This window comes from Oculina patagonica, chromosome 6 (genome assembly GCF_052425735.1).
Source record: "Oculina patagonica isolate OP01 chromosome 6, crgOcupat, whole genome shotgun sequence".
In the NCBI taxonomy this organism is placed as follows: Eukaryota; Metazoa; Cnidaria; class Anthozoa; order Scleractinia; family Oculinidae; genus Oculina; species Oculina patagonica.
The window spans coordinates 12,886,134-12,956,537 of NC_135763.1; the positions used below are offsets into that span (position 1 = coordinate 12,886,134).

The window sequence follows — 70,404 nt, forward strand, 5'->3', positions numbered from 1 at the left end:
CAGATTTCGATGTACGAATAATCTTTAAGTTTTTGTTCCAAATTTTCTAAATCTAATTCGTAGTAGCTAATTTGTGATAAATCTAATTTGTAATTTATATAAAGTTGGTAGAATTAGATAACTTGGCTTTGAGTTTCACCTTAATGATACTATTATGTTTTTGTTTTCGCAATATGCAAACTGATTTGCAAATAAATTAGACTATAGCATAGTGGCGTTTCTTGAAGCGTGGCAGGGAAATTTGCAGACACAGATTGCAGGAAATAAACTTACAGAAATTCCAGATATGTACAATTCTAAGGGACAGATGGCGCTCCTGAAAATATCTAATTGCCGTAACCGTTCGTCAGTAGGATGCCTAAAATGCGTGCAATTCCACAATTGGTTTCGGCTCCATTAAATCCTATACCAATTGCAGAACATTTTAGGAGGAGCCACCCACACGGTCTAGATCTTGCGTAATGTTCGCTGTCTCGCACAGCAGTCAGTCAGTCAGTCAGTCGCGCACGCGCAAATGTGTTAAGTAAGCCGTTGCATTTTTTTGTCATATTGAAACCAAGGAACGACGAAGGTTCTCGGCCGAAACGTCTTTTTTACAAGTTGTATTATGAACGTTGTTTTACGTTTTTACTAAGTCCGTGTAAGAATTTGTTAAGTATTGAGGGCAACACCGGCAACGAGAAAGAACTTACAGTAACATTCGTTTTTTTTTCTCGGTAAACTGAAATAGACCACGTAAAGCGAAGAAAAATAACGTTTGTCTTCAATGTAACCATACTTCGGGCTCGTCACGCAACCTTTTCGCCAGGGGGAGGAGAGGAAAGTTTGCGTGACAAAACAAAAGGACTAACAGAACATCACTTCAAATACAAACTCTCGGAATATTTATTGTGTATATACAAGCTTTTTTCCAGCATCTTCGATAAGCTATTGGCATAATATCAAGTCTTTGCGTTAAATTAAAAAATGCTTAATACCTTGAAGCAAACCATGATGCTAACTTAACTAAGCAAAGGTTATTATCGAATTTGTTTTGTAACATTCAATCGATCTCACTAATGCGTTTGTTCTGTACACCATTGGCTTTCAAAATTTCGTAAAGTTCTCGGCTTCGCTTGGTTAAAGTCAATAAGTGCTTTGTGCATTTTTTTTTTTCTGCACGGGACGAAGTCCGAACAAAGCTAATATAACTATCCACTCTCTTGCGCTCTCGTTTCTTTTTTTTGCCACTAGTACAGGGATTTATCCTTGGGGCACTTTCTTTCGGGGATTATCCTTGGGTTACATTTTTGGGGGATTATCCTTGGGTTACTTTCTTTCGGGGTTATCCTGGGGTAAATTCTTTCGGGGAATTATCCTTGGGCAAATTTCTTTCAGAGAATTATCCTTGGGGGCACTTTCTTTTTCGCCTCCTATCAACGGGGTAGGGGGTCCTCGCGAGGGTCTTCATTACGGGGGGTCGTTAGATAGGGACTGCCTGTAACTCACTCTCTCTACTCACTCACACGCGATGGGCATAGGCGCGCTCTTCACACTCAATTCAAGTGTGTGCGTGGCTGGGTAATGAGGGGAGGGGAAGGGAGTGTCGGACTATCGTCCACGACTCCTTCATTGCCTAAAGGGGTGTTTCTTGTCCCCAGTAGGGACCAGACGGGGGAATGTAGTCAAGTCTCAGTTGAACTGAAAGCCTTCCTGAGGCATGTTGACTCCAGGCATAAATTGAAACTGATCCGCATTCTGATCGATGCCTGGCATGAGTTTCTCGTCCTCGTCCTCGCCGCTGAAGTAGTACTCGATTATCTCAAAAGCTTTTCTGTAGATTTCTTCGTTGTCGTGACTCTGAAGGAATTCGATCTTGTCTAAACCTGGAGAAGAACAAAAAATTTCACGCTGTTAAATTTAATACAAACGGTGCTTTATGCATCAAAAACCAATCTCGAGCTCTTTTCTCGCATTCCGCCAAAACTGGCCTTAACAAAGTTTTGTACATTTCAAATAAATAAAAAAATATATCATCACGTGAAAGATCACGCTACATGTATAATTAATGTGTGCGACGCTTGGGGTAGTTAAATTAAAGATAGGAAAAAAAATGCGAGCTTTCAGAAATCAGTAAAATAACAAAGGCTTTAGATTTGGGGGAGAAGGAAATTAGAGGCGTTTCTAAGGACTTTGAGCCACGTTTGAAAGTTTCTGCTTCAGAATGGAGCATTGAATAAACTCTTGCAATGCATTTTTGGACACAATGGGACACAGACAGTAAAGGTCGGCACACACTAGGGGACCAGTCGCAGGGAGTTGCTTCTAGGACCAGTCCACTAGTGTGTACTCGTATTTTGCATTGAAATTCTAGTCGCAGACACCACATTTTTGGTCCCTGCGACTAGTCCCACGAATTAAACTGGTTTGATATCTGGCATCTGGGACTAGTTGCAGGGACCAATAAACCCACTAATCGGTCGATTTTCTAGGTGAGTGTGTACACATTAAGGGATAAGTCCCTGTGACTAGTCCCCTAGTGTGTGCCTTGCTTAATAGTTTTTTTTCTGTAGATGAGGGAAAGATGGGGAGAAAGGAGATGCTCTGCCTGTGAAAACAAAGACTGACATTGGGTGTGGGACATTTCCAATGATTGCCAGATAAAGTACCGTAGTATCTTAGACACTACCAGGCATCTATGTCACAGGTTTGGACTGGGGTAACAAAAAATGTACAGAGAACACTGAATGGTATTGAAATCTTTTGCGAGCGTCCTTGGGTCTTGACATCACGTAATAATGTTGCGTGACATCATGTAACACAGTGTTGCGTGACTTACCATATGCTTCCTCGACCATAACAGCAAACTGGTTAATGCCATCATTTTGAAACCCTTCCTGTTTTCCAACTCTCAGGATGTTCTCCAATCCACTGAGTGCTACTTGAACAATCTTTGAATCCATAACAGTCAGTAGATCACACAGAGGCTTTATAACTCCTTGGCTTACTAGGTATCTGTTGAAGCACAAAAAAAGGTGTGTTGTGTTTAAAGAAATTAAGCATATATCACACTACGAAAAGTTCAAATTTATAAAAAAAAAAATTAGGGTGACAACGTATCTTAAAGTACAGTTTAAAATTCTCATTTAACCACTCCTCAACAGGGACAACATTTAACCACTCAACTCCTCACTAGTGTTTGCAAACACCAAAACAATTCTAGCACTCTAGCACTGTAAATGAACATTGAAACACAGTTAAGAATCGCAAATGGCAGGAGGCAGACCAGTTCCCTGTTTTATAAGTATGGCCAAGTTGGCCATACTTGGCCAAGGAGTTAACTTGGGAAAATTATGTGGCTGAGAACAAATCCAGCTACAGTGAAGTGGAGAGGTGCAAAGATTAAACCTGAAAGCACTAGAATTTAAGTCCAATGCTCTAGCCACTCAGCAATGTTGCCTCGACACCTATATTGCACTATTATTATTACAAGTTTATAAGCATATGTGACATCACAAGTACAGTGTAGTGCATTACAAATCTAGAGAAAGACAGTTTCAAAGCTTGTTTATGTAACATTTACGCATTACTAATTAAAGTTCAACCAACTTGATCTGTTCTGCTGTTCCACCAGACGTGGCATTGGTGATGGCCCATGCTGCTTCTTTTCTTGTTTTAAATTCTGCCTTGCTAAGGATCTCCACCAACATTGGAATAATATTGGCATCAATCACCAACTGTGTTTAAAGGAAAGAGAGAGCATGCATTAGAAAAAAAGATACCATATTACTCAGGTATTCATATATTCATGGGAGTAGTGACAACTCTACAGGTGAGTTTTCTTAATCAAGGAAATAAAGAAAATGGCTGCATAAGCTCAAGCAGGTGTCAAGGTTAGAACACACGAGGGGGACTAGTCCACGTGACTAGTCCTGGAGACCAAATACCTTCACATGAACTACCCAATTTGGTCAAAAAATCTAGTCGCAGCGACAAAAGTTTGGTCCCTGCGAATTCAAACTGGTTTGAATTTGTGGGACTTCCTTGTCCCTTCGTGTGTATTGTTTGTGCGACTAGTCCCTGCAACCAAAATGAAAAAGCATCCAATCAAAAACCAAAGCGGTCGGTCTCTGAGACTAGTCCCTTCATGTAAACACTACAGGGGTCTTATCCCTGCAACTTTTTACTAATAGGCCTGACTAGTACCTTCGTGTGTACTGTGTGTGTGACTAGTCTCCTTGCAACAAGTCCCTGTGACTAGTCCCCTTGCGTGTGTTGACCTTTACAAACTTGATGTTTTCTTAACTGAACCCAAATTTGCAATGATCTTATCAAAATCTTAGCCTACTTTCCTGACTTTTCTGTGATAACGAGTCACTGACTTGATGATAACATTGTATTTTTGGCTGAATGTGGGTAGCGTAGATATCTAATAAGACCTTTGTGCTATGCCTTGGCTGTATATCAGGCCTGTTTGGTCTTGCTTTGGGTATTTTGGCTCGACCACATCTCACCAAACTTGCTTGATATGGTGTCAAAGCATACCAGGTATGATTAGCTATGAAAACCACGCATGACAGGAAACTCAGTCATACCTGTATCTGTGCTCTATTTCCAGCCGTGATATTTGAAATTGTCCAGCACGCCTCTTTTCTGATGCTTTCTCTAGAGTTGCTAAGTAAATGTAATAGACTAGGAAGCGCATTGCAGTTGAGGATCACCTATCAAAGCAAACTTGTGGTTATCAATTTCATTGACACAATAAATAAGTATTCTATTTCTATTTTACATTAAGAAATTCCTTTAAAGCTAGGACTGCAATAATAATAATATGCAATAATAGTATAATACCGTATTTATTCGGTTATAAGGCGCATTCGGTTATAAGACGCACCCCAAACTTGGCAACTTTGCCATGCTAAGTTTCCAAACTGAAAATTTTCCAAAAACACTCGGTTATAAGACGCACCATGAGTTGGAGAGTTGAAAAGATTCGGTGATCAATTTAAGAACAGTTCTCCTTACAAAATTTGAATGATTGAATGTTGTTCATACTCCTTGGCACAATCTTCAAGTGAAAAGGTAATATTTCTTGCTAAAAAAGACGTAAATCCGCTTGAGCAAAACACCTTTCCATCGTTCATGCTTCGAATTTAGCTGCTTAGTAACCTGGCAGATGTGTAGTTTTCAGTAACCACTGAGTTTGAAGCTTGGTTACCAAGTTCTCAAGCATGCTTCGTATCGCTTCGTACTTTGTTTATTGAGTGGTTTTAAAAGAGTCTCAAGCTTTTTTGGTGTTTTCCCTGTCTTCTAAAGTCATTTCCAACATTCCAGGCTTAGAAAGGTTTGTTCCATATGAGTATGCTTGATTTTCTTTGTCTGTTTCAACAAAATGCTGGCATAAACACGCGTTGCTAAAACTTGTGACAATAAACGTGACATACGTGACAATAAACTTTACATTGAAACTTGCTGTTTCTTATATCTGTTCTCTTGTTCTAAAAGTCAATGACCAACATTAAGTGTTTTCATTTCTCTTGTTTTATTTGTAAGTTCCGGTAAAATGGCGGTCATAAGATTTTGTTGGGCGAAAATACTCGGCTATAAGACGCACCCCAATTTTGGCATAAACTTTTCACAGAAAAACAGATTTTCCTTGAAAAAACCGTGCGCCTTATAACCGAATAAATACGGTAATAATAATACAGAAATACAGTACTCCATAAAAATACAGAAACCAGTACTCCATAATATTTGATTACTCTGACAACTTGTATATTAAGTAGCCACTTTTCCCCCTCTTGTTTGATTATCCCTGGGCATTTTTGATAACATCCAACGAATCAGAAGATAAAAAAACTAGCTGTATTTGAAGGCTAACAAGTTATAAAATGATTATTCTGACTATGGTAACACTTATTTCAAAAATAAATAAAAAAAACAATGCTACATGTATGTTTAAAATCTCAAAAAAGAATAAAGCCTGGTTTTCACTAGCAACGCAAGCACAGGCGCACAGATAACAGCTCTTATTTCTCCGTGAAAATGGCTTTGACTCAAGTAAAAGCACAAGCACAAGGATTAAAATTTGTCCTTTTTGTGTGATCCTGCTTGTGCTTGCGCTTGTGCTTGCGTTGCTAGTGAAAACCAAGCTTAAATAACAACAAACCGCAGACATACCTGGGTTTGCACATCATCACCTGTCACAATATTTCCCACTGCTCTGAGAGCCGCTGAAACAACATGACTAAGGTTGTGCCTGCCACAAATAAGATATCAGAATAAGTATTACAGGAAAGCTGCCATCTTTGTAACAATGTGACATTCCAAAAATTTGCCTCCTTAAAATCTCAGATACCAAAATAATAATGATGAGCTTCATTTATACAATCCCACCAGCTTGTATAGCTTAAAAAAAATTAATACAATTTCTTTAGATTATAGGCTTCCTATTGTACAGTTTGTTTTGTATTGTATAATTTTGTTACAGTATGTTTATAGGCTATGATGACTGCAGAACATTTCTTGATTTTTATTTCACTAAGAGAATTTTAACTTGTGGTAGTCGTATATGCACTTTAAATTCGTCAGATGCAGACAGCCTTCCTTTAGAACAGAAGTCCAACTATTTTTTTAAAGTTAAACTTGCTTTCCATTTCTGAAAATACACCTACCTTGGTCCTTAAAAAATAAGTCTTTTAACCATTACAAGATTTACAATTTATTACATTACAACATTTTACAGTGTAAACTGTTCTTTGCTCAAAATACAGTTCTAAAGACTGAGTAGAGTGGTATTAGCCCAACAATACCAAAGCACCTAAACAGGCCCTGTGACGAGTGACATGGTAAGAACAAGTTGTGAAATTCAGCATTAGACTGACTCTTACATTAATAACTCCACTAGTCTCCTACAAACGCCAGAATCTATAACAGCTTGGATTTTTTCATTAGGACCATCTGAGAGATACGACAGTGCCCAGCACGAGTCAGCAAGGACATCAGGATCATTAATAAAGAGAAGACGAGCCAACACTGGCAGGCATGCAGACACCTGGAAGAAAAGAAACAGCTTGTCTCACTGAAAAGCATCACTGCCATACGCATCAATATTACTGTCATTATCATTAATAATGTTTGAACCCAGAGTATCAGTAGTTCGTAAGTGTGATCGTCCGGGGAGAGAGAGAGCTGTGTGACTGACGTTTGACCCTGAGGAGTCTCCAGTCAGTTCAGTATGATGGTCGTCCGAGGCAGCTGATGCTGAGACCGTGGTTTCGTTGTCGCTCCCGTCTTTCGTTCTGTTCCGTCTGTGTCCCTCGGCGCCCTCCGGAAGTGGGTGGTTGTTGACATCTGTTGATAGGCGTCTGTTCTGTTTGTGCCAGCAGAGCGAAAGTTAGTACTGAGGCACAGCAGAGTCCAGTCGATGTGAGGTCGCAGAGTGATTGTTGACATCACACCGCGCTCGGTTCAGTGTCTCGTGCAGCACCGCCGAGGAGGCCGGGTGACGACCAGACCCGACACCCCGACACTGCCGGCCGTCAGTCCCCAACAGTTCTCCTCAGAACTCCTCTCACCCGGACGATCATCACTATACGAATAGTCATTATCATTGTTGTCATCGTAGTCATTGTCATCCCCTTTATCATCATTACCACCATCAACAACATCATCGTCATTATTATCACCATCATTATCATTATTTTCATTTTTGTCATCATCACTTTTATCAACATCATCATCATCATCATCATCATCGCTAATATTTTAAATTGTATACAGGCTTTTCTATAGATTTTACTGACACTGTCAGTTTAAACTAGTCAGATTTTCATGTAGCATACCTTTGAAAAATCTGGTGGTGGGTTCTTTCCTCTACACAAATTGGACAGTGCCCAAACAAGGTTTTTTGTCATTGACAGTCTTGGTGACTGTTTTAAGAGCCTGTGAGGAGGAATTGAAAAATAATTCAGTTATAAAAATTGCCATACATGTAGGTTGGTGGAGAACAAACCACTAATAACAGATATTGGCACAAAAATTCTAGCTACAAAACAGTGTGTCAAATTCAAGAAATGCCACAGGGCTTTCCTTCCTGTTGCCAACAAGCAATTTCTCCTCATCTGTTAAGAACAATGTTGGCAGCAATCCAACCCTTCCCCACCCCCCAATGTTAACAACAACAAAATTGTTGATTAAGTTATTTCTTGTTATGTCTCTGAGGACATCAAGGTTAAGCTATTCTTGCTTTTACACAGTTATGGTGAAAATAATTTGCACCAACAGTCCCTGAGACACTTCTATGCATGTAAATAGGAAAGAAAACCTAATTGCACATCAAATAGTGGTTGTCTTGCAGGTTAAATTCATTTTCAGGTTAAATCCATTTCCGACCTAGATTGATCTGCCTCAAATTGAAGATAACACTTTGACAAATGACATAAATAACTTGAATTCATTAAAAGGAAGTCCAGAAGATTGTTATCTTCTGGTTGAAACAGATTAAACTAAGATGGAAACGGATTTAACCTGAAAACAAAATTTAACCTGCAACAGTTCCACTTTCCCAAAACAAAACCGTTCAGTGTACGAGATATTCTTTTGGGGATTAACAAAACATTAAGGAGAAAGGGGGAATTAGACTTGATTCAAATTGTCATATAAAAGTACCCAAAGAGCATCCGATCTTCTTTGTAAACTAAACACAATCTATCATATTTGCGAAAACTTACTCCAGCACTGGCTGTAACATTCCTAGGTTTAGAACATAGTCTCTGCATTCTGCACTGTCTCCAGCAATATTCCCAAGAGCCCACACAGCCTAGAATAATACAAAAACAACAGCATTAGAAACAATACAGAGGCCCAACAATGAAAAATCAACCAATGCCATAACAAATAGAGTATGTTTGTGGCAGCCATGTTGGAGGAGTGAAACAATAAAATATATTTGCATAAAAATGAATTTTTTTCCCAAAAGGAAAATCATTCTATTGTTTCACTCCTCCAATATAGCCGCCATGACCACAGTCTATTGGTTAATTGTTTTAAGAAATCACATGGCACATTAATTTGTGGTTGTCTCAGTTGTATTTTGATGTCATGGACAATCTCAAAACCTTTAATTTGGAACTCTAGGACACTAGGCCTCTAGAACAGTATGCGTAAACTATAACAGCCACTGACCTGCTCTTGAACATCTACTTGAGGAGATTCAAGTAATCCAATAAAGACAGGCACTGCTCCTGCTTGTACCACGCATTGAGTTTGCGGTGATGTACCAGACGCAATATTCGTAAGGGCCCATGCAGCTTCAAACTTTGAAAACAACAAAAATGGTTGATATTATTATGGTCCCGAGTTGTAGTTAATGTAAAAATGTTCAAGCTTAAAGTGCTACTATGACCAAAATTTTTGTTTTTCTTTTCGTCTTTTTCTAAAGTCAATTTGTTCAATAAGTCTATATTTAACTAGCGCGCTAGAATTTAGAACGTTGCGAGCAATATTAGCCTTGAAATAGCTTGCCGAAAATCGTGGAAAACCCGTCCGCCATTACTCGGACGTCTAAAGTGAGCCAGCGACTGTACTGAAAAGCGGATTTACGCATGAGTTGGTCCGTGACGTCATATGCGCATCGTCGCTTCGAGCTTCGAGTGTTCCAAGAGAGAATATACTGAGAATAAACAGGGTTATAAAAGATATTTCTTCGACAAATTCTTCGTCTAGTTTGCCCGGTGGCGAAACCCAAGAGAGCCGCAACGAAGAGACATTGCAATTTAGCGGTATCGTTTCTTATAATGAGAATTTAAAGCCGTTTGACGTCGGTCTAAAAGGCAATGTTTGTATGCAAATACTTCATTTGATCGATGAGGTTTTGGCGCTGTATGCCTACAACGAAGCTGCCGTCTTCTTGTCCAATCGAAGAAGCCTCAAAGAACGAAGAGGAACGGCGATTCATGGACTACATTCGTTTGAATACATGGTATGATGAGAACGACATTGAATAGTTAGGATAAAATGTCTGCAATGTTTGAATTAATAGAGAGCTCTGCATATATATACATGTAGGTTGCTTTTGCCGTTTGCGAAGGATTGAAATGATCTTTACTGTTGTTTTCATTCTTGTAATCTATCATACACGCCATGGGCATAAAATCTATCTCAGCTGTTTATTCCGAAAAAAGCTTTATAAACATGAAATAATGTAAAATTTATACAGAAAAATTAAAGTCAACAAGATGATGCAGGTGATCAATGGATTTAGCTCCTTGAGTTTTATACAGTTTTACCTTCCTTGACCACAATACAGGTAATAAACCTTTTTAAAACTAAGTGTTTTAATGGGTAATAACACTTCAGACATCCAGCTTCAGCCAACACTCAGTATTCCTGTTTCTTAAAATAAGAAAACCATTTGAATGCTGTATCAGTATAGAGTCCTTCACTCTATTTTACTGTCCCACAAGTAGCAGCAAAACTGGGTAGGAGTAGTTTTTCTTATTCATTTCACCCATTTGTTTTCCTCTTGGTCCCGTGATTTTTTGATGATAAAAATAACTCAAACAATATATGCACAACATGGCAACAAGTAAAATAATATTAAGGGTATAAAGTTTTAAGTTCATAAACAGGAACACCTGGACCTCAAACAAACACTGGGACCTTGATCAAACGTTTCCAGTTTTGAACCGGCATTTAAATGAAACCTGCGTTGAGTCGGGGTCTGGCATCTACTCAAGAAAATATTTTTTTATGGTATCATATGCAATATGACAGTGGCTCTTTCAAAAGAATATCACTGGCAGTACATTGTGCATCTGCAGTATGTGTATGTAATTGAGAGTTCAATTTTGGGACTAATCTTGTGTCAACTTAATGTGACTGTAAACAAGCCAGCTCCGTATACCACCCTAAATAAATTGCTCCCTTGATGCAAAAAGGCAAAGTCTGCATGCAAGCCTGCTTGCCCATCAGGCCAAAGCATATCTTGGTTTAAGTAGGATTAAGCAACCTGGATGAGATGGAAGTACAATTGCATCACTCCCCCACATACATGTAATGACACTGGTCTGGGCTCACACCTGAACAGCTTGATTAAGAGTCTTGCGCACTGACCATTAGGTCACCGCACCTAAATCAAAACAACTACCCCATTGCTATGCAACATTTTTATTTATGGTACAGGTTTGACTGTATTTGTTGTCGGCTTCGCAGTTCGTGTATACTCTTTAAATAAATACATATATAATGGTTGCAAGGGTCCTGTGTGACCTCAAAATTGCCCCCCTGTTACAAAAAGGCAAGGTCTGCATGCAAGTCTAGTTGCCCACCAAGCAACTAGACTTGCACGCCCTCGTCACACCATCAATTTGCCAGTTCCCATTCTACACTTGGAGAGGAGGCACCATGAGAGTAGTCTTGCCCAAGAACACAGCACAATGACACCAGTAAGAGTCCACACCTGAACCGCTTGATCCGGAGTCCGACAACTTACACTTAGGCCACCTCACCTCAATCAATACAACATTTTTATTTATAGTACAGATTTGACTGTACTTGTGTTAGAAATTATGATGGATCAGCAGCTCAGGGGTTCTCTGGCACATTCACGTGATTTATTGTTGGCTACTACATTCTCAACTTATGAACAAAAAAAGCATGCCAAAAATAAATATATTGCAAACTTAAAATAAAGAGTAGCTAGGATTTCAACAGTGCTCTGTTGCACACAGCATGACTGATTGGCACAGGTCATAATTATAGCTCATGGCCCCTGTTGTACTTAAATATAATAAAGATATACTGAGTAAAATCCGGATAGCATGTATGTCTCTGAGACAGGCTAACACTGTTCTATCCTGAGATTACTACTCAAAAAATGTTAATGAATACTATAAGTGCACAATGAAGTACAGTCCTACTGTAGTGTTTTATATTGCATGGCAGAAATAAACAAGTGACCAACACTGAAGACGTGCTGGTGAGTTTATTAAGACTACAGTGTATACAGAGGACTACAATGAAAACATTTTCAGTACATATAATCAGTAAAAAGATATTGCTAAGCTTTGCATCCTCTGTATGTACTTTTACATAATGTACCGCCTCGTGCGAATTTATTTAAGTTTATTTGTACAATAGAGGATATAATTCAGGAACATACAGGCCGATTTGCCCAAAAATTACCTTTTTGACATGAAGTATTTACAATAAATTTAAAAATGACTATTCTAGAACACGAGAGCTTGAGCAACAGAAGTAAATTACGCCACTCACCCAATGTTTTGCTTCTAAAAAGGAGCAAATACAGTAAACTCACTGTAGATAATTCGAAGCGTTCTATTCTATTCACTTCCCTTGGATAGTTGAAGAATTTAACCTCACAATGGTTGCAGGGAGAAATATCTATAAAGCATTTCCAAGAGTACAAGTTTCCCTCAAAGTTATCAGACGATCTATTATTCATCTTGCGTGGTTCGGGCGAGTAAAGATGTCACGAAATTTCGCCTCTTGAAATGTTTTCTGCCACTATGTTGTGCAAAAGTGACCTGGAGATGCCTTGAAGTATGTTTAAAAAACATTTGCGCAGTAAATACGGCTTCTACATCACTACAGATTAAAAAGAAAACCAATGTTTTTCCAGATCGGTCACTCCAGCCTTCGAAGAAGCCATTTTGTTGATGCGCATATGACGTCAGCATGCTCTCGCCCCAACTAGTTCCAGATCTCTATTTGGTCCTCGGACATTTTTGAATCTAGTAATGGCGGCAAGCCAAAGCCGAAGTTTACGCGTGAAATAAGTGGTCTTCCAATTCGAATTTGAACTTAAAATTTGGCAAGGTTACTATTTAATGTAAGTACTTTCAAAAACCGAAGAGAAAAGGGAAGGTAAAATTTTGATCATAGTACCACTTTAAAGTTATGCAAATTTTCCAAATATTGAAAACATTTCTAAGAGAGAAGCTGCCAGTCCTCTGGAAACTTGATTGGTTCGAGAGAAAATACAAATTACAAAATGGACTGACATTTCATGGAATTAAGTGGTTATATATTTAGGTTGATTTCATTGTATCAGCTTGGAATAATAAAATAAACTACTTTTTGTGGCCAAACAAACAAAAAGATAATATATGAAACTGTGAGAGACTTATACAAAAGTCATGTAATGATTATAGCACTGGACAGTATACATAAACCAGTACATTGATCAATGCTTAAAGGATAAACATCACTTACCTGTAACATGCTATTGTCATTTCGTTGTAAGAAGTATATAAATCTAGGAATAACGTCGCATCTAATCACATCGTTAATTGGTGGGTGAGGTTCTAAAACCAACGAGAACAAGTTAAGTAACTAAAAAATAATAACACCTTTCACTTTGGTGTAATCATACAGATAAAGGGGAGAGGTTTGGTTTAAAATAGTGATATACGCAGTGGAATCCCAAATTCTTGAACCTTCGATTTTCTTGAAGCTTCCGCTAACTCGAACCAAAAGTCATTTCCCTTGGATTTGCTTAACTTAGTCAATTACTGCAGTATCACTCCCAATCTCTTGAACCAGTTTTGCCAGTTCTTGTTTCTGTGGGAGGTTCGAGAAATTGTGCGTGGCATCTTTAAGTTTGGTACCGGTACATAACAGGATGTCACAAACTATCAAAACTCAATTATACAGAGAATACCGTAGAATTTCGGTTATAAGCCCTGGGCTTTTACAACTTCGTAAGGGTTTTTGGGTGGGCTTATAAGCGGAGGGGCTTATATTCGAGAGGGCTTATAAGCGGAAGGAAAAAAATGTTTCGAAAAGAGCCTCAGGAGTGTTGATCGAAATATGCTTTTAAGTTAAAATGCACAAAAAAGCAACATTTAGCCCTGTTCAGTACTGTCATCCGGTAGAGGGGGCTTATATCCAGGGGGGCTTATAACCTGATGTATTTTTTTGTTTCCAGGTTGATGGGCCTATAACCGGGGGGGGGCTTATAATCGGAATTTTACGGTATAGGTTTAGAAAATGCAAGTTTGACTGTCACTCTGTTAAAAGTTTTTTTTTCATTCTAAATTCTACAAGACACATGTCCCAGCTTATAACAACAAAACAAGCTGAAGGTACAGGTACCACAAAAAAGGAAAAGCACTGACACAATCACATTGTATTTCAATCAAGGAAGTTTTGAAACATAAACAAACCTTTGGATAGAAGTTTTCGGAATTTTTGCATAGCTGCTAATTGTTTTTCTGGGTCTTCTGAGTATAAAGCTTCCACTACATCAGGAGAAAATACACCCTGAAAAAATATCACAAATTATCATTCAACTCTTAGTGAAGTACAAACAATGCACAAAACAAGTTCAAATATACTTTTACTATAAAACTGGTTTAATAATGATTGAAGGTCAAAGTTTCAGAAAAAGAAAATGTTGGATGAAACTCTTTTAAGACATTTTCATATTATGTAGTATCACTGTACATTTTTACTGATCATTTGAATCTATCCCACCCTACAGGCTCACCAAAAGTATCATCCTGCCAGTTAACATGTATTAAAATCCAAAACAGCAAACAAAACCTGCCAAAATGAGAAGACCAAACTAAAAAGGCCAAAACAACTGTAAAAGGTGAAATGAAACAAAAACACCGAAACAAGCAAAGCCCATTGACATAAGTGAGAGCTAACAGTAAACAGGTTAGCCTAAGCATTATTCAGGCTAACCAAAGTGCGCTTACAGTTGTCTCGCCAGTTTCATTTTGGTAGTTTTGCTTCATAGTTTTAGGTTTTAGAATATGCCTTGCGAGACACAATATACACACTAAGATGTCTTTTATACATCATATTTTACAATGAAACTATAAGGAGACCAAAAATACTTTCTCTGGTAATGGTTTAAAAATTGTAAATGTTAGCCATGAAAAATTAAGATGAATTAATCAAGTTTTGCAGAGTCACATGCTTACTTCAGAAATTTATAATTTATAAAAATATTAAATCAAATAAGAGTATTTGCTTGTTTTTGTTACTTTTTTAAAAAAGTAAAATTACTTCATGGGTGATCTTAGCTAAACTGACTTTTTATTGTGAGTTGAATAAGCAAAATATATGTTTGGGAAAAATTTAAAGCAAATACCATTTAGTATTTTATGGTAAACATATTACAAAAAAATTATTTATCAAGGAATAATAAAAAGGAAACAACTCTAGGGGCATTTAAGTTGTTTTTTAAATAATCATACACAAAAGTATCATACCAAAGAAATACCTTTCAATGTATGACGTGTAATTAAAAATATTTTTTTGTACATTTTAATAAATATATTTTCATATTACGATTTTCGAAACGTTAAAAAATTGGCATTGCATGTAATTAAAGGTACAAGGCTAATTTTCGTTAAAAATATCAAACGTCCACAAAACCTTGTTGAACATTAGCTTATCGCTTAGAGCTTATAATTTTTCCGGATTCAAACCGTTGCGGTGTAGTCACTAATAATAAATAAATGAGAGACAGTGTACCAGAATTTCAAAGCACTTAGAAAAATAACTATAGCAATAATATCAATAAAATCGTATTGTTGACTTTGGGGATTTACGACTGAACTCTGTACGGGAACAAAAGTCAGGTTTTGAATTGCGACACACACATGCATCGCAGGCTTTCCATACCTGACCAACGTGGTTCGTGGTGAGCAACGTCTCCAGTTCACTTGGCTGGGACATTTTTCCTGTTACATCTACATTTCTTCTTTTAAACATCTAGGGTTTAAAATCATCAAGGTAAGACGATAGACGTTACAGAATCCAAAAAGGAACTTTGAAAGAAAATCGATCGAAACGTCATTTACAAATGCATGCTGTCATTTCGGTACATACTTGTTCTTCGCGTTTGGCCTTGCGAAGTTGGACCCCTTCTTCTTCGCGCCTTCTTCTCATTTCTGTAGAATCTAACGCCTTGTTCTTGTAGGATTTCAATCGTGCATTCGCCCGAGTCGCCATCTTCAAGACGGGTCGAGGGAAAGCACAAAATCTTACAAAGAAAAAAGAGGAAGACGGACCGCGAAATTGAAAATGTCTCGCGAAATTTTTCGGCTCTTCTGGGTGGCGTGCTTCCACCTAAAAATGTGCGCTTGCGCAACATCAACCACTTGGTCCCAGTCTTAACGTCGAGTTTATGCACCCGAGCGAAACGCGCGCGGGAAGAGGAGATTACAAAAAGAACGCCAGAAAAGGTTAATTTTACCTATACTCCCCAGAAAAACACACGCAACAGTGTAGATACAGGGGCCTGTAGGTTAGCAAGGAAGAAAAAAAGCAATTTGCGGTCTTTGGAGGAAAGGTCAGGAAACAAAAGAAATTTGCGGTCTAGGAAAGTATGGCGGTAATTTGCGGACTGTGGGACCCCCTATAATAGATCCTCATATGCGGGAAATAGATGAGCTGAGAAGCTCATATCAGCACCATTTTGGCAGAAGTGGCGCCAATTTATTTGTCTGTAAATTTTCCTGCGGATCGGCAGTCTTCAGGTGTATAAAAAACTGAAAACACAATAACTCCAAACATTGATCCAGCACAAGTACCGTAATGATTCGATTTAGCGCCCGGGGCGCTTATTTACTTTTGACACCTCGAGGGAGGGCGCTTATTCGAGACAGGGCGCTTATTCGGGACAGGGCGCTTATTTAATTTCTTGAGAAACAACCAAATGTATCTAACAATAACAGAAACTGTAACAGTTAGAAATTGTTTAAAGTTCAGTTACTTTTAAAATAATTGTTCATTTTAGCAGTAAATATATACATGAACTGTACGGCGAACGGTCAGAAGTTTATCTAGTTGACGTCAATGACTTCAGTATGGGCAGTTATCCACAACAGGGGCACTTATTAGAATAGGGGTGCTTATAAGAACGGGGGCGCTAATTAGAATGGGGGCGCTTATTAGAATAGGGGCGCTTATTTACAAAAACACATTCGAAGAGGGGCGTTTATTCGGAAGGGGGCGCTTATTGAAAGGAGGGCGCTAAATCGAATCATTACGGTATGTTTGCCTTGTTATCTATCAAAATGGGTGTCAGGACCCTAACATCTTTTATTTGTTATTTAAGTCTCCACGGCACAGCGCGATCCAAGCTGAATGGGTAAAAAGTCTGCATACGAGCTTAGTGGCCCATCAGGTCGGAGCTTATGCCAGTTTCTATAACACGAAGCGACTAGGACTAGGCCAGGACTCGAACTCAGAGTCCAGCGCACTAACCCAAGCTGAACAGCACTTAGAATAATGCGCGAGCACTTGAACCAACGATCTTCAATTATGACGTACGCGTAGCATCGCAGCGCTAACTTGAAGTGAGTCAGTAGAACTTTAAATTTTCAGGGTTTTTGTTCAACATGTCCACTATTAGCGCTAGCCTTAAAAATGTTATGGCAGTGATCCCGCTACGCAAACCACGCGAGAAGCTTTGGGCGAAGAAGACTTCTGAAAGAGGAAATGCAAGTCAGATAACAGCCGTATTAACCAAGTTTGGGGAGGTGGACAACCGCAAACGTGATTCATCATCACGGCATGGAACAAGAGACAAGAAAGAAACTGAAAACCGACCTACTATAAGCTGCTTGAAAGGTTATACAAGAGAATCTCCGGGTATGTGACAATTCAACTTATAAGTATATCTGTTTTCTTACCGACTCCAAATGTCTGACTCACAGGACGGAAAGCTGGAAACTTGAATTTTATGAGCTGCTGAGGAAAACAGGCTAAAGAATTTTTTTTTTGAACACAAAACGGAAAAGGAAATCGAGCTTAAAATATCGCTATACTATACAACACACTTGATGATTTCGACATTGCTGATCCTAGCAGTATGCAGGACGCGTGTCACATATCAACCTAGTAAATGGCCCAGCTCACCACGAGTCTCTCGTAGCTCAGTTGGTTAGAGCGCCCAACCGGTATCTGGGAGGCCATATGCATGGGTTCGATTCCTGTCGGGGACTCAGAATTTCTCTTTGTCCCATGCTCGTGTCATTGTTGAAAAATTCGTCTTCATTATTTATCACCGAGCTTAATATTTACCATCTTTATTATTTATAAGGCAAGGATATATAATATTACGATTATATATGCTGCTCAATCTATGTAGTTTCGTACAGGCAACTAAACGGAATGTTTGTTAATAATGATTTGACTTTTTGGGATAGTATAGAGATTACGGCTAAGTTTTTGACCGTTTAAATTTACTTTTTTTGCTTATTCAGGACTTGTAAGAGCTCTTGAGGTGTACAGCCCAAATAACCCGGCAGCAGCAAAATGGCGCTCGGGGCTCCGCCCGTTAAGTATATACCAACAGAGTCAATTGGAAAAGACTGTGCGAGACTACACGAAACTTTACAGCGTACAGCACTCTCCACCACAGACAACGCTAACTGTTCGCTGGCGAAATCACGGTACAGCTTCTTGTTACACGGAGGAATCCCTCCACAAAATTTTCAGCCATTTTGGCCCGGTGAGGAAGATTAGTTTTCAGAGTGAATGCAGTGCACATGTTGTCTTAGAAAACGCCGAAAACGCCTGCGCCGCTCTAAGCCTATCAAATTTAGGCTTTCCTAGGTGCCCACTGCACGTTCGCTGGTTGCCGGAACAGCAGAAAAGATTGCTTTGGAAAAGAAAAGATGCTTTTCCTAAACCAATGAATTTCAATTATGTTGCAATTGAAGGAAGAGAGACTGGCAGCCAGGAGTCGGACAAGAAGGGGACTAGGTTCAAGTCGCCCCAGGCTCTCACGCGCCCTAGTCAAATTTGCTGCACTTTCCATTCAAAGACCCGCACTTAGGCGAAATAATCTCTTAAAAGTTTTAAATTCAATTATTCAAGTTTTGCAGTTGTTTGAAACGCGAGTTGTAATTTTTAAAAATTGAAAAAAAAAAGATAACATCATCTTTATTGTTTTGCCACTTTTAACGCATTTGAAAAAAGTCAGTTGTAGTTAAATAAATAAATACCATTTATTTTATCATATTCTCTCCATAAATGAAATAAATATCTCTGCAGTTTATGTTGCAACAAAAGTACATCTACAATACAATTCAACTTGACATATACGCCCTTATTCCTGTTCTTTACATTCTTGCGTCGGTGAAGACGCATTCATAAATAGATAATATTAATATTTACCGTGAACGCAAATTGACTGACTTGACATCAAGTCAATATGTGATATATTACATGTTTAGTAAGTTAAAACGGACCCTACGGTTCCTACTTGCTGCATTATTTGATTTGTTTTTGTTATTTTTTGTCGATTTCCAAACTAAATCCAACCGAAGACCCAACAACCGCACGTGCAACATGTTGGCATGGATTTCCGTTGCCATTGTCTCCGTCTTCCAGATTTACTTAACTGGCCAAGCAAACCAATAAGTAACTTGTTCTCTGTAACTCTAGTCACTAGTCAATTCTGGGGGCCTAATCTAATAATCTTGATAATCTCATAATCTTACTTCCTTGGCAATTCTGGTTTTCTCATATCGGAACAATAGTATTGTGCGAAATGTTTGAAGTCAACGGCTTCGTTATATCACTTCAATGAACAGTGATGCAGTAGTATTTTATTGCGTAAGAACCCTTCAATACCCTGTTCTTGGTCCAGAACACGTGATCAGGAAATGCCACGCATGCGCCTCTGCGCTACATTCCTTGGAGATAATCCGCTAGAGGTGTAACATATGATGGATTTTGACCAATGACGCGACAGAAAAATTACTGGTGGATTTTAACCAATGATAAAACCAGAATTCTACAACTACCAAAACAAACTCGAATAAGAAGATAATTAAAATCATCGCCCGAAATTATACGGTTCAAGTCACGAGACTCGAGCCGCAAGAAGAGTTGTACCCCCGGATAATTTACACATTAGCCTCTTAAACTCAAGGAACTCGCAGAGAATCCAAGGTTTTGCTCTGTTCCATTTCAGGGGGGTCCATGATCCCCTCCACATACACGATCTGGTACTGCTTGCATCTCATTTGCTTGAGAGATCGACGCAAGTGCCGTAAGCCCGAGCTGCTACTCTGAATGTCTTCCAAGAGGCTTTGCATCTGTTTGGCGGAATGAGAAGGGTCGAACAACAGCAGATAGAGGCCACCATCTTTCCCAGAATGCTCCTCGACCCCAATCACCAGCCGGCTATGGCCTGCAATGGAGAACACAAGATTCAAGAAAAAAAAACAATTCTGAGTTGTTCTTTAAATAAAATGACACAACACAGTATAAAATTTAAAAGGTTACTCTCGTCGGCAACGGAAAAACTCAAACTTTTTGCGGGCCCAAGAGAGGCCCGCAACCCTAATCTTGACAGTGACCAGCGGATTGCGTATGACGCGTGCGCGCCACGTTTATAAAAGACTAGCTGCAAAGCGGAAGTTGAAAATTTTGTTCTTCCACTAAGAACGATCAGAATGCGAAAAATGTGTCAATCACAACAGTTTGTCGAAACACCGGAAGTTGAAAATCTGTTCATAAAGACGATAAGAATGCGAAAAAATGTGTCAATGTCAACAGTTTGTCACATAAGATCGAGGCCTCTGTCACATGGAAGAAACATAACGTTTTGCAGACGTTGTTCAGGCGTTGGTTTTGAGAAGATTTGCTGTGATTGTATCGCAGGTAAACCAGAGCAAAACGAATGATTCCAACAACAGTTATTTAATCTCGAAAAATTCCTTACAACACTGACAACATAGCGAGTTCACCGACAGAGGAAAATCACATCTTAAGTGCACCGCGTGCTCGATTAAATCATGCATTCCTCGCGTGACGCGTTACTTTTGTCCAGTGATTTGTCAATTATCAATCCGTAATCTTCCACCATGAACGGTTAATGCAAAAGGATCCGAAAATGTATCGTTCAAACACTGGGAAGTTGAGAATTTTTTTTCCTCCACAAAGAACGATTGGAATCCGAAAACAAAAGTTTGTCGAGGCCCGCACTTTCTAACTTGTGGTTACCACTAGTTTTAAAGTGAACAAAAACATCCAAGAAACGCTTAACTGCACAAAGAAGCATCTTTGTGAGGGAAGCCTATTTCATAGAATTTAAAACTGCTATAAGCACCTGGCTTCAAAACTATTTTCATAACTTCTCAAAGTTTTTTTCTCCTCCGGGAGATTGTTCCTTTTTTGCGGGCAGTTTTCAGACGTGGTCCTATAGAAAGTTAACTTTATGCTGGCAAGGCAGTGCTACTAAGATTTAAAGGCTGGTTTTCACTAGCGACGAAGTCGTAATCGGAGTCGTAAGACCCAGGGGGTACTCCCTATAATGGCCTATACGGGGAGGCTCCACCCAAAAGGGGTGCCTTTTTCAGGCTTCAGGTATATAAAAGGGTAGGGATTTCACAGGTTTAGGTATATGAAAGGGTAGGAAATTCTGTAATTAAGATATTTAAAAAGGCCTTTAAATTAAATATTTCGAAACAGACGCAACTTATGGCTGTATCATCTTAAAATATTAAGCGCTACATAAAAATGTCAAGAAAACGTCCTGTTTTAAGTATATGTCGTGTCGTGTAGATATATGAAAGGGGTACCTTTTTCTATAAAAAGGTATACGAAAGGGTTGCTTTTTCTGTGAAAATAGTATATAAAAGGGTAAGGGGTTGGACCTCGGGGCGAAACCTCCCCGTTTAAAACTTTTTTTGAGTGCCCCCCCTCCCCACCCCGGGCCGTAAGAGCTCTTAAGACCAAGTGAGAATCGGAAATTAGAGCCGTAAGCGTCCTAACCCTAAGGCTTGTGAATCCGACAATTTAGTTTTCACTGGTTCATAAGGGACGGAATCATGAGCGGAATCGGAAACGCTGCTTACGACTCCGTTAGTTTGATTTTCACAAGATCGTAACGCGCTGCGCTTCGGATTAAGGGACGGACCATTATTTTCTTGGAGGGGGGGGGGATGAAAAATTTTCCTCTGCAAACTTTTTTTTTCAGTTTATGCACCTCTGCAAACATTTTTTTTTCGAAATTCTTACTATTTTTTGTTATACATATCGTTTTTGCAAACAATTTATTTTGTCTTTCCAGGCCCTGCAAACAATTTTTTTTCAATATTTTTCACCCCCCCCCCCCTCCAAAAAATAATGGTCCGTCCTAAGACTCCGTCGCTAGTAAAACTTTAATGTTATTAACGGCAAACCTTGATGTTGAAGGTAGAGAGGAGGTACAGAGGTTTGTCTGAGAACTGAAGAGCCCACAGGGAGTGCAGAGGAGTTGACGCTGTAGCTAAAATACCGCTTTATCCACGCAAACATCTCTGGGTGCGTACCATCACAGCCAGTTGCTTGGTGAAAGTCAATTATCTTGGCGCTGAAAAATAGAAGTACTTTATGAAAGGGAATTTTCATGAAAATCGCTTTAATTTAAGTCGCGATAATTTTTGTTAACGTTAATTTCCAAAACCCTAATTTCCATTATTATGGCCCAAATTTCTCGATACAGTCCAGACGTTCTTGACTGCAAGGAAAAAGCATTATTTTTTCAGGGTGGAAACCAGCCGATACTGAAGTTTAAGAACATTGTTTCGTTAAAGATTATACGCCTAGTGTTGAAATAAACTTGTTCCTGTTGTTTCAACAATTTTTTTCTTTGTGTACGTAGATGTTACCCCCTCTCTCGCGTTAATTTCCTTTATTGGAAAGTAATATTTTCTTCAATTCGCGTTAATAAGGTAACACTTGTTGGAACAAAACAGTCGGAAAAGAAGTAATAGATTTGGCTATGAGTTCTTTTCGGCAGGAAAATACGAACGAAGAATGCGGTATTATGAGCAAACCCCAACACAAAATCACAAGCCTTTCCCCCACCCAAACCCTATCAACATTTCAATGACTAATGTTACTCTTTCCAAAGGAAATCGCTAATAAACTTAAAAGTTCTAAAGCAAGGGGTATTCCATGTAAAGGCTTTAGAAAAAGGGTATTTTTCAGACTCATCCAGAAAACAAAAAGAAAAGTAGTGGATACAAATGGATAAATGCAAGGTACCCCTTTTCCCTGACTAAAAAAAAACCCTGACTTTTCCCTGACCTTGAAGAAATTTTTTTCTCTGACCATTTCCTGACCTGTGGCAACCTTGCACTCTAATATGGGTACCCTGTGCTTGTATCTCACCTTATCTGAAGCGATCTCAAGACAGCAGCTATTTCTGTAGCTCCAATCCATTTCCTGGTGTTGATCAGTTTGCAGCCAAGCTGTTCAGAACCCTGCCTGTCAAACCCTTGGTGAAACAAAAAAAATGTGTGAATACTGTTAAATATGTACAACCCTTCAGTCAAACTTAAAAAACTACTGTGAAATCTGCTAAACCGTGATTACTAGAAATAATCTGGAATGTCGTGTTGCAACCAATCAGAAGCGATATGAAAAGACGAGAACTGTAATCATTTGCAAAGCCAGAAAAATCATAGGTTACCGCTGCCCTCCCCCCCTCCCCATAAACAGTGAACCTCTCTATGGGTACCCACGGTCTTCGTTTTCTTCACAGTTTTTTTTTGCAAATCTTCGTTTTTTTAAGCAGATTATCGTTTACGGATTGAAGCGGTTTAAACGTTTGGGCCTTGTAATTGCTTCATGTGGTTTCACAGCCACAGTGACTGTAAACCACCGTTGTCACTGAAATCGCAGTGAAATGTGGTCAAATGCCAAAATTCAGATATTTTCTGTAGTGTTTTAATACGAGGTTTTGACAGTTTCAATCTGAGTGTTTTTAATTTGATCACGCAAATTTTGGTCAATTTCAGATCTTCGCTTCACTTTTGACATCTTCGTTTTTTTCCGCGGTGATCTTCACGTTTTCGATTTCCTCGAAAATACCCATTGAGAGGCTCAACATTTTGTTAACTTTGTCCTAACAGTTTGTGAGTTTACCACTAGGTGGAGAGAGAGCACCGTTGCCCAAGAACACGACATATTATGACCCAGCCAGTGTTTTTAAACACTTTAAAAAGCGTTTAAAGTGTTTTTACCACTTGTCCAAGCTGCCTCTATAAACTGTTGAATCCTTGGTATGGATGGAACTTTCTCACCAACTGGGTGAAAAATGCAAAAGAACTCTATTAGTTTTCTAGTTATTGCTGTTTCTATATATATCTAGATTAAAAAATCTCAAATTGATTTTTTTGCATTAATATTAAAACACAAACAGTGCTATTAATGCACTGCTGATTGCTGAATGGCTTTTTGTGAATGGTTTAACACACTTGGGTGTCATCTAAAGTGGAGGGGGACAGGGGGCGGGAGCCCGGGAGAAAAGGGGAGGGAAGCGGGAGGAGAGAGGGCGGGAAGCGGGATTCTTAAGGTGGCGGGAACCGGGAAAAAACGAGTGAATTTCGTAACATTTCATTATATTTTGCAATGGACATGGAACAAACAGGAGAGAACAGCTACAGAAAGGGGCAGGAGGCGGGAGTAAAAGGTACGGGAAGCAGGAGGTTCAGACCCCCCTGTCCCCCCCACTCTAAAGTCTTGAATGTTAGGACCAATCACTTTACTGTGTTGATGTAAATGAGAAAAAGGTTTACCTACTCAACTGTAGGTCAAAGTCATGAAGTAATTCTCCAATGTCAAGCACTGCTTTTTATACATTTTCAGTACTTCTTCATAACAAGATGTTTTTGATTAGGTCCACCATACTCTGATCTTCCTGCCTCAAATTTGTTATAAAAAGGCAATAAGATCAAGGATAGGAAGTTTTCAGTTTATACTCACTACTAAACAAAACTGGTCTGTAGACGTCCATTCTTAGAAGAGCAGAAATCAACATTTGCAGATTTCTGTAGCCGCAGCCCCATCCAGCATCACCCACAGTACTGGCAAAATGATCAGTGTCTATTGCAAGCCAAGCAGCCTTAGTACCACTGACTCCCATCTCATACCGATGATGAAGTTGAGGAATGATACCTTACAAAAAACCAACGAGTAAAATTTTATTACTAAAAAAGATGCTAATTTAACAAGCCTAAATAAATGTGAATTGTGTAGTTCCAGAAAATATCCATACTCCCCCCACAGAAGGGATTGGAAATTTCCTGCAGGGGGTGGTCTCAAAGACCAAAAATTTTAAAGAAATGTATGAAATTTAACTGGAATTTCCAGGGTGGGGGGTTCTTTTAAAATCCCTTCCGTGGGGGAGGCATGGATATTTTATGGAACTACACATTGTCAGGCTGGGAATTGACCCTGAATATTCATTGGTACCTTAATTACAGAGGAACTGTAAGTTAAAGTAACCTGCCTCGCTCAAGAACACACACTGTAAAGCCAGCAAAATTACAACCAACTGAAGTAGAAGTACAATCAACTCTTGCCTTGTGGACACCTCCCTTTTACGGACAAAATCCAGATCCCCGGCAAAAGTTATAGAGGTTTGAATGGAAATGACTCCCGCTATTACGGACCCTGGCTAGTATGTATTACGGAATTACGGACACTTCCGTGTTACCTACATAACAGTTTTTATTGTTTTAACTCTCGCTCGATAAAGCAGACGCCATGAACTTCTCATATAACATGATTACGTAAAATTGCAGTTATTTGTTCGTTCTTTGTCAAAACACACTTCAAAAGACTTCTGGAATATTTATTTTTGCACCAATTTCTTCAGTAACTGTAGAAAATACTTTGCTTTTACACTTCAGCTTGGACTTTTCCCTCCAGACTCTTTAGGAAAAGTCAAGCCCTCATGCATCCTACATTCCCAACAACTGCTTAGAAGCCTCACTACTGCTGATAAGCTTATCATAGTCTAATATTATTAAACATATGTTAACGGTGCTTTTTTTTCTCACACCCTGCTATGATGGACTCTCACTATTACAGGCACAAAACGATGCCCCAAGCTTGTCCGCTATTATAGCCTATAACATTAGAGTTGACTGTATATATTAAGATCTTGCTACAATTTACCTCTGGTACAAGATTCTCCACTATCATTGTCTGTCATGAGTATTTTCAACATTTCTGCTTTCCTGGCATAGTAATCGCCCACAGATGTCTTGCTTTTTGCCACGTCTCTCTCCATATGTCGACTGTACTGCGTAACATAACCACCAGTGGATGTCATACCATACATGGCCTTTTGATGTAAGAAGCAAAAGAAAACCATCTTTCATAAATAATATTTAGCACTTCTTAGAGCAGTTTTCAATTGAGTGTCATAAAACCAAAATCACTCTATCCAATCACAAAGGGTACAGACAATCCAGTGAACCAATGAAAACTGGAAGCAAATACATGTAGCCGGCTGGCGGCACAAAGCCAGGGAAAACGTGCACGAGCGAATCACGATTGGTTTTGGTTTTACTTGTGATTGGCTGAGAAAGTGGTTGCAACTTGCAACTTGCAATTGCAACTTGCTCACCCATGTTTTCCTGCACTACATGTGGTTTGATTGGTTCACTGGGCTTTCTTTGTCCTTTGTGACTAGCAGATTCATTTGATAACTTTGGTTTCGGTTTCATGAAACTAGTAAATAAAAATTGCTCAATTTTTTTGTCATGTATCACAGAATACATTATGATTTACTTATTTCATTGTATCACAGAATGTTGTTCTCAAACCTGAAGCTTCTTCAGTTCCTCTTCCTCTTGAAGTCGTTGCTCTTCTTGTTCTCTTCTTTGTTCGCTTTCCAGTGCTTGAGCTAACATGTGGTCATCCCATTCACATGGCTGGTTCTCAAGGCGTTCCATTTCCTACAGGACAAGAAACAATACATAAACAAAGCTAAGGGAGACTGTATTTACTTTAAATAACCATCATCCTTCCCTCCATACATAAAATTACTAGTACATTACTGTACTCATGCAAATGCGAAATACTATTTAACAATTAGACGGCAAGCTCAAGGTTTCTACTTAACAATTAGACGGCGAGCTCGAGGTTTCTATCGGCTGATAGTTGGCGAGGGGCGAAGCCCCGAGTCAACTATCAAAAGCTGGTAGAAACCGAGAGCGAGCCGTCTAATTGTGTTAGCATAGCCCACTGACCGATCTATTAAACACAAAATATAGCTAGAGTTGATTTATTGAATGTTTTGATTGATAAAATTCAGCGAAGACTAAGCGCGCGCTCCGAGAGCCTTCTACGGATCGATAGTAGGCACCTGTTTAGCCAATCAGATTGCACGATTACCAATAGTAGGTCAGTGTGGTTATGCTAATGGCTGATAGTTGGCGAGGGGCAAAGCCCCGAGCCAATTATCAAAAGCCGGTAGAAACTGAGAGCGAGCCGTCTAATTGTGTTAGCATAACCCACTGACCGATCTATTAAACTCAGAATATCGCTAGAATCGATTCATTGAAGGTTTTGATTGATAAAATTCAGCGAAGACTAAGCGCGGTCTCCGAGAGCCTTCTACGGATCGATAGTAGGCACCTGTGTAGCCAATCAGATTGCGCGATTACCAATAGTAGGTCAGTGTGGTTATGCTAACAGCCATTAGTATACATTAGTATACAACTTCACGTGAGCTCGGAATGTATAAAGAGAAATTATACTTCACTGAAGAAATAATTGTTAATTGTTAAATTAGAAGTACTTTTATTAGTGAGAATTCTACTAAAACAAATTATTAGATTATTCATCCTCCGTTTCTATGAGGTGATAGTCGATTCACCCTGTTGCCTCAACAACTATCACCACATAGTTCTAACTATCATCAACCATTGTTCAAATCGGAGATCTGTTCGAGTTAATCTTAATTATGTTGATTACCACAGAAAAATTTGTCTTCTTTGAGGAAGAATTCAGTTTTCTAATCTTTTTATAATAAATATATATATAATTGCTTAACTCAGAAAATGCACAGTTTTGGAAGGACAGTTATATTGGCACATAATATTTGGGATTTACACAAAATTTATAAATTATTGTTGTTTTATTTGGTAAAATAATAATAAAAAAATATATTAAATAGGAACTTGCAGTAGCACATCCAGAGAGTGGTTATTAGTCCACTCTTTTATAGATCAAATTTAGAATTAGTGTACAGTTGATTTTTTTTGGAATGGAGGAGACCCAGATAACCCAGAGAAAAACACTTGGAGCAAGGATGAGAAAAAAAAGTGAACTTTATTTGTTTTTAATGAATATGGTTACAAAGTTGCTTGCCAACTAATCGAGGTGGGGGCAAGGGTTAAAATTATAAATGTTCAAGGTTTTCACACTACAATCCAGAAAATGACAAAACGAGATACAAACAAACAAACTCAACCCATATAATGATGCCAAGTTAAAGATTCAGACCTAAAAACAATAATAATATTAAAGATGTATTTGTCAACAATGACACAAGCATGAGACAAAGAAAAATTCTGAGTACCCGCAGGGAATTAAACCCATGGCCTCCCAGATACCAGTTGTGCGCTCTAACCAACTGAGCTACGACAGACTCGTGGTGAGCTGGGCCATTTACCAGGTTGATATGTTTTTTTTTTTACCTGTTTTTCAAGTTCCTGAGCCAGTACACTATCATTATGTGTGTATAACAGTGGCATGTCATATTGCTCCTGCTGGTGAAATGGTACTCCCAACAAACTGCTGTTAGTTGTGTCATTGATAGCTTGATCTTCCAAGGTGTGTGCGAACATGTGATCATCCCAGTCAGACGTGGAAACTTATAGAGAAAATATCAATTGAATTGAGTTTTTTAATTGTATCATTTCATGTAATATTATTATAAACATTTTTCTCCTCTTTTATAATGAAACAAGCTAAGGTTGAGGCAAAATAAAATATAAATAAGTATGTGTTTGATTTTAATAAGGAGATTAGAAGATTTATATGTTTTTATTCTCCTTTGTTTTAGAGGATTAAAAAAATAAGTGAATTGATTATCTGTTTAGTATTTAATAACAAGATAAGAAGTTTAAGTTTTTATACTCTTTTACTTTAGAAGATTAAAAAAAGTGGTCTTAAAAACAAATTATTTACTTTTTACTTTATATAATATTTCCTTTAGTGGACACGTTATCCAAGGCAATTCTTTTAATACATTATTTATCTCCGAAAACAAGAAAAAAGTTTATTTTAAAATTAAAACTAATACAAATTAAAGTCATTTATTGCTTAAACAAAGTGAAATGATTAAGCAAAAATGATAAAAAATGTCAAATAAGCATTTTGTAACATAACTTATATTAAATAGATTTAGCCAAGCCTAAAAGCGGAGCTCCCCGGTAATTTACTTTGCCCTTTATTAAAATATCTGAATTCACTAACCGTAGGCATAAAAAATAGTTAATGAGCCCGCAATCCAATAGGAAAACCATCTTTCGGTCAGCGGTCAACTTTATAAAAACGCGTTACCTCGATGAGTTATACACCTGAGCCCGCGATATGATCACGTGATACTGGTCAGCGGATACCTTGTATTGACAGCTGTCAATTGACCATAACTTGGATGCCCAGTAACAAATAGATGAGGGTTTATCTATTTCTGAAGTGCGCAACACCGTACGTACACCGTACGACATACTCGCCCGCGAGCCATGCCGCTAGCCATGATGACCATGAAAACTCAAGTTCATGGTTTTCCTATTTCTGTGAATTTTCTATGGGTATGGGGCTCCGCTCTGCGGCCCTTCGGGCCGCTGTGGAGCTCCGCTACAAATTATTAATTTTAATTTGTTTAATTTTCATGTTTCGTGTATCCTTTATCTGTTCAAGATAAAATTTGATAAATTAACTTCTCAGTGTTTATTTATTATAAAGCAAAATTTGCCACACTTTTAGTCATTATTTTTTTGTGGTAACTACCATATTTTCTTTAATAACATCGCTGCCTCCAATTAAAAGACCCTCCTCTAATAATCACCTTATTCTGAAGTAAATAAAAAACCCTCTGATACTGTTTGTTCAAAGGGTGGAAAATGCAATCAGGTGGATAACATAATTATGCAACCTTTGAACAATCAGAACCTGATTCACAACGAAAAGCTTTTTTAAAAAAGACATGGCTGTTTGATAAATACATCCTAATCATAATAAATGGATATTGCTTCAGTGACAAATTCACCAAGTGTGTGTACCAAGCTTTTGACTAGAGATGAAAAGTCTTGGGTGCCACTGTCTTCTGGTAAGAGACTGAGAGTACTTGTGCCATTTTAGCGAACAATTTCTTACACCTTGCTGAAAATTTGAGCTACTGATTTGGTATTATACAGTTTCTAAAAATATGTAAACTCGAAGCAATACATGAAAACAAAAGTATATGTAAATATCAGTACTTCTCCCAAATTCTCAAATTTTGTAACTAGGAGTACTTGAGACCAGGTTGTGTTTGATGAAACACATCATTCAGTCTTAAGATTGGGACCCAAAATATCTTTGGTCTGGAGTGTCGTTGGATTCAGCAATAGCAGTTTGCTAAGTTGTTTATATTGATAACAGTGGAAGTTATAAGAAGGTATTGTCTAGCACAGCATATCTGTTTATTTGCTTACATGGTATAAATTCTGTGCCAGCAACCACTGATTGTCCCTCTAAGCAAGATTGCTTGGCTCTGCCATCTAGTACAGGAATTTAAACAAGCTGCATTTAGAATTTAAATAGTAGTTATAACTTATGTCAGAAAGATCACTTAATTTTAATTTATGATTTTGCTTTTAATTTAGTCAAAACTTGTCAACAACAATAAAGATAATTAGCTGAAGTTGTGCTAATTATTTCTGTTAATTGAGTTTTACGTTTATTTACAAGTTTTATGACTCTTTAATTAACTCATTCAAAATCAGTTAAATATTTTGTATCGCATTTTGCAAAAAAGAAACGAAAAATAGCATTTATATGATTGTTAACTCGAGTGATCCTTGGATTAAAATATTTATGGGAAGCCATTTCATAAAAATATAGAAAGCAATTTTATTTGCCGCTTATGACAAGACGAAAAAAATGGAAAGTAAGTTACCTATCTCTTGACATTTTCCATATGTACATGTCCGAAAATCGGCTGAATCAGAAAACCCTGGAACTAAAAATCAAACGAAAACAACCATCTTTACATGACATGAATTAACCCATGTACCTGCTAGAGGCTTTTAAGTCAATTTTTTCTCGTCGTCAAAACCGAAATCGCGCTTCGAAAATGCTTGTCTTACCTTCTAAATCATCGAATCGATTCGTCTCAGAGGATGTGGACGGCTGCGTGAAATGCTCCTCCACATGAATGCCGATGTTTTCTTTTGATACGGATGTCCCGCAAACAGGGCAAATCGACAAAGACGGAGGAAGGTCGATGTCATGACGATATAACTCGTCCCGCCGTCTTTTCATATCAGCTGATGCGACCTCGGATCACGAGAACATCACCGCAAGCATATGAATATCATGCTTTCGGTTTGAGAAAGGATTTAAAGAGAAAAAGTGAAGTAGAATTTCTTGAAATCACAACGAATCGCTCGACTATCGCGATTTGCCACCAGTCGAAAGTCACCAGGCGTTACGTTCAAGTTTGGGCATCATAACGAGGCAGACTTGTGCATTTGGCATGTCACCTTGTCACGCAATAACAGGAGTCATGTGTTGCGTTACAGTATGGTGCAAAACACGACGAAGGTTCACATGCTTGACTGTATTTACTATTGGAAACAAATTTATTAATTTTTAGAATAAAAACAAACTGTAGAATCAGACTATCTACTAATCAAGGACCCATCATCATTTTTACGCATTCTATAAAACCAAATTGATTGTGCATTTCTAAACCGGGTTCTACTGAAATCAAGAAGACTTTCTAAAAGTAGTTCGCTCCTCGTTTCCGGTCCGCGCGGTCCGCGTTCGAGCTCTCGTGCTTCGCACCATAGTTAGTACTCACTATGTTCGCACTCGCTTTCGCGCTCTGTGAGCTCGACTTGTAAGCAAGTCTATAAATCAAGATCAATCAAGAAACTTACGTAGGCAACACAACATTCATTTTCTTTTTTCCCGTTTTTTTTTAAAGATTTACAAGTTGATTAAAACAATTCTTCCCGGGGTATCCAATCGAACAAAATCGAACCAAAAATCAATCGAACCCAATCGAACACCAATCGTTCGATTGGGTTCGGTAATCGAACAAAATCGAACATCTATTTTGCTGTGAGTTCGATTTTCGAACCAATCGAACATAATCGAACACAATCGGATTCGATTTTGTTCGGAATCTTTCTCTTGATAAGTAAATCACGCAGGACTAATCAAAATCAACTTTTATTGAATGGAATAAATATAAAAACGTCCAAATATCGAACTGAATGTCAATGTTTATTAAATTATATGGTATCCGGTCGTTTCGAGACAAAGTCTTTTCGAGACAAGTCGTTTCGAGACAAGTCGAGGTGGATTCGAGACACATGTGAAGTCGATTCGAGACAGACTGAGACACATGTTAAGTCGATTCGAGACAACTGAAATTGTTTCGATAAAAAAGTAAACTCGAGAAAAGATCAGTATATTAGTTTGCGAATAAGCTATAATTCGCCGAAGCGACTCGATCGATCGACGTAAATAATTCCCAGTGCTCCATCTGATGCTCGATTTAGGGAGATGTGACTTACCGCATAAAATTTGTGATCCCATCACACATCACATTCCTTTCAACAAGGCATAATTAATAGGAAGAAAGAAGTTGTTACAGTTCATGCGAACTCAAGATATCCAGGGTGGACCTCGGGCCGAAAATGATATTATTATCACACGGTATCAAACGGTATCACAGGGTATTACAGGGTATCACAAGGCATCACAAGGTATCACACAGTATCACAAGGTATCACAGGGTATCGCACGGTATCACAAGGTATCACACAGTATCACAAGGTATCACACAGTATCGCACGGTATCACAAGGCATCACAAGGTATCACAACATATCAAGCGGTATCGCAAGGTATCAAAAGTATCACAGGGTATCACAAGGTATCACAATGTATCACACGCTATCACAGGGTATCAAGCGGTATCACAAGGTATCACACAGTATCACAACGTATCACAGGGTATCACAACCTATTATAAGGTATCACACGGTATCTAAAGAGTCACCATTCCTTTTGAAAATCCATTTTATGTTAAATACAGGAGTCTTGCACCTTGGTGGGAAGTGCAAAGTAAGAACATAAGTAATTAAATAAGGCTACCAAAAACGCCCGAAAAGTCAGAAAAATAAACAAAGTTTACCTGAAAAATTAAGCAAGACACCGCTAGAACATAGAACAATCCAACACAACTATTTTCGAAAAACGCGCCTACAAAAAGTGGTTTCTAATTTTTATTCCATGTCGACACCTGAGGATACACAACCAAATCACTAAGAGAGACGGATCAAAAACAGAAATATGTAAGAATAGCAATGGAATGGACTAACTTCTCAATAAGTGTCAATACTCTCAGACTTAACCTTTGCCCTCCCTCACCTGAAAGCAATTAGATGTGTACCCACCTCTAGTTTCATTAGGTTTTCTAGGTTGTGTATTTAAGGTGGCTCCATAGGGTTTCTTGACCGCGCGAGGAATGGGTACGAAAATGGCGCGAGCTTTAAATGCAGGCAAATCAAAACAAACATGGCGGCTTCACGCGAGCGTGAAATGTTTTGCGAGAAATCGCGAAACTTGCAACTTGCCAATGAAATAACACCCGTGCCTGCCTGTGTTGAGAAGAAAAATGAGTGTACAACACCCCAACGAGGTTTTTACAACGCCCGCGATGTTTCTGGCCGCTTTTTTAAAGTTGACAAAGTTCGTACGATCGAAAGCAAAAAAGAAAAAAATAGAAAATTATTCCAAGGGTTTAGAAATTACAACGTCAAGAGGAAACTGCAATTTGACAATGAAACCCAGGAAAACGAACCGCCTACAAAAAGAATGACACGATCACTTGAGGTTTGTACTTTTTTAAAAATTCATTATTGAATATTTGGTGCGTGTCTTGTCCTATAAATTATCGGCCCACCTGTGAACGTGCTTTATTAATTTTAACCTGGGCAGAATGCAGCTAAGAGGGAGGAAAAAAGACCGAAAGGCTCCAGACTTATGGATATGGAGACTCTTACAGAGGGTCTAAAAGAATGCTCTTTTTGTCATCGTGGTAAATATAGTTTTATTATTAATATTTTCGAATGTAACAATTTAATTAAATATATACTTTTCCCAAGTATTTCAAAAGTTTACAACAAACTGACCTATCTTTAAAGAGATACCTATTTCAAGAATCTAGAGAAACTGCCATGTCTTGCAATTGCTTTCAGTACCCGAAACTTTCCAGTTGAAAGAACCACCCTCATATGTACTAGAATCCATTCATTATTGATACAAAATTAATAATACTTTGGTTTAGGACAAATTATCAAATACCAATATGCTCAACAGGAACAGGAACCAGCGTTCAGTCTCTCCCTACAATGTTGGACAAAACTTTTCAAGACACAAATTTCAAATCATTTAGCCCTATGAAACAATACCGAGTAGGGGATTATTCATTACCTGCATGTAAATTAAGAAATTTGCATCAAGTGTCTGATATGTGTCCCACTAGTTTTGTCCAAGACTGTTGATAAAATTGTAAAATTTGAACTAGCACAAGCTAAGCATGGTACAACCAGAAGGCTACATGAGCTTATTAGTCACATTGTCTCTCAGGAAGCAAACATACTCAGGAAATCAGCCAACTAAAATCATGCTTGAGTGTCAGATATAAGCCAACTGTGATAGAATTGTTTCAAGTTCAGAATGCTTACTCTGTACTCCAAGTACTTATTTTACAAAACAGCAAAAAAGAAATTTATAAGTATTAAAGTTCAATATGAACAATACATTTAAAATACATCACATCCCATAATAAAAAGTCTGACTGGCTGGAATATCTGGATTTTTTATTGTTTACCCCCTGATTAATCACATTAGTAATTAGCATTATAATAAAAACATCATGGCAGCAATCTTAAGACTATGAGCAGTCACTTTTTTAGTCTGTCAAGCATGAAGCAAAAAAATAAACGACCCTGCAAAAAAATGGGGATGAGGCTCACCTTGCCTCAGCCCCATTTTTTGTAAGGTCATACATTTTTTTTGTTTACGCTTGACGGACTCTGCGAAAAAATAAGGAAGTGCTCGTAGTCTAGCAATCTTGGACAAGGCTGATAAGGCACAATAATAAGAGAAAAATACCCAGCGTACAGATTTTTTTTATTAGTTTACAATGGTGTTTTTACACAAATTTGTAGGTCCTTTGTCCCTAACCAATATTGTATCAGAAGAACATCAAGGCTTGGCAAGTATATTAAATGTCACATGCAACCACTGCAAAGCAGTAAACACAGTAAAAACTTCAAAAGAGCACAGATCTGGAGCAAGGGGCCCATTGACTTATGATGTTAACACAAGAGCTGCTCTTGGATGTCTGCATGTTGGAGTGGGCAACACTCACTTGAACAATTTACTTTCCACCCTTAACATTCCCACAATGAACTCATCAACTTTTAAAACTCGAGAAAGGGAAGCTGGAAAGGCTGTAGAACAGGTAGCAAAATTCAGTTGTCAACACTTTTTAAACATGGAGAAAGATAAAGCAGTTGAAAATGGTATTGAGCCTGATGAAAACAATTTGGTTTCAGTTTCCTGCTCTTATGACATGGGCTGGCAAAAACGTGGGCGAGGCTTCAATTCAAAGACTGGCCATGCAGCAGCAATGGGCCTTTCCACTGGAAAGGTCCTAGATTACACAACAAAAAGTAAGGCTTGCCGTACCTGTGATGAAGCGAAAAAGGCAGGAAAACAACCTAAAGAACATGACTGTAGAAAGAATCATTCTGGGTCCTCTAAGTCAATGGAGCCTTTGTCTGCAGTTGAACTTTTTAACAAGGTGACTGAGTCAAACGTGAAATTTTCTACATATACAGGGGATGATGATTCAACAACTGAATGTCACCTTAAACAAAATGTGCCCTATGGTGTGGAAAAATGGAGCGACACTGTTCACACGAAAAGATCTCTCACAACACGCCTCTACAACTTGAGCCAGCGAGGAAAATTCCCAAACAGTTCAGTTTTGTCACAAAAAGTTATTAACTATCTTGTCAAGTGTTTTACGTACTGTGTTGCACAAAACAAAGGGGATGCTGCAAACATGAAAATTGCAATTCAAAGCATTGTGCCTCACGCTTTTGGAAATCATACTGGCTGTAGAGAGACCTGGTGTCGGCACAAGAAAGACCCTTCAAACTATAATCACAGAGATCTTCCCTATGGCAAAGACCTCCAGGGTGACAGCCTTCAATCAGCACTGAAATCTCTGTTTGATGAATATAGCACAGACATTGTAATTAGCAAACTGGCACCTGCAGCTAATTCACAGCGAAATGAGTGTCTAAACAGTGTGGTGGGCACAAAGAACCCCAAAATTCGCTATTATGGGGGAAGTGAAAGCAGTGATTATAGAGTTTCTTGTGGTGTCGCTCAAGCAAATGTAGGTTACAAGTACATTCCTCAAACTCTAGAAGCACTTAACATAGAGCCAGGATTCTTCTGTGAAGTTCATTCCTTAAAAATGGAAAAGAAAAGTTCGATGGACAAAGAAAGAAAATCAACACTCCCGTTCAAAATACGTCGATGGCAACTAAACAAACAAAAAATTTCAGAAACCTCAAAGAAAGAGGCCAAAGAGGGTTCCATGTATGAAAGTGGCATTGGATTGAATCTGGACACTTCCGAGACAGCAAGGCAGTCGAACACTTCTGAACTCTCGATCACTGAATTTTATTGCACTGCTATCACAAAAGAACAACAAGTACAGTACGAAAATGTGGTTCCGAAATATACCCCAAGACCTACAATTTACAAGGAAAAATTCGACGACAGTAAATGTTATAACTTTGTGTTGTTTGACACCGAGACAAATTCGACAGGAAAATCAGCAGAAATATGCCAGCTCGCCGCCGTGGATAGGTCAGGCAAACAATTCGCATGCTATATTCTACCAAACAAAGACATAGATTCTTATGCGTCAAAGGTAAACAAACTTACAGTCAAAACTGTCAATGGAACCCGTCGACTTCTTAAAGAAAATCAACCTGTGGTAACCTCACCCTTAGCTGAAGTTCTTAAGCAGTTCGTAATGTTTTTGAAGGAGAGCACGAATGCAGCTTCCTCACAGACCACAAAACCCGTTTGCACAGTCTTGGCAGGACACAACGCCGCGATGTTTGATATTCCAGTGCTTCTTCGCAATGGTGGAAAAGATTTCATCGCTGAGCTTAGTTCCATCAATTGCATTCGCTTTGCAGACACTCTGACACTCTTTAAATCACTGATTCAAAGCAAGCACTCTTCTCTCCTCGATGCCGAAGGTAAATTTCCAAAGCCAAACATGAGTTCTCTTTACGAACACGTTTTTCAAACCACTTTTGACGCCCACGACGCGGTAGCGGATGTGATCGCTCTTCGGAGAATATTGTTTTTGCCAAGACTGGCTTTGTCTGATGAACTGCTGGTCAACAGAAGCTCGGTAATTTCTGTCAAGGATGCCGCAGAAGACATGAAATGGCTTGACAACCGTCATCAGCGACTCCTGACTCTTCGAGGAAAGCTCTACAACCCAGGAAGTGCGGACAGCCCAATAAAACAAACAATCGCCGAGAAAATTTCAGGAAGTGGTCTTGGATATGAGGATCTGAAGAACGTTTTCCAACAATTTGGACGGAAAGGTCTTGTGTGCATTTTGACGAGGCCGCCATTATCATGTCACTCGCCAAGCCGACCAAGGGTTACCAACACGATGAGAATAGTCTCCGCGATTGTGAAATACTTTGAGCAGAATTTCACACATTCTGCTACATGAAGGATTAAGGTATGTCTCCAACTAACCTTTGTGTTAATAGATATTCGTACAAAAACGACAACAACGGGAAACGCTCGTCTGTAAACATCAACTCGTACCTGGAAACTCACGTGGTTCAAAGATCACGCTTGCGGCCGGCGCATGCTCAAATAGCGATCTTGGACATTTTCTATTCTGATGACGTAATTATTTCGGGGCGAAAATAGAAAATTTCGCCTGGGATTTACTAGAGTTTCCTTCGGTGAAAATCCTTAAAATTTGGCAGAGATGTGATACCTTTTTAACTGCCCATTTTGCCGTTTTTTTAAAAAATTTTGTAGGCCAATTTTTTTGCTTGGTCAAAAAAACACAAAATAACCAAAAACGAAAAAACGACCTGGACAACCCCCACTTTTTTTGTTTTTAAAAGTTACTTCTCATCAGATTCAATCCGTTGGGAGATTTTCAAAACTTTTCACCGAAGAAAATTAAAGAAAATTAGGATCAAAGCCACAAAAACACCAAAAAATAGGACTTTTTAGGAAGATGTAGCTCAAAAGCAAAGGCTGTTATTTTAAAAAAGAATAATGCACAACATATTTTAGTCCTTGTTTTTAATATTTCATCAGCTTTTATTAAGCTAGTTTAAAAAATAACGCGAAAATGATCTCTTGATGGGTATCACTTGTGCGCGCGCCGTTATATCTCAAAACCCTATGGAGCCACCTTAATAAAAGTGTGCGGTGCGAAACTTTCTTCCCCGTAAACACTTGGTGTCTTAGCATGGCCATCTGCAAAACCCAGGGGGGAGGGGTACTTGGGATTTCAAATGACGGGGATGATCGAAGGATTTTTTTGGGCCTGAAATTTTCAATTCAGGGATTTTTTTGGGTAGGAAAATTTGGCAAGGAATTTTTTGGATGGCTTGATTTAAGTAGGGATTTTTTTGAGTATTAAAAACAATCTAAATATTCGTGGTAGTGCCTTGGCTGCATAGTTCTGCGAATAAAGTACAAACTCTGAAAGTGTTTTTAATGTTTTTCTTTGTGTTATATCTTCAGATGATTCCCCCTTTCTGAAAAATTTAATGGGTCAGAAATTTGGCATGGGATTTTTTGGGGGGTTGTTTTTTTTGGTCCAGGGATATTTTGGGGTTTTGTTGGAAACCCTAGGGATTTTTTTGGGTCTTGATTTTTGTCCCCATTCGATCATCCCCGTCACTTGAAATCCAGAGTACCCCCCTGGGCTGCAAAAACTCAATTTTTTAGTGGTGTTTGACAGCGATCCCTTGCTGTCTGTGTGTTCACAAAGTTATGCACTGTGTTCGGAACAGAACCTAACACAAGGGTGAGACTCAGGTACAATCCCTGTGCACATTCACCAGTCTGAATAGGCTTTGCAGTCAATGGCTTTCAGTCCAATTTTATACACCTACAAGCTCTCTAAACACTGATTACAAATGTTTTTACAATTTACCAGAAGTTTTTAAAAAACTTTTTCCACAGTCTTTATTAAACTTCCATGGTGCTGGCCACTGGATTCTGGGGTGTGATTTACTATACATACATATACAGAATTTATTTTAAAGATTGTCCACATTGCGAACTATGAACTGGGGGTGAAACCTCAATAAGTCCACTCAAAGTGATCCCCCAGTGCTCCAGAGTATTTGCATTTTAACCACGATTTATTTCTTTGCTGTTTACCTTTTTGTTGGAGTGAATGGAAATCTAAAAGAAAATGGTCAATTCGTTGCCATTTTCATCTGGTTTGAAATAACATGGACTTCCGAATAAAAAACCAACACCATAGAATTGCAGTTATACTTAAGAAATAATAGGCAAAAAAGTTTCATTTCTGTAAAACCCAAGCAGCTAAATTAGCAGTGCGGCCTCTTCTTTCGTTCATTCTATTCTAAACTCAACTGACATAACAACATACGCTTTTCTAATCCTTGCTCTGAGCATAGAGTTAAAATTTCATTCGTTTACTTGGTACTTGCATGTCTTGATTCATTGGTCTGCAAAGGCAACTGTAGGAAATTTTAGCTAGATAAAGTCCGAAAAGTCCGAAAATACAATGAAAATTCTTGATCGAAATGTCTTTAGGGACGAGAAATTCATGCAGAGATATTACGCGTGAGATGGACTTAAGAACAGACCACTAGAAAATGTGATGGCAGGGCAAAAAAAAAACCATGCGCTAACAAACATGACTAGACAACGCATGTCTGAAAGAAACTTTGATTGAACACTTAAAGTTTAGTATGTTACAACATACATCTTCAGAAGTGACGGTTATCTAAATTACAGTTACAAATTGAAATTTGAAATAAAATACAGGTACCAAATATGGAAAAATAACAATGTAACATTAACAATAAACAGTATATCTTTCGAACTGCAGAGGAAGAAAATTAATGTATATATAGGGCTAGTTGAGAAAAAGTTTCTCACTGCCTACGTTTTCATTTAACGCTGGTTTCAAATCTGCAGTCAATAATGTCTCTTTAAGTTAACAATGGATACCAGTACGTCTGGTGGCTAAAATGTCAAAATGATCCCATTTAATTGTGTGTCCCTTGGAAGTTACATGACCGGCAATGGCAGAGGTGTTACTGTTTTTTTGTCAGTGCATAGAAATGCTCACTTTTTGTCATGCAACCGACGCTTGGTTTTACCAGACAGACATAGGTCTATTAAAGTTGACAAAATCGCTACCAATAGACACAAGTGAAAAAACTATGGTCTCCGCCAAGCTTATCTAACAGAAATGTCATTCTCAGTACTGTAAGACCGAGGGACTTCCATATAAAAGGGACGGGGATGTTCGTCGACTCGCTTAGGGGTGTAAATTTCAGTTTTGTATCACTTAGGGTGTTTCGGGCAAAACGCCGTTATATTTAGCCGTCGAGGTCTCGTTTAGGGTTGCACGTGGAAAAATAAAGAAATATATAAATTTTTAAATTGATTTTTGCTTACCTGATTTATTAAAGCGGAGCTTTTTACAAGAAAAATAGCTATACAGTCACTGAGTTTTTTATTTGATACCGTGTGATACCTTGTGTAATGTGTGATACTGTGTGATACCTTGTGATAGCGTGTGATACCTTGTGATATGTTGTGATGCCTTGTGATACTGTGTGATACCTTGTGATACTGTGTGATACCTTGTGATACTGTGTGATACCTTGTGATACTGTGTGATACCCTGTGATACCCTGTGATACTGTGTGATACCTTGTGATACTGTGTGATACATGTACCTTGTGATACTGTGTGATACTGTGTGATACTTTGTGATTCCTTGTGATACCTTGTGATACTGTGTGATACCCTGTGATACTGTGTGATACTGTGTGATACCTTGTGATACCTTGTGATACTGTGTGATACCTAGCCTTGTGATACTGTGTGATACCTAGCCTTGTGATACTGTGTGATACCTTGTGATACTGTGTGATACCCTGTGATACTGTGTGATACCTTGTGATACTGTGTGATACCTAGCCTTGTGATACTGTGTGATACCTTGTGATACTGTGTGATACCCTGTGATACTGTGTGATACCTTGTGATACTGTGTGATACCCTGTGATACTGTGTGATACCTTGTGATACTGTGTGATACCTTGTGATACTGTGTGATACCCTGTGATACTGTGTGATACCTTGTGATACTGTGTGATACCTTGTGATACTGTGATACCCTGTGATACTGTGTGATACCTCGTGATACTGTGTGATACCTCGTGATACTGTGTGATACTCTGTGATACTGTGTGATACCTTGTGATACTGTGTGATACCTTGTGATACTGTGTGATACCCTGTGATACCCTGTGATACTGTGTGATACCTTGTGATACTGTGTGATACATGTACCTTGTGATACTGTGTGATACTGTGTGATACTTTGTGATTCCTTGTGATACCTTGTGATACTGTGTGATACCCTGTGATACTGTGTGATACTGTGTGATACCTTGTGATACCTTGTGATACTGTGTGATACCTAGCCTTGTGATACTGTGTGATACCTAGCCTTGTGATACTGTGTGATACCTTGTGATACTGTGTGATACCCTGTGATACTGTGTGATACCTTGTGATACTGTGTGATACCCTGTGATACTGTGTGATACCTTGTGATACTGTGTGATACCTTGTGATACTGTGTGATACCCTGTGATACTGTGTGATACCTTGTGATACTGTGTGATACCTTGTGATACTGTGATACCCTGTGATACTGTGTGATACCTCGTGATACTGTGTGATACCTCGTGATACTGTGTGATACCCTGTGATACTGTGTGATACCTTGTGATACTGTGTGATACCCTGTGATACTGTGTGATACCTTGTGATACTGTGTGATACCCTGTGATACTGTGTGATACCTTGTGATACTGTGTGATACCCTGTGATACTCTGTGATACCCTGTGATACTGTGTGATACCTTGTGATACTGTGTGATACCCTGTGATACTGTGTGATGCCTTGTGATACTGTGTGATACCTTGTGATACTGTGTGATACCCTGTGATACTGTGTGATACTGTGTGATACCTTGTGATACTGTGTGATACCTTGTGATACTGTGTGATACCCTGTGATACTGTGTGATACCTTGTGATACTGTGTGATACCTTGTGATACTGTGTGATACCCTGTGATACTGTGTGATACCCTGTGATACTGTGTGATACCTTGTGATACTGTGTGATACCTTGTGATAGCGTGTGATACTGTGTGATACCTTGTGATACTGTGTGATGCCGTGTGACACCTTGTGATACGTTGTAATACCGTGTAACACCTTGTGATACCTTGTGGTACTTTGTGATACATCGTGATACCCTGCGATACTGTGTGATACCTTGTGATACTGTGTGATACCTTGTGATGTCTTGTGATGCCTTGTTATACCCTGTAATACCCTGTGATACCATTTGATACCGTGTAATAATATTATCATTTTCGGCCCCAGGTCCACCCTGGATATCTTGAGTTCGCATGAACAACTTCTTTCTTCCTATTAATTATGCCTTGTTGAAAGGAATGTGATGTGTGATGGGATCACAAATTTTATGCGGTAAGTCACATCTCCCTAAATCGTGCACGGTATACAGTGCTCCCGCGAAGTCCTTCCGATACCCAGCCCTCCTCCGCAATGAGAACACACAAACGAGACCAAGTTTATGTTTATTTACAAAAGAGATTTGTATCAATATATTTATGAGACTTACTCTATAACTCCACAATAGTTATCAAGAAACACAAATACGATCAATAAAGTTGTGTAACTCGGTGGTGCACCGGTGCACCTGACCTTCGCTGAACAAAACGACGGTAAAATAACTGAAATGCACTATTGCTTACATTTCTATATTAGAAGGAAGGATATGGTTTCTGCCCTGCTTTTCACCGTTACACTCAAACAGAAGTTGCACCATTTCATTCACTGCAACACAGGCAGTTGTGTTCAATATGTGAAAAACACACATTTGGCAAAATTTCTCCCAACCACGTGGCAGACTGGTGTGCCCGTGGCTATTGTGCAGACAATCGTCCTATCCCGGGGTATGGCGAATCGCCAAAAAAGGATTAGGGGAACGGTGCACCGTGCAATATGAACGCAGTATAAACAAACAGGAGTTCGGTAATCGAACGTTCGATTGAGTTCGATTGTTGGTTGTTCGGTAATCGAACGTTCGATTGACCAAATTTTATTGTGAGTTCGATTATGTTCGATTACCGAACACAATCGAACGATTGGTGTTCGATTGAGTTCGATTACCGAACGTTCGATTGGATACCCCGGGATTCTTCTGTTTCTCACTTGTACAACTGATAATTTTTACCACTGGTTAGGAAAGACGCCGGTAGAGCAGACCGAGCAAGCCGCAAGCGTGGAGCGAAAGATATATAGCCTGCGAATACAGCCGCCTCTCATTCGCGAATGAGAGGCGGCTGTATTCGCAGGCTAAGCGAAAGACGGAAGCGACAAAGGATCAAAAAGCGTTCCGCGCTCATGTATCCCGCTTTACGTTTTGCCGCCGGCTAAACGTCCTAAAGCCCAGTGGGGATTTATTACTTGCTCCCGGCCGCCGCTGTGGCAACCAGAAACGTGGCGCGGTTTTAATCCGCATGAAAAAGGGGCACCGAACGGACCGTTTCGGTGAATATCTGTTCGGAAGTCCTATAATCGTCTACGATGAAAAACTGGAGATTTCCACAGCTCAAACTCTCGTGACATTGGGGAAAGTAATGCTTGTTGTTTTCGGAGAGAGAAAAATGTCGTTTTAGGTACGAAAAAAGACCAGAAGGCAACAGTGGCTCGAAAATTCGGGTAACAATATTTCGTTCTCTAAAATTTTCTTAAGTTTGAATGTTCAGCTAGCGTATCCGAAAAGAAACACTAGGCTAATTTTCCCGCGCTTTTGTATTCTTTTAACATGAGTGTACGGTGCAAATGAAACTTTGTATAAATGTACTGTGAAAGTATGAAGCACCTGATCCCCTCTTGAAATGTAAATAACACCTTCAAAATACTGCAAATTTTCAAGTTCACCGGGCTCAGCTCGGTGACCGCCCGCGTCAACGTTCGAGCGGTGTGTCAAAGACAAGGTCGTTGCTCTGACTAAGGGACGGACCATTATTTTCTTGGTGGGGGGTGGGGGAATAAAAAATTTTCCTCTGCAAACTTTTTTTTTTAGTTTATGCACTTCTTCAAACATTTTTTTTTTCGAAATTCTTACTATTTTTTTGTTATACATATCGTGCTTGCAAACAATTTATTTTGTCTTTCCAGGCCCTGCAAACATTTTTTTTTTCAATATTTTTCATTCCCTCCCCCTCCAAAAAAATAATGGTCCGTCCCTTATAAGGGATTTTTTCCGTCCAGAACTACGCAATAAACCGAAAATAAGAACACCAAAGAAGGTCAAAAAAGAGAACAAATGCCTTAGATCACGAAAAAAGCTTCTATTTTATCTGAATGGAGTAATCTCCAAAGTTAACGGGGCGGCTATGTCACACAATCGTAGGCAATTTCGGCACTGACCAACAGGTCATAGAATTAACTGATATATACTAGTTATGCAACGCTTTCGAGTGGTATACTATGGAATATCCCACGAGCCTTTAGGCGAGTGTGTATGCCAAGAAAATACATTTGACAAGTGGGATATTCCATAGTATACCACGAGAAAGTGTTGTGTAACTATTTTATACCATGCCATAGAAAATACGCTTACTAAATTTCGTCGAGAATACAGTCGCAGCGCACTATGGGAAGGTTGGGTTGAATACTGTCGAATATACAACGGCTTTCCTGTATTCTGATTGGCTGTATTTTCTATGGCATGGTATAAATTTAATCACAATAACGGCTTAAAACTGAAGAAAAACTTAAGAGAAACACAGAAAGGCCAAAAAGGGGCATGGATGGGCAAAATTCGCGAAGATTAAAACGGATTGCGTTCGGGTAAACTTGAAAAACGTCGACCCGACTTTTTTCAAGTTTATCTTAATTTTTATGAAAGTGTCATTTTAATACAATGCTCGAAAATCATCCTTGTTTGTTATGTGGCCGTGATTTTGCCAATAAAAGACTTTTTTGCTCATTTGAGTTAAGAGCTCTTAAATAACGAAAATAACTGAAAATTACCTAAAATACCGTGGCATAGAAAAAACTCTCTTTAAAACGGGTGGCAGTTGGTCGCTCGCAGGCCATACAAAGATTTTGCGGCAAAGACATCTGACGTTGACTAAACTTACAGCTTTGCAGATTTTTATAGTAATTGACTTAAAAGGTCGAGTCTTATACGTAATCTCTCAGCCTATGAACAGACGGAATTCCGAAATTCGTTTCCCTTTTTGACACTATTATAAACAGAAGCTCCTCATGGTTGATACAGATGATGCACATCAAAGGAGAGTAACAGGACTCTAGCGATTTTTACTCTTTAATTAGTCTTATGAAAGGCATATAAAAGGCAAAGGGGAAGAAAAAGAACAGATGGAGTCTATTTTACGAAACAAGAGCCGAAAATCCGTCTGTGTTTGCCGGCAACCATCTGTGATCGGGTTCTCAGTACGGTAAAAGCCTCTAAGTCCGCGAACAGGCGGGACCAGGGCTAGCCCGCAACCGGCTGTCGGTTTACGAAACAAGAGCCGAAAGTCCGTCTATTTTCGCCGCAACCGAGGTTGTTTTCGCCGGCAAGACCAAGGCGGGCCATTTGTGATCGGATCCTTTATGGTGAACGCCTCTAAGCCCGCGAAGAAACAATAGCGGCACCAGCGTGTTCATCCGGGACCTCAGCGTAATTCACAGCTTCCTCGTGAATCGCCATTTTGTTCGTGCGGTTTTTACTAGCAAGCGTTTTTCTTCTTCCTCGCTGAAATGTCTCGTGGTGGAACGCGAGTTTACTTTGGAAGGCTTCCTAGAGATACAAGAGAAAGAGATCTAGAACGATTCGTTCGGGGATTTGGTAGAGTGCGTGAAGTTAGCATCAAACTTGGATATGGTTTTGTGGTAAGTTACAAGAAAAATTAATTGCGAAACTTCCTGTGATCTACTTGACATATTAACTTTTTTCTCGTAGCTAATTTTGTAATTGTTCGATCTTTTCTCGTTGCAAAGGAATTCGATGATTCAAGAGACGCCGATGACTGTGTGTATGACTTAAATGGAAGGGAACTTTTAGGGGAGAGGTAAAACGAAAGCTTTTTATTTTTTTACTAGACTCAGATCTTCTAGAACAGGTTTAGAGCTGATCGTTGCTGTGATCTGCTCAAACACAGCCATGTTATCGATGTTAGGTATGATACTTGCTGTGTACAGTGGGAATAAATATTACTGCAGGACTTAGGTGATCCAAAATTGTCAAGTTTCATTAATACTACATCTTGAGGTAAATTCAAATTGCCATTAGTGCTTGCAAATTGACTGCAGACTGTTAAAATATTAATTTGGTAGCTTATCACCATAAAAACAAACTGTGACCTCAAAAAAATAATTTTGCTCTCCAGCTCATAATTTGTCTTGGCCAAAGTTGTGCACTATGGTAACTAAAGGTGTTGTAATTTACAGGGCTCGACACTAATTTTTTACGCGACTTTCCATGTTGGAAAGTAGCCTTCAAATTTTACTTTCCATCTCAAAATTTTACTTTCCAAAATGGACGACAGTTCAAAAGTTGCTAACCATGTTTAATTAATATTAAAAAAAATCTTACTATGTGTCTCGGCATTGTTTTAGTTGTTAAAAGTTGGACGTCTCATCCTCGTTCCACTAGCGCACCAAAACTGCACTCCAGGTTGAGGGTTAAACTCGGCTGTGAAACACTAGTCCCTTCAATATGAATCCTCATGAGACAGTCTAATACTTCAACTGACAAGCATGATTTCCAGTCTGACTTTATTTTCCCCATTACTGAAAAACCTCGCTCACAAAATGCTGTTGACAGCGGTAGATTCAGTGTAATTTCAACCAACATAAGGACATTGGAAATCTGTCCTGAACGCGTACATCTGAAGTGCTTTTGCCCGTTTGTCCTTCGTCAACTTTTTCTTTTTCACCTTCTTTTTGTCCAACATCACTACTACGTCGAGAAAAACCAAACTAAAAGAGACTCATTCCCTGGAAAGATTTTGTTACATACCTTCGCGACAGAAGATCAATATTGCACCATACCACGTGTGTTTATAGTACCCAGACCTCCTCGGGAGTTCTCTTGATCCAATATGGGGAGAATGAGAATAGCGTAAATTTGTCTTTTTAAGACGAGTTTCTTGTCATTTGCTATTTTTTATCATTATCATAATTTTTACACACTGTTTTCCACTTAAGCCTTTTAAGCATAAAATTTGCTTTCCAGTAAAGCCTAAAATTTACTTTCCAGATCGGGTAAGTATTTTGGTTCATTTTCGTTTTTTACTTTCCAAGAAGAAAATTTACTTTCCAGTGGAAATCGGGAGAGTGTTAGTGTCGAGCCCTGATTTAAAGTGCTTATTGACTTGTCTTGTCTCCATTCAAACTTAGAGTTGTTGTTGAACATGCCAGAAATCCATCCCGAAGTAACGACTATGGTTACAGAAGCCAGCCCAGGTAAATTTAACTATTGAGTGAGATGCCCAGAGATTTGTAAGTTCCTTTTCGATATTTGAGAAACAGCAGGACGTAACAAGTCGACGAAAGTCGATCGTCGAAAACGTAGTCGATAAGTCGAAAGTACTCGATATTTGTCGATAATTGTCAATCGACAAGTTTAATTTGTCGATAAAAGTAGATAATCACAAGATTATTAACTGATTATCGATTTTATCGACAAAAATGCAGAGACACGTTTTTCAATCGGCCACGAAATTCAAGTAAGTGTGCGCGGCAACTGTAGTCTTGTCTCCTGCCATATGACGTTTTTTGTATTTTACAAAATCGATCAAAATCGAACAAGTTGATAATCACAAGAAATTGTGTGATCGACTTTTATCGACTTCCAATATTTGTCGATTGAATAGTATTGAATTATTGACTATCAAAATTATCGACTTGTTACGTCCTGGAAACAGTAGTCAGCACCCACTGTATAAAGATTGTAGGGGAAGATGCCCAGGTGTTACAACAAAGGACCTTTACAGGAGAGTTGTGACTCCCAGGTGCTCCCAAGCTGTTCCTGGGTTGAAAATATATTTTGAAAACACTCTCCATCTGGGCAAGTGACTTTCAAATTCCACCAAAATCCTGCAATTTCTATTTGCTTAAAAGGATTGAGATTTTACTTTGATGAGTGGACGAGTACAAATTTCCAACAGTTGTTGTTCTTTAAGCAGGGTTCCCAACACTAAACGAGCAGACTTGCTTTGTCCTGAGCACAGAATACCTATATTGCTGTCGCTGATTTTCTCAGATTAGCAGCATGCAAACTCTTTCCATTTCTTTTGAAATTGTTTCAGAGAAAATTGTTTTCATGCAAGAATAATAATATTATAAGTTGAAATACGGTTGGAAATTGAATGGTTAAGCTAGACGAATGATTCTTGAAAGTTTTATGCAATAAATGGAATACATGTACAGTACCGCTCAAATGTAAGTTGACAGTCTCGACTCGATCCTCGAGACTCGGAACTCGAAACGTTCGAGTTTCGAGTCTCGAGGATCGAGAAACAAGGCGGTCTCGAATATTCATAACTCGAAAGGCTTTCGAGGAAACGATTTATTTCTCGAGGAAAGAATAAAAGCCGCTCGCACCTCATGTACAAGTGTTTCGCGTCCACCTTCAGCGCATGAAATATAAACCTTCCCCAACATCTTACATTCGACAGTACGATATATTCGCGCCGATCGTAATTCCGTTTACTTACCTAAAAGTACTGACACAAACTCGTCCTTGAAAGCCGTGATCGACGAATTAAATTTAGAAAAGATCGTGAAAAGAACCTGTAGTTCAAACTTGTGCTCTCCCTTGTCAACCCGCCGTAAGTGCATGTTTTCAACCACGAAGATATTTCAGTTATTGGTTTACAAGTTCATCCTGAGTTTTCGCAAATAAAACTACAAATTTAATTCTTTCACAAAATGTTCTGTAATTCAGCATCTGAAGCATTCGATGCGAAACGATGTATTAAAATGCCACGAATCTTGTAAGCTGAGCCGTAGAATAGCACCGACAAAATCGCGCAAGCAAGTTTCAGACGCCTGAATTTCAGACGTCTCTTTCTGGTCGCTACTGAAATTCAGACAAAAGTTTCCGTAAATAAAACCGGTTCTTAAATTTGAGTTGTAAAAATTCTGTATACGGCAAACGAAACATTCCACGTGAAAAACATCGAAGCCGTGAAGCCTTCCGTAAATAAATGGCAAGACAGACTTCTGTCGCGCCATCGCGTCTAGCTTGAAATGAGCGTGTTTTATTTTTTGTGAATTTGGCATAAAAATCTTAAAACCTAAATTCTTCTTGAATGAAACTTGTCTTCATTTATAACACAGATATCGGCGTTAATTATTATTACAGCTTTAGAGAAGTTATACAAATTTGTCTTTTTTAAAGCGGCGCAGTTATAAAAGTTGGCAAAATTTGCATATGTCAAAAGTAATTTGAAACCTTTCGAATAAACTCCAGCGTAAATAAATGTAACACAACGCCGCACGCAAGTATCCGATTTAGATTCTTTCATACACACGTAACTGCGTTTTTCAAAAGAAAACTAAATGACAGAGTGAACTTTAAGGTTTAATATTTGTATCCTAAATCATAACACAAACAATCGTATGCGTGACATTGCACACGTGCTTCATGTTTGTCCTAAGATCGCCTGAACGCAGGTTGTATTTGTCCATGTTGATTCGGCGGGACCGCGCTAACTCCAACTCGGTTACTTCTGGTTCGATTTGCCCTCAATTCATTCACTATCGACGGTTTCGAGCTCCTATTTCGAACTTTTTGGGATGGTTCGAAATATTAAACGACCAAGCGCGCGTTGCTACAGCAGAGATGAGTAGCCGGCACGCTGGCTTCGACCATAGTACAACACTCGAGAGGGCGGCCCGCTTGAGCAATTTTATTCTCGAGGAATCATTCAAGCGACAAGCTCATTATTTTTCTCGACTCGATCCTCGAGACTCGATCCTCGATCCTCGAAACTCGAAACTCGAAATTTTCGAGTTTCGAGGATCGAGTCTCGAGGCTTGAGGCTCGAGTCTCGAGTCTCGAGGATCGAGGCTCGAGGGACTGTCAACTTACATTTGAGCGGTACTGTAGCATGTATTTTAAGGAAGAACTCCATGCTAGCTTCACAATGTTTTATTGAATTTAAAAATGTTTTAAACAGCAACAGGTCCACGCAGAGAAGAGGCCGCACACCTCCACTGAGGACAGAACACAGGCTTGCTGTGGAAAATCTCTCTTCAAGAATTAACTGGCAGGTTTGTATTTTAGTCAATGCTTATTATATACATGTATGATTGGTTATCTGTACCTGCAATGTTTTTAAACTTACTTAGGTGAGGGGTATACAGCAGTTTGGTGATGGAAATTTTTTTCACATATAAGACTGACATTGAATTGACTTTGGGGTCCAATAGTTTGAAGTGCTTTGCTTCTAACAATAATATTACACTAGGAAAATTTTGTGTTGTATATGGGATTTTTTTTAATGGTCAAACTTGAATTTACATGTACTGCACTTCAAAGGGTTCATGCTTATTTGCACCTGAAACAGAATTAGTATTTGTTTAGAATCATGTTTTTTCTTCAAATTAGTTTTTCTTCATATACACCATAGCAGTAGTGAAAAAATTTCTTTTCAGTGATGTGGTGTTATCATGATTTCTCAAAAAATAACTTAATGATCACCACCTCTTGATCTATAGATGTCCAAACCTAGCTATGCCATGTCCTAGCCAGTACGCCTGCCCTTCTCCCAATCAGTCGGTCACTCAGTCAGACGGCATTTTGAGCTTGATCCAGGAGTGCACAATCTGACCTTGATTGACTTTTGCTACCCAACCAACCGTAGCAGCAAGTGCCAAGACGTTTGAGCACCATGCCATGTTAAATTTCCATTCCGACCCTTGCCTCACCAAACAGACATTCAGGGCTTAAGTTAGTGCTATTGTGGCTGTCCGACCGTCGTGTGAGTTCGCTCTCACCTGAGCTAAGTCTAACAGTTGGCCACCACCGCACGTCAGCCACATTCTGTTTCCGTTTCGTAAAGTTCGATTCTCTAAAATTGATGCAAAAGACTATCGGACAGGTAAGAATCATGGTTTCAAGATTGGTGATCCATTGATGGAAGCTGAAGAAAGTAATTTGCAAATAATTGTAGGCCTGCAACTAACAAAGTGTTCGCAAGATAGGACTCAACATTATCAAAGTTGTAAGACTTGGTTCTTAGGCCCATAGCTTCGAAGGAATCCCTTCGCTGTTTTCTTATACTTTAGTACTTTTGTTAGTGAGGGGATGGTTGCCCAATGAGGTGATCTTTACAAGTGGCACTGAAATAGAATCAGGAAATGCCTTGTAAGGCAATAATATTGTTTCTAGCTTCTAATGAGGACCTTGTCCCAATGTTCTGCTGTCATCCTAACAATATGTCAACATAATGTTTTGTGTGAATGCATAAAGTGAAGGTTTAGTTTTTTTTCAGGACTTGAAGGAGTATATCTCCAAAGCAGGAGAAGTAACTTTCGCAGATGCTCACAAGAGAAGGCAGGGAGAAGGGTGTGTATCTAAACTTGTTACCCTTACAGCTTTGTACACATTCTTTATCAAAAAAATCCCAGGTGTCAATGTGTGAAGGGTCAGATATATCCATTTATGGTAACCATTTGGTAACTTCACTTCAGAGATGTGACTTTAGCTACTTTGCCTACTTATTTATACAGTACAAGTTGATATTATAAAGGGAAGTCTCATTTTTAAAAGCTGTTTCCGACTACTTAGCTGGGAAAAAGATGCATTTATCTGGGTATTTTTCATCACATCTGTGCCCATACTAATTACTTCACCAAGTAAGGTTAATTTGTAAAGTGATAATTGGCTGATCAAGTCTGGAAAATGTTTTATCCTCTAATTCCCTGGCTGTGTGTTGTCCTTGTGTTTCATGACCATATTCAATTACTTCCCTGTACCTGTCTGAACTTCCTAGTGAATAAACACCTTATCTTTTAATTGTATGTAACTGAGAAATTGCCTTTAAATTTGTTGTCATGCTGCCAATAATTAATGGTGATGCATCTTTTCTTAGAGTTGTAGAGTTTGCTTCCAAGGAAGACATGAAGGCTGCCTTGAAAAAACTTGATGATACAGAATTGAATGGCAAGCGCATCCGCCTCAAAATAGTAAGGCCTTAATTCCTGTACACATGAAGAAGTTTTGTCTATAATAATCAAATTTTGTTTGAGAAATCTATGGCATGTAGGAAGATGTTTTTGAGGAATTTGCTTTTTCTAAATCACAAGAGGGGCTGTTAAGGCATGGATGTGATAAAAAATTTCTGAGAAAACAAGATTGTACTGGTCTCAGTGGGTTTGTACACAGTGATAAAAGTTGTTGACATGTAGGACCGTGTTGTTAACATGTTTCACCCTCAAGATGTTGTGCTAACTCAGTATACGCCTTATTCCAAAATGGCGGACAGTACATTATTCTTTTGTCTTCATGTTAATTGGCCCTCGTTGCCTCGATCGTATCTGCAGACTTCAAAAGAATCATTGGCTTAAAACGAGATAATAAGGGCTAATTAACATACAGTCGAAGCTCTCTTAACGGACACTCTCGTAAGCAGACAGCTCTACTTACGGCCACCTTGTTAGAAACCCCGTTTTTGCTCCCATACAAACTCTGTATTTTTACATTCTCGTAAGCGGACATTCCCGTAAGCGGCCGCGGACACTTTTCGAGATTACGACTTAGACTTTTTCTTTGTTTTTAAGCTCCCGTAAGCGGACACCACAAAGAAAATCATATAAAAAACCTCTGTATCTTGTATTAATCAATCAACTTCACATCGCCGTTGGTCACAATGATTTTACTGTAATTACAGTACCATATTTCAGTGTTTGTTTTGTCGTCATCCACGTCCGGTTACATTTCGAAACACCACTAACATGCATATTACCATTATGTTAGCTGGGCAAGCTCCCGTAAGCGGCCATCTATCCCCTACACCTCTAGTGGCCGCTTACAAGAACCATTCTCGTAAGCGGCCAGCTCCAGTTGCGGACACTTTTTTCGCGTCCAGAGGGTGTCCGCTTACGAGAGCTTCGACAGTATAGGCAAAAGATTAATGTATTTGCCGCCATTTTGGAATAAGTTGTATAAAACACTCAGTTCCTGTAGAGAACCAATTTGTACATTTTACAGATCCCTGATGTTACTGCAACTCAAAGTACAGTAATTTCTGTTAATTGTTTCAGTATCTTAAGATGTGTTTTTGTTTTTCTTCCAACTAGGAAAAGGTCAGAACAACACGACGATCTCGCAGCCGCAGTCGATCTCGCTCTCCAAAACGAAGAAAAAGGTATGTTGTCCACTGGGGTAGTAGAAGGTCCCTTACATTGAGCATAAAAAATATTAGGTATTAGGGAGTTAAGAGCCACCTGAAATAGTATTGGAAGAACAGGGCGTACAAAGCTGGGGGGGGCAAGTGAGGGGGGGGGGGGGGAGTTGCCCCCCCGCCAGGAAAGCTAAGAAAACTTAACCCTCCAAGTTTATTATTTTCATTAGTGGCCATTTGGCCACCGACTGCTCAAGTTTGGTTCTCAATTTTGGTCTCTGTTCTGGCAACTTCGATTCCAATTTAGTTGCCATGGCGACTTAAATTGTCTTTACATGGAGGGTTGAAACTAAAGAAAAAAAACTAAGAAAACTAAAGGTGCACACGGGGTTTGCTCCCACAGACCAAAAAAATCTTAGGTACAGCCCTGAAGAATTGCTGTCTGTCAACTCCATCAAAGTACATGTGTACTCAAAGAGTTTTCTGCCTTAGTAACCAGTCCAACAGTTTGTGAACTCAATGGTTCATCATTTGAGCCATGTTGCCTAGCAACCACATGTTTTGCCTAGTAACCACATGTTAAGTCCACATATGTTGAGTCCAGATTCTCAGGTTTTCAAATTTGTGCTGGAGAGTAAGCCTGCAATACACTACCTAAGTTGCCATCCAGGGGGAGTAGAAATACTCTTTGTCGCATAGTTTGGCCCCTGGTGGTATGGGATAATTTGAACCCATGCAGACTTTACCATTTTCATTTCATTAATTTGCGCTATCCCGATTTTAACACAAGTCACTCTCGTTCACGCAGCCACTCCCGTTCTAAATCTCCAAAGAAGCGCCACCATTCTTCTTCCCGTTCACGGTCACGCTCCAAGTCACGCAAGTCCAAGTCGCGCTCACAGTCCAAAGAAAAAGAGCGATCGCGATCCAAATCTCCAGAGGAGGAGGAGGACAAGGAATCTCCAGCAAAGAGTCCCGAGAAGGAAGAACAAGAAGAGGATGCTGAAGGAGACGGTGAAGCCGATGGCGACGAGAAGGAGGACAGCCCAGAGGCAGTTAATGGAGATGAAGAAAATGGTGATGCTGAACAAGAACTTGAGGTTGAGGACGAAGTCGAGGAGGACTGAATGACATTTTTATACTTACAATAACATCTATTGATCTCATTATAGTTATCACTTATGCCTGCAGCCGCATGTGTAAAAAGAAAGGAATTTTGGTCACTGCATTTTACCATCATTTGCATACCGTTTTGCATGTAAACCACTTAAGTCTATATAATTGCTATTGTTTTTGTGATACAAGCAAATGTTACCAGTGTGTATGGAAACTGACATTTGTGATTCATCTTGTAGCACACACGTTTATTGTGTAGTTAGAAACAAAGTAGGAGATTTACATGAAATGTTTTCTCATTATTTGTAAATTAATTGCATATTGCTCTGTGATTACAAGTATCCACACAATTGTTAGCCTGTCGAAAAAAAAAACCATGAGTGCAAGGCGATTGCATAACTAGCTGAAGAAGGGAGAGTTTCTATCCCCTCTGACTAAGCTTGTTCACAAAACATTCGTTTTACCCTTTCCACTCGACCTGTTTGACAGGGTTCAAAGCTTGCTTTTCTTGTCATACATAACCATTTTTGTATATATTTGGTGCACGGCCATGCCCTTATTTCCATCTTTCTTTCAGTTATTATTAAATTCTCTGGCTTCCTGTTAGGATTTTATTACCGTTCACAAGCTTGCCAAGTGAAGTTTCTTAGAGTTGTCTACATCAATTTTAGTGACGTATGTGTTATAAAAATTAATATAGTTTAGTTCTAGTCCATGGAAGTGTGCGCTAATCTGTGAAACGTCACATTCAACACAAGATAGATTATCTGTCAGATATGAATGTGAATTTAAGTGCATTCAGGATCATTTAATTATATGAATGCTTTGTATGTTGTACATCAGTATTGTAATGAAGTCAGAATTTGTAGAGCTCTCATGTTCCCTTGGAATTAAAGTGATGTTCTTTTATCAATGTTTTTGTGATTGATGTTAATTTTATGCCCTTTTCTGTGCTTCATACAGTCAAGTTTTCTAAGAACTGGTCTAACTTTCTCAGGCAGAAAAGAGTTATAAACCAAATTTACCCAAGACAGTTTTTTTGTGTACCCCTCCCCCCCCCCCCCAAACTCAGACAAACAGTCGCGCACACCATTGTTGAAGTCTGCCGATAAAAACAAAATTTTCATTTGAACTTGGCCTTTCAAGAGTGTTGACTGTGGGGGTCTTAATGTTTTTTCAGTCATGTTTGTGAACAAAGGGCTGGGAACAATAATGTAGGTGGTCTGATATTTTAGGTGCTTGAGGGGAAAAATGACCTTCAATCCCATCCTGCGCGCCGATCGCCAAAGAGAAAATTGAGCGGGTAAAAGTCGAAAAAATAAGAAGGAGCTTTAACCCAGTAGTTTTCCTGGGGTCCGAATTTTTTCAGGAAAAAATTAAAAAAAAATGCAGCACTCTTGCTGTACAGCTAACGGTGCAAAGTAGTAGTTTATTTTCATCAGAACAGAAATGTAGGAGTTGCGGGGGGTGGGTAACCCGGGATTCTGAACCGTTACTTCGGCATTTACTCAGATCAGTCCCTCGTCTCTGCGATTTTTTTTTTTTTTTTTTTTTTTGCTGTATGTTATGCAATGTCGCGAAAAACTTTTTTTATTTCTCCCGGTTTCGAATACCTTTCGTGCCCAGCTTCCCACTCTCTTCTCCTGCCTCCCGTATCGTATAGTGCCTAGGTCTGTCCCAAATGCTCGAAATTTCCCAAAACGTTGCTTGAAATTTCTTAAAAAACTGATCCAAAGTCCGAAAAGTTGCTCGAAAGTTTCTCCAAAAAATCCAGAACGTTGCTTTTGAATAAGAAAATTTTCCAGATACAGTGGAACCCCGTTAATATGGACACCAAGGGGACAGGCCAAATTGTCCGTATTAACGGGGTGTCCGTATTAAGCGGGGTCTCAAAAAAAGTCACGGATACATATTTTATCGACACAAAGACAAAAGGCAAACGTTTTTAGGGCAACAAAACGTTGTTTAATTGTACTATAACTGTAACAAATGCAAACTGTGAACTCTCTGACTAAAATTGATAGTTTTTACGAAAACCCTATGATCTAGCCAGAAACTCGAACTAAACGTTAATAAACTCAACAGTGGAATTATTTGAACTGCCGCACATGGATTTACTCGAACAATTACTAGACGTTGACAACAACCCAGCAATACGAACAGAGGTTGTTGCTGTTAGTGGCAAGTAAAGGACCTCAAAGAGGAAGAACAGTACCAGCCATGGCTGAGAAAGCGTAAAGAAAGTGAAACTTTTAAATAGGAACAGCAGTCAGAAAACCATATTAAAGGACTTTAAGTACAAGGGTCAAACACGGGAATCTCTTAGTAATAAAATCGTTTTAAGATGGTTTCCGCACAATTTTCGAGCAATACATGCAAAAATAAAGTTACCAAAAATACCTCTTAGCATGGCGAAAAATGGATTTGAAGTTGTCTTTATTCCAGTTAAAACGGACGTCTTGCGCCAGTTCAAAACAAAATGGCGCGCGTTTAATACATTTTTTCAAGGTTTGACTTTAATTTTCTCGAGAATGCTTTAGAATTTAATTGCGGGGTCACTAAGACAACTGATTTTCGATGAGATCTTTTAAATAGAATACAAAATGTTGCCGTGCAATGAGTAGATTTTTGGTACTTAATTTTCGCACTCATTGCTCGATTTTTCAGCGGAATCCGTCTTAACTCGTCAAATTCTGTCAATATTTGACCAGGGTCCAGTGTCTTCGAGTTAGCAAATAATCGCGACAATGAAAATTGACAGTTCACAGATAAATAGTGTCCGTAAAGCGGGGTTGACAATGTATAAGAGTTTGTCACTCGGGACACGGAAAAGTGTCCGTTGTCCGTATTAACGGGTGTCCGTATTAAGCGGGTTAATTTAAGAGAAAATGTATGAGGATTTCGTCGGGACCAACGAGACTGTCCGTAATACCGGGGTGTCCGTATTAAGCGGGTGTCCGTAAAGCGGGGTTCCACTGTACTTGTATATTCTTAATTTCCCTTTGAAGTTAAGATTTTTAAGAATTTTCACGCAATTGAACTGCAACAAAAATATCTAAATAAAATTCCAAGGCAAAAATTAATTTGTTGAATTACAGGGATTTCTTTCACTAAGAATTAGCGTAGGTATATTGATTATCCGAACGCTGAAGGCTGAAGCACCTTCTAAACTTTCTCGGAAATCTTCGGAAAAGTTATAAAAAGCTTGGAAACGTTCGTATGGCCCTCGAACAACACACGGACAATGTTTGGATATCCTCAGTCTAGAAATTACAAAAAGTTGCTCGAAATTTCAAAAAGTTGCTCAAAAGTTGCACGAGAGTAAAAAAAGTTGCTCACAAGATGAAAAGTTGCCGAGCCTTGATCTTTGGGACGGCCCTAAGAGTGCCCCCTTTACTTTTGGGTTTCCGTCCCGCTCCCAACTGAGGGTCCCGGGAAGTTGTGGCGAGGCGTGCGTGACATAATTTCAACCTGAAAAGCATATTTGACTGACTATTGTTTGCTCGCTAAAAATCCCAAGACCCTTATTAGACTATATTTGTCAGAATAATTATCTGTATGACAAAAATAGAATTTTTAATTCTGTAATTTTTGGCCGTCAACCGTCCAGGCCCTGGTTGTTTGAATGGTGGATGACGCTATCAACCGGATAAACCACCATCCAGTGAATAGTGGAGTATGTTTTATCAACACTTATCTACTGGATAGTGATTTATCCGATGGCCGGAGCGTTAACAACTAGGGCCCCATCGCGCCAATTAGGGTCGTTACTGGGTGACCGTACAAATTATCCCTGAGTTGTGATCTGGACCCCTCAACCTCCAAACCCCCTTCCCACCTCCATCCCACTCCCCGCTCCTCGAACCTGAGGATCCTATATCAGGTACGGCGGAGCCGGGGGGGGGGGGCTGACTGCCCCCCCCCCACTTTTTCCGAAAAAATAAAGACTTATAAAGAGAAGAGTCTCTTAAGCCCTCCCCCACTTAAAGTCACTAGTCAGCCCCCCCCCCCCACCTCGAAAACTGCTCCGCCGTCCCTGTATATATAGGTAAAGACCAAGCCCGTGGTAAAGCCAAATGTTAAACTTACTAAATCGTGCTTGTTGCCGCACATAAGGATAACATAGCAGTGTCATAACAAGAAACGTCATTGTTGCTTATCTTTCGCAATTCCGTCACTTGCTCTCCAGTTCAACTGATCGTCCTCTGTCAAAATGTTAAAACATTCAAAAAAGTAATAGTTCAATTCCTTTACATATTTTGGTTGACGTCGTAGCGGAAACTGTCCAAACTTCCCAAGTATTTTAATTATCTTTGTTATCTGTGATAAACTTACTGAGTGACGTGTGCTCATATCAGACGGATGATACGTGCGTTGTACGTGATGACGCAACGAACTACATATACTCCCAGTTTGCTCAATTTGATTCTTTTCACACTGGGAGTGATTATGCAGGGATGTTCAGAGAAGTGGAGACAAAATACATTTCAATAGCAGTACATTTTGATTCACAGATCTTCTCAAAAAGAGAAGAAGAACCAAGCTGAAGAGTTGGTTGTTGTTTTGGTTTTGATTTAAAGCAAACAAAAACAACAACCTCTCAGGGTCACGAAATCAACTGATTAGGGTCATGAATGCTTTGCATTTTTATTGAGGCAAAGAAAAGCATTTTGTTAAACTTAGTTTTCATCTATTCTGATCCTATTCTGTTAGCCGCCCGAAAAAAGTGTTAACTCAGCAAAAATTTGATTTTTTCAGGATTTTATTTGCGTCCATTTTTCTGTTTTAATGAGCTCATAATTAAAACATTTGCCAAGTGAAGTGTACAATACCCGCAAAAGGCGAAATCATGCACTAATTCAATATCGCCGGTAGTATAGATCCTCACAAATATAGAAGGGCAAGGGAAATGACATCATCGCTGCAAAATCCAAGTCACAGTATAGGGTTTCTCTTGCGGTTCGGCCCATTTAATTTGGAAGACATTTAAATTCCATTGTCCGTAAAATCTTCTTGTGTTCTTCCGACGAGTTATTTTTCGGTTAAGAGATTTTCAAAGATAAGACAGGCTTAATTTTACCCACCCAAAGTTTGGATCACGATCTCACTGATATCATCTAGAAAGTAAACATCAAAAAAGTAAACATAAGAAATTCAAACAATGAAATTCACGTCACCTATTTGTATCGAGAAATATTTTGTGATTTAAGGCATGATGCATGAAATAATAATCATCACATTCATCTTTCTGCATGATCTGTTTTGGTCGTGCCACTTTTTGTACAAACTTTGATTTGAATAATCCGAATAATAAAGCATTGTTCTGCGAGAAAATAGAAAGTTCAAATGAAGTCGTGTGACTTCTAGATTGTCTGAATCGAAATTTTTAATTTTACCACATGGAACGCAAGAAAGCGCGCCATTTGAATATCTGCTTTCGGGAAAGTCCCGATAATCTCTTACCGACCAAAAGATCTTTCATTAACGGTAAAAAAATTCAATATTAGTTCATTGATCTAGTGCACGCAGAGTTTAAAATAGAGGCTGACAGCCCCACCCACCCCCGCAAGAAATGTTACGCAGCAGGCGACGATACATACCGTTTGTCCACTGACCAATCACAGAGCGGAACTGTTGATCGGTAATTATGCATTCTTTCCATCGTTGACGGTGGTTGTGGGATATATTCGTCCGGTCGATGGAGTCCGTTTGAAGTCAAACAGTCTCGCTCGTGTGTAAATGCGTATTTGTTATTCGAATCGAATTGAATTACTCTTTTAACAGTCCAAGCGTTTCTCTGGGATGTGAAGGAAGCCTTGGAACAGCCAGCCAACATGGACGTGATTCGAACGAGGCAAGAAGAGCGGGAATACTTGCGAAAATTGATTACCGAATGGAACGCGAGTCGTTTAGACATCTTTGAAATTAGCGAGCCCAATGAGGTAGGTTTTGACGCATACGCGGTGTTTAACACTGTAATAATGAACGTTCATGATCTAATTCTGCTTTTAACGAAGATACCCTTCTAGTGCAGTTCGTGTTTGTGTTGACACACAATTGCCTGTGTTCATTTCACAGGACTTAGAGTACCGCGGAGTTATGCGGTTTTTCTTCCAAGATGCTGGAGCAAAAATGGCCACAAAGTGTGTCCGCGTTACTAGCGTGGAAACAGCAGAGGATGTTACGAGAACCCTGGTGGAAAAATTTCGCCCGGATATGAAGATGCTTTCGAACCCGAATTACTCACTCTTCGAAGTTCATCCGAACGGAGGTAAGCCTTTGAACGAAGTTAGGTGGTTCGCGTGCAGTGGTTGTAAATTTCATGTCTGGTTTCCCGTTACGACGGGTTTTCTTTGACAAATTATAACAACATTGTTTATATTTTTATCGTATATTTTTCGATTTCGGAGAATTTCTTTCACTACGGGCCGGCTACTATCAAGTATTTCCGACGCTGTAATACACACCATCTGCCTTGCTAGCGTATCAACGTTTCGTCCAACACCATCGAATGAAGTTGTACAGTGTTTATCGAGCGAGTTTAAACGCAGCTTGACCGCAGTGAACAACAAAACTACAAAAACGCCCAGTTTTACATTACGTGTATAACTTCGAAACTTACCTCGTCGAGTGGTACGAGCGAGAATTTTTCTTTCGCTACTTAAGTTATATCCGTGGATTGGCGTCTAAAAATACTTCTGAGATGAAAAATTAATTATAACCTCAAGCTTATTCACAGTTATTCATTAGAACGCAACTTCGATACACTAGAAAGCTTATTCAGGTAGTACGGTGACTTTGCTTTCAATATACAGTGACCCTGCATACAGCTTGATCAAGTGTTCTTCTTCGTAATTTGCTGGTATTTATTGCTTGTGTCATATTTCCTGATTGGGAATTTTTAGCATTCTTCATCTAAGCGCAGACGAGTTCGATCTAAGCCAGGTGTAGTTAAAGCAATTTTTTTGCAGTTTATGTTCATGTTATGTTGTACTTGTGCTAACAGTTAGATAAAGAATAAAACAGTAATGACTGCAACTTTATCTACTTCTGCTATGCTTTATTCATCGGTGTGTTGTGAATATCTTTGATATTGCCCAGAACAGAAATAGCGGCTTACAGTAAATATTGTATTTTAATCTTCCTATGGTAAACAACTATGGCTCATCTTATTTTGGCTAGACATTTTTTTATCAAAGACATTGCTACAGGCCCTGTCTCCATTTGAAATAGATTAGGATTTAAAGATGCCAGGCAAAAAATATTATTATACATGTGTACATTTTATACTAATAAGCAGACTCGAGGTGAAACAGACAAGTTGTCTGTAATTAGAGTCACTTTTGTCAATTGCATAATCCGTGTTGTTACATAAAAGCAATCATTAGTTTGTTTTGAAGTTTACTTCTTTCAGTTTAAAACTTAAAATATTAATTTTTCTAACTCAGATTGTTATACATTTTCATATATGGTCACAAAAATTTGGAAACAATATATTCCCTAGCTGATTGAAACTATTTATTTTGGAAGGAATAATTTAGAGTTGCCCTACTAGTACATGTGTACGTGATGAGTGACGGTTTTCTATGATGTCAGCCACAAGCAGGAAGTGAATTGCCATGTTAATTTCCTATTTGCACAGTGCTGATAATATTGAAATGAAATGTTACGACATGAAAGTAATGCTCGGTAGCTTTGATTTGAATGGTTACATACTAGGGTTTAATTACAGACTGGATCGGAGTAAGAACCTCTTTGCGCAGCATTGTAAACAGTGCCGCATAAAAGTTCTGCTCAGTAGCTTGCTTGGACACACACTAGGGTTTCATCAAGAAGATTAAAAGTTAGAACCACCTGGACACACACTAGGGTTTCATCCAGAGGATTAAACGTTTGAATATGTCATTTTTGTACAGCATGGTTAACAGTGCCACATGAAAGTACTGTTCAATAGCTTTCATATGAATAGTCACATAGTGATACTAGGGCTTATTTACAGACTGGAGTTAGAACCGGACAACCTCTTTGTGAAGCATCTTTAACAGTACGGCATGAAAGTACTGCTCAGTAGCTTGCATTTGAATTGTCTTACATTATAGGGTTTCATCAAGAAGGTTAAAAAGTTGAACAACCTGGACACACACTAAGGTTTCATCCAGAAGATTAAATGTTTGAATTTGTTATCTTTGTGTAGCGTGGTTAACAGTATCACATTAAAGTTCTGCTCATTAGCTTTCATTTGAATGGTCACAGACTTGGGTTACGTTTGAGTGGAGTTAAAACTACCTTGTGCAGCATGCTAAATAGTACGACACGAAAGTGCTGCTCAATAGCTTTCATTTGAATGGTCACATGCTAGGATTATTTATAGAGTGGAATTTGAACTACCTTGATTGTGCCACATGGTAAATAGTATCACATGAAAGTTCTGCTCAGTAACTTCATTTGAATAAACACACACTAGCCAGGGTTTCATCAATTTTAATAAATTTGTGTATTTTATTACTATCTTGAATGATGAACATTTTGAATAGAATTCAGTGGTCTAAACATTTGAGATGAGACATCATAATATTTAAGTTCTCAGTATAATAGCTTTGTAATTGATTGCATCCCTAATATATTGCTTTCTGAATTTATCTGCAGAGTCCAGGAAACTTGGAAAAGATGACAGGCCTTTATGTGTCCAACTTTCATGGCAGAAAGATGACAGAGAAGGGAGATTTTTACTAAAGAGTGACCAAGAAACCCTGGTTGCTACAAATGTTTTTGCAACCGACAATGAAAATGATCCTGGTCAAAGCTTCAAGAGGAAGTTGTCAAAGCGCGAGAAGAAAGAGCTTAAAAAGAAAAGGGAAGAAGAAGCTAAGAAAGCCAAACTGCTTGGTCAACCCTCATCTCCCACAAAAACTAGCGACGACTCGGCTATTGCACAAATACTTTACGATGAGCTACCTGAAACCAGCTTTACGCGAAGCATCTCTAACCCAGAAATTGTCATGAAAATGCGTCGCCAACGAAAGCTTGAGCGCAAGCTTCAAGAATTTCAAAGCAGTGAAGGAGGGGCAGACAGTGGGGGAACACTGAAAATCTTTGCTGAAACTTTGAAGCCGGAGATCCCATACAAGACTCTTCTTGTTTCAATGCGTGATCCAACAACACATGTTGTTAAAGAGGCATTAGAGAAATACCAGATGGAAAAGGAAAATCCTGAAGAGTACTGTCTAGTAATGGTGAACATACCACCTGGAGGTCAGAATGGTGGAAGTACACTTGGCAAAGAAAGGGTTGTTCACGATGAGGACAATCCACTGGCTATCGCTGCCACATGGCCTAAAACCCAAGGCCATGTTGTTTTCCATTTGCGTCGCAGAGCAAACTTGCCACAGTACAGAAAACAAAAGAGAAGGTCAAAATCACCCTCAAGAGTACCAATGGATAGCACTTCAGATAAAGCAATAGGAGAAAGACTTGCCAATCAATATCCAGAGCATTTGTTGCCTTACTTGAAGGAGATGTCATCTGATGGTCGTGATTTGGATTACAAAGCAAATATTTTCCGACTACCTATGGAAATAACTGAGGTCGGCAGTGATAAGTCCATGGCATCCTCAAGTAGTTATCTGGAGTTATTTGCACCTCATATCCTGCCGCGTCATTGTGTGGTTACCAACATGGATGGTATTGTCTCTGTTGAACGGACTAGTAGTGATGCAGAAATATACGTTGATGGAAGGAGGATTTACGAGTCAACCAAGCTTAACCATGGCAGCGTGATAAAGTTTGGCAGACTTCATACTTTCAAGTTCTGTGACCCAGCCTATGAAGACAGTGTAAACCAGAGTTCACCAGGTCCTGATACTGCTAGTGTTAGTAGCGGGCACAGTACAAGTGACACTGACTCACAGAAGAGGCCATCCAGATACAGGTAATACTCATAGCTAAGGTTGTATGTTCTAGTCAGAGGCAGCAGAGTGTTTTGGAACTGTGGGAGGGAGGGGGGAGTGCTAAGACTGTCCCAGGAATACTTGGCAGGTTTTCATGTTTGGAACACCTTTTTTCTTCCAGCAACGTTTTGCTCTTTGAGCAGTTTCTATACTGAAGATTTCCAAAGATTCTCCGATTGTTGTTCAAAGGCCATACCAATTTTTCCCGCCATTTTTAGAACTTTTCTGAAGATAAACGTAGTTTTCTAAAGACTTCCAATGAAGTTTTGAGGATGCTTGAACTCACTAACAAGAAGGAAGAGGGAATTGGCTATTGAGAGGACAGTTTGTCAAATTTACTTGGACAGACAGTCTGGTAACACTCACTAATCAAAATAGCTTGATGGTCATTCTGCACATTGTTAAAGATGCTACAAAACCTTTCAGGATTTGCTCTGTTCAAAGCTTGTTATTACTTTGTATCTGTGGTGGTATACAAGAAGTAACATCATTTTTCCTTAGTTTTAACCTTGACACGCTATTTTGTTGTTGCCCAGGCCTGAGCCAGCAGGGAAAAGCAGAGAGTATGAGCAGCAGAACAGTATGGAAATGACGAACAATCACGATCAGTCTGGCATGTATGAGACCACCTTTGGTGTTGATGGCGAAATTGAGACCTACACAAGTGAAAAGCCAGTGAGTATTATAAGGGAAGCCTTGGGTCATGCCGCCCATACTGCTGGAGCTTATCCCAGTTTCTATAGCATAAAGCAGCTAGGAATATTTCTACTCCATGGATGCTAGTCCATCGCAGGGTAGCCCCAACATTATGTCATTGTGCCCATTTATACAAATGTACATCTGGGTGGTGAGAGGCACTATGAGAATTAAGTGTGTTGCCTTAAAACACAACACAATGACCCTGACCAGGACTTGTACCCGGAGCCCTAGATTTGGAGTCTGGCGCACTAACCATAAAGCCACAGCACCTCCCATATTGAGTGCCGTAGAGTGCATGAAACGTCAACCTGAATTATTTATCATTTTTGATTTGGATGTGTTCTATTTCAGCCACAGGTGCGACAGGACCAGCCCCCACAGATTATTCATACCTCAACTGACGACGCATCAGAGGATGAAATGGGTGACAAGCTTCCAGCAAGATTAGAGTTTCGAGAATCAGGAGAAGACGCTTTCTTTGCTGCAGTCAGCAGCGAGGTCAATGGTGATATGGTTCACTTTAAACTGGCGCCAACCTACACACTCTACATGTGCTGTCGTTACCGCACTTCCCCTGCTTACCGGGAGGAACTGTCTAAACATCAGCGTGGTGAACGCTTGAGTATCACTGTTCAGAAAATTGCCAACATGGTGCGGTCTACGGTTGAGGTAAATGACGTTGTCCCATTAAATCTCAAATTTATTTACAATTAAAACTCTGCCTTCCTGTCTTTTGATCATATTTTTTCTTTATTATTGTGACTGCATTCCAGAGTATGTATTGAATGATGTGTCAAGAAGAAATCTGCTGTGAATCCTGATTATGTATTCATTTGTTTAATCTCCACTTATAGGAAAACAGCCAGCTTCCAGGAAGCTTAGCCTTTTGGATGGCAAACTCATCTGAACTCCTGCATTTTCTGAAGCAAGATGTTGACATATCACCATACTTGAAAGACAGTCACCAAGTATTGGCACAGTCAGTCCAGATGGCATTCAGACACCTCGTACAGTGTGTAGAACAGGAGCTGCGACAATTGATGTCGGCATTCCTTGATATCACAGAGGATGCTGACATGGAAGATGGTGATGTAGACTCTATGATGGATCCTGATGCTATTGATAATATTACAGGGGAACGCAGTTTTAGATATGGACCATCTGGAAGGCCCATTGGAGGAGACAGCTGGCTTGGTAAGTAGAAGTGAGTCTAGTGACTAATGGTTAGCTCCAAGCACTCCAAATTCAGTGGTCCAGGTTTGATCCCTGGCTGGGGTGTCCGTGTTGTGTTCTTGGGCAAGACACTTTTACTCTAGTGCCTGCCCTCTCTCTACCCAGGTGTGTAAATGTGTACCAGTGAATTTAATGCTGGGGGTAAAACTGTAAAGGACTAGCATCCCGTCCAGGGGGAAGTAGAAATACTCTTAGTTGTTTAATTTTTTGGAAACTGGGATAAGCTCCAGCCTGATGGGGCAGTAGGCAAAGACTATAATAAAAGTGGATGAATTTTGGACAACTTTCCAATTTTCTATCCCTAGTTGGCCCTCAGGGAGTAGGGGGAGGGGGTTGGGCAGTAGTTATGTATCACTGGATGGGATCGGTTGTTTGACCATCTGCATTAGGCCTTGTTTTTGCCCTCTAAGAAGAACTTCGCATGAAGTGGTTGAAAAAGGTGGGATACTATACTGTTCTCAGTTCTGAAGATTTAAAATAGTTGCACCTGCGGGATTAGTATTAGAACTTGAATTAACTTATGTAAGAAATGCCCCCCTTTTTAGGTGGCCGGCGACGTCATGGAAAACCCACCATTTCTGACATCCTGTACACGCTGTCTTCTGCCATGTCATTGCTACGCCGTTGCAGAGTGAATGCAGCTCTAACGATTCAAGTGTTTTCCCAGTTATTCCACTATATCAACATGTGGATATTCAACAAGCTGGTTCTTCAACCTCAGTTGGGCCTGTGTACCAGAGACTGGGGTCACAGGCTGAGGAGGAGACTAGGAAGGGTGGAGACTTGGGCTAAGAAACAGGGACTAGAACTGGCAGCCGACTGTCACTTGTGCCGTGTAGTGCAGGTGAGTTGATAAAACTGCTGTTCAAACTTCTGGGGGCAGGCATTCCTTTGTGTGACTGGTACAAAAAAAAACAAAGATGAGACGTTAGTCAGCCACGCCTTTGTTTTTGTTTACATGCTAGAGTTTTGGTATTATATTTACGCAGAGCATGTCTAAACGAAAGAGATCACTGTGAAACTGTTGAAGGCTATTAACAGACTTCAAGAAACACAACTTACAGCACTGCAAAAAGGTTTTGCTTCACAATACAAATTTTATAATTTCAGTGCCATCGAAAATGGCAGAGGCTGACTAGGGTCCTTTGAAAATCGAGTCCTGCCAGATCAATTGATGGATAAAAATGACTTTTTGCATGCAGCTAGTACCCAGGGTCTAAGTGGGTATACCTGTAAATTGTGTGGACAGCCTCTCTAAAACTCCTGGGTAACCTATAATATATGGTGTTTGCCAACACTGTTTGCTGTTGCTAAATGGTTTTGGCAACACAGTTTTGAATCTCATTGAAGGATGTGTCCAATATCGCCTTTCCTGTCTCTTTAAGGGCTTAATAAATCAAGTGTAGTCTTCAAAGTTTAGCAAAATTTGTTTGGTAATTATTTTAATTTATAAATTTGAAAGCTACTGTGTCGCAGAGTTTTATAATCACTGTCTTTTTGAGTGGGGAGAGAGAGGGCCGTTGTATGTTTTTTTTTTCGTGTTAGTCTTTTATAAAAAGCCATTGTTTATATGTTGTTTTATAGTCTTGAATTTTTTCCCAACCCAGACAATCAATAATTTATGAAGAGGAAATGCATGCAGAGCGTTCTTTTGGCTATGTCTACAATTTAGTGTTTTTCCTTTCTCTTTTTTTATTCCATATTAGGCGGCTCATTTACTTCAGTCTCCCAAGAATTCTCACAGTGATATTAACTCCATATCATCAGTATGTTACAAGCTAAACTCAGTACAACTGCGTGCTCTGCTTCAAAACTACAGACCCGCACCTGATGAACTTGATATTCCAAGGTTCGTATACCTTAATGGGGCTACCTTACGGGGATTTCCCAGAATTTTGGTCTAAACTGTTCTGAAATTAATGGTAAACTAGGCAACTTTTAACCCATGAGCGATATTATCTTGGAAAATTTAAAGAAAGACATTTTCTTAATTTGCAGATAGAAATCCAGCTACGGCTATAAATATCGATATTTTTTTTGAAGATGCGCCGAAACAACTCGAAAAGTTTCAAATTGCAATCTATTTCCATCCGAGCCATCCGCAGCTGAAAACGCTTGTTAACAGCTTCAGTGCTCTAATATAGCAATTTTTAATAAAAGTGTAACATTATTTTTAGGTTTTCTGCGGCTCAAATATAAATTTGGTTGTTCAAAAATCTGGGAGAATCCGTGACAAAGCCCTTTTAACCAATGATAATTAATATTCCCAACATGTAAATGTTTTACAATATATAAAGATTTTTATTGTTGTAAATTTTATCCACCTTAATGCCTGGTATTCTCTCAAGGGTTTATTTTTTGTGAATTTGGTCATCGTCCAGAGGGAAGCGTTTGTCGTGTTTTTAGTGTCCTGCAAACGAAAACAAATTGTTGCGGAAACGTTTTTTTTTTTTATTGTTTCCCATGGAAAAACTTTCTTTGATGCGCAAAAGAGCAGGAAGCTAAAAGTGTTTTGCTTCTGCGTAAACTTAGAATAAATATGTTTCGGAAGCAGATTTCTTAATAAAAATCCAGATTGCTTTGCTTTTCAGAAGCTGAATTTGCTTTCACAACAAATGTTGCGTTCGGGGAAAAAACGCGACCTAAAACAATATTTCCTTGTTTGCGGAGGCCTTCAAAAAGGCTGAAAATTCAGTAGACTTAAACCTCATTCAACGAAAGTTTTTGAATAGCTTTGGCCTATTTCCAGCGCTTGTTCAGTTGAAACTGAATAGCTTCAATCATAAGCCTCCGTATGTTTTTTAAAAGACGGTATTTAAAAAAAAGGGTTTTCGTGACTCTGAACGTAATTTAACCCTCGCGGAAATAAGTTGCTTTTTGGCAGGTGTGACAAAATTAAACGGGGAAATAATAAACTTGCAGGCAAAATTGCTGAACGAGAAGTATAATTTTTCCATTGTTACGCACATGTTAAAGAGAAGAATATTTATTTACAGGGATTTGATAGATAGTGTCGTGGCCGTCGCTGAGAACACAGCAGACGAGCTCATTCGTAACCAGGGCCAAGACGTGACACTGGAAGAGGACCCTCAGCTTCAGCTCCCATTCTTGCTCCCTGAGGATAGGTACTCTAGTGAAGTGATCCGCGGTGTCCCTCCTGGTTTGAAAGAGTTTTTGAACCCCCTTGCGGGAATTGGTAAGTCGTAAATACCATGTACTCGTGCATTAATTCCGCTCGCAAATACATACGCCTTTAGTACACTTTCTTGTCTGTTATTGCCTGTTAACAAGCAGTTTTCCTTTCTTTTATATTTATTATCATATTATCATACATTAACACTAGAACAAAGCAAAAAATCAAATTGTACTAATTGTTCTAATTTTAAGGTAAAATTGAACCTCAACATATCCATTGCTACCAAACAAGAAATCCATCTACAAAAACACGGTTTCCTTTAAAAGTCGAAAACGTTAGTGTCTTATAAAATTGTAGTTCAGTGGAAAGTCATACACCCTTATTCAATATGGCGGAAAATACATTCTTTTGTTTTTATGTTAATTGGCCTTCGTAGCCTCGATCGCATCTGCAGAATACAAT

General features: G+C 39.1%; 6 protein-coding genes and 1 pseudogene across 7 annotated transcripts in view; 5 read left to right on the forward strand and 2 right to left on the reverse strand.

Annotated features, from left to right (window-relative positions):
* Positions 1–861: 861 nt before the first annotated feature.
* Positions 862–16,075, reverse strand: LOC144657096 (importin subunit alpha-7-like). The gene is made up of 13 exons (XM_078517388.1): positions 15,847–16,075; positions 15,640–15,729; positions 14,169–14,265; positions 13,216–13,307; positions 9,166–9,297; positions 8,712–8,800; positions 7,824–7,923; positions 6,870–7,033; positions 6,160–6,238; positions 4,575–4,700; positions 3,589–3,716; positions 2,819–2,994; positions 862–1,865 (listed from the first exon to the last, which is right to left on the reverse strand). Exons 1-13 carry the CDS (start codon positions 15,967–15,969, stop codon positions 1,672–1,674), a joined length of 1,590 nt encoding a protein of 529 aa, XP_078373514.1. The 5' UTR covers positions 15,970–16,075; the 3' UTR covers positions 862–1,671.
* Positions 16,076–17,314: 1,239 nt separating this feature from the next.
* LOC144657099 (uncharacterized) lies at positions 17,315–18,806 on the forward strand. The gene is made up of 2 exons (XM_078517393.1): positions 17,315–17,613; positions 18,228–18,806. The coding sequence occupies exons 1-2, from the start codon at positions 17,361–17,363 to the stop codon at positions 18,800–18,802; spliced, it is 828 nt and encodes a 275-aa protein (XP_078373519.1). The 5' UTR covers positions 17,315–17,360; the 3' UTR covers positions 18,803–18,806.
* Positions 18,807–18,955: 149 nt separating this feature from the next.
* On the reverse strand, positions 18,956–31,847 carry LOC144657097 (zinc finger-containing ubiquitin peptidase 1-like). 2 transcript variants are annotated; one of them, XM_078517390.1, is made up of 11 exons: positions 31,116–31,847; positions 30,926–30,988; positions 30,462–30,527; positions 28,458–28,633; positions 26,580–26,711; positions 25,927–26,095; positions 24,730–24,921; positions 23,988–24,050; positions 23,134–23,239; positions 22,161–22,330; positions 18,956–20,164 (listed from the first exon to the last, which is right to left on the reverse strand). In XM_078517390.1, the coding sequence occupies exons 1-11, from the start codon at positions 31,288–31,290 to the stop codon at positions 19,899–19,901; spliced, it is 1,578 nt and encodes a 525-aa protein (XP_078373516.1). In that variant the 5' UTR covers positions 31,291–31,847; the 3' UTR covers positions 18,956–19,898. The 2 variants fall into 2 exon arrangements, with proteins under 2 accessions (XP_078373516.1, XP_078373517.1); XM_078517391.1 differs by lacking the exon at positions 30,462–30,527 and having other exon boundaries at positions 31,116–31,841.
* Positions 31,848–33,486: 1,639 nt separating this feature from the next.
* Positions 33,487–36,600, forward strand: LOC144658088 (uncharacterized; annotated as a pseudogene).
* On the forward strand, positions 36,538–37,827 carry LOC144657856 (uncharacterized). The gene has a single exon (XM_078518217.1). It carries the CDS (start codon positions 36,538–36,540, stop codon positions 37,825–37,827), a length of 1,290 nt encoding a protein of 429 aa, XP_078374343.1.
* Positions 37,828–46,130: 8,303 nt separating this feature from the next.
* LOC144657376 (serine/arginine-rich splicing factor 5-like) lies at positions 46,131–55,840 on the forward strand. The gene is made up of 8 exons (XM_078517725.1): positions 46,131–46,348; positions 46,457–46,527; positions 47,858–47,923; positions 50,644–50,737; positions 51,961–52,034; positions 52,561–52,654; positions 53,768–53,835; positions 54,620–55,840. The coding sequence occupies exons 1-8, from the start codon at positions 46,217–46,219 to the stop codon at positions 54,936–54,938; spliced, it is 918 nt and encodes a 305-aa protein (XP_078373851.1). The 5' UTR covers positions 46,131–46,216; the 3' UTR covers positions 54,939–55,840.
* Positions 55,841–60,591: 4,751 nt separating this feature from the next.
* Positions 60,592–70,404, forward strand: part of LOC144657315 (uncharacterized) — a 21,651-nt gene continuing 11,838 nt past the window's right edge. Inside the window, exons 1-9 of the mRNA XM_078517651.1 lie at positions 60,592–60,869; positions 61,006–61,198; positions 63,574–64,855; positions 65,411–65,549; positions 65,925–66,242; positions 66,428–66,767; positions 67,352–67,650; positions 68,513–68,655; positions 69,803–70,002. Of these exons, the coding sequence (XP_078373777.1) occupies positions 60,762–60,869; positions 61,006–61,198; positions 63,574–64,855; positions 65,411–65,549; positions 65,925–66,242; positions 66,428–66,767; positions 67,352–67,650; positions 68,513–68,655; positions 69,803–70,002 (3,022 nt within the window). The 5' untranslated portion in view covers positions 60,592–60,761. The remainder of the gene's footprint in view (positions 60,870–61,005; positions 61,199–63,573; positions 64,856–65,410; positions 65,550–65,924; positions 66,243–66,427; positions 66,768–67,351; positions 67,651–68,512; positions 68,656–69,802; positions 70,003–70,404) is intronic.

What these genes read in the sequence shown, in the direction of transcription:
- LOC144657856 (XM_078518217.1), top strand. Translation starts at nt 36,538, where the DNA reads ATGGAAAAGAAAAGTTCGATGGACAAAGAAAGAAAATCAACACTCCCG.
- LOC144657376 (XM_078517725.1), top strand. Translation starts at nt 46,217, where the DNA reads ATGTCTCGTGGTGGAACGCGAGTTTACTTTGGAAGGCTTCCTAGAGAT. An exon ending in AACTTGGATATGGTTTTGTG is followed by an intron (nt 46,349 to 46,456) that starts GTAAGTTACAAG and finishes CTCGTTGCAAAG; the next exon opens with GAATTCGATGATTCAAGAGA. An exon ending in TCTCCAAAACGAAGAAAAAG is followed by an intron (nt 53,836 to 54,619) that starts GTATGTTGTCCA and finishes TCGTTCACGCAG; the next exon opens with CCACTCCCGTTCTAAATCTC.
- LOC144657097 (XM_078517390.1), bottom strand. Translation starts at nt 31,290, where the DNA reads ATGAAAAGACGGCGGGACGAGTTATATCGTCATGACATCGACCTTCCT. An exon ending in CTCAGGAACTTGAAAAACAG is followed by an intron (nt 26,712 to 28,457) that starts GTAAAAAAAAAA and finishes CTTGTCCTGTAG; the next exon opens with GAAATGGAACGCCTTGAGAA. An exon ending in TGGAGAATCTTGTACCAGAG is followed by an intron (nt 24,922 to 25,926) that starts GTAAATTGTAGC and finishes GTTTTTTGTAAG; the next exon opens with GTATCATTCCTCAACTTCAT.
- LOC144657099 (XM_078517393.1), top strand. Translation starts at nt 17,361, where the DNA reads ATGTCCACTATTAGCGCTAGCCTTAAAAATGTTATGGCAGTGATCCCG. An exon ending in TTATACAAGAGAATCTCCGG is followed by an intron (nt 17,614 to 18,227) that starts GTATGTGACAAT and finishes TTGCTTATTCAG; the next exon opens with GACTTGTAAGAGCTCTTGAG.
- LOC144657096 (XM_078517388.1), bottom strand. Translation starts at nt 15,969, where the DNA reads ATGGCGACTCGGGCGAATGCACGATTGAAATCCTACAAGAACAAGGCG. An exon ending in AGACTAGTGGAGTTATTAAT is followed by an intron (nt 6,239 to 6,869) that starts GTAAGAGTCAGT and finishes TATTTGTGGCAG; the next exon opens with GCACAACCTTAGTCATGTTG. An exon ending in GTGATGATGTGCAAACCCAG is followed by an intron (nt 4,701 to 6,159) that starts GTATGTCTGCGG and finishes TTGCTTTGATAG; the next exon opens with GTGATCCTCAACTGCAATGC.